General features: G+C 41.6%; 1 long non-coding RNA gene across 1 annotated transcript; it reads right to left on the bottom strand.

Moving 5' to 3' along the window:
* Positions 1-9,115: 9,115 nt before the first annotated feature.
* On the bottom strand, positions 9,116-43,485 carry LOC141494478 (uncharacterized). The gene is made up of 3 exons (XR_012470457.1): positions 43,344-43,485; positions 25,771-25,854; positions 9,116-11,934 (listed from the first exon to the last, which is right to left on the bottom strand). It is a non-coding gene; the product is annotated as an uncharacterized LOC141494478 (long non-coding RNA).
* Between the last annotated feature and the right edge of the window lie 25,498 nt (positions 43,486-68,983).

Genomic DNA, 68,983 nt, shown 5'->3' with positions numbered 1-68,983 from the left:
TGAGTGGTCCAGAGGCTAGAGCCTTAGACCTAGAGACCAGAATTTGAATTCTGAGTCGAACATATCTCAGTTTTGTGACCCTGGGCAAGGCACAAGTTCAGTTTCTTCATTTGTTAAAAAAAAAATGGGAATAAGAATAGCATGTGAGATTCAATTATATATTGTAAATATGTGAATATATATATATATATATATATGTATATACGTCTGTGCCAGACACAGTGTTAAACACAGTTTTATACACACACACACACACACACACACACACACGTGTGTGTGTGTGTGTGTGTGTGTGTGTGTGTGTGCTTTGCTAGCATTATTTAAATAGACATAAGGTCAACCAATCCGTCAATAGGCATTGAAGTCCCTTCTGTGTGATAAGCATGGTGCCAGGGCGGGGATATTATTGCTTAGTCATTTCAGTTGTGTCTGACTCATTGTGGCCCTTTCTGGGGTTTTCTTGGCAGAGATACTAGAATGCTTTGCCATTTCCTTCTCCAGTTCACTGTACAGATGAGGAAACTGAGGCAAACAGGGTGAAGTGACTTGTCCCAGGTCACACAACCACTAAGTGTCTGAGACCAGATCTGAACTTGGAATAACGAATCTTCCTGATTCCATGCCCAGTGTTCTGGGAACTCTAACTAGCTGCCTTAGGGTGGGGATCTAAGGACAACAAGAGAAGTCCCTGCCCTCAAGTTTCCAACTCCTGGAATTCTGAGCTCATAACAAGCCCCAGGGAGGACCAGAAGGTGGTGACTCTGCTGAGACACTTCTCTTAGCCTAATGGTAAACCAGAGAGGGATCATGGTGCAGATAGAGACCTCACTATAATTGGTGCTAGATGATATGATGGAGTCAACAATCTGGCCTACACCCTAACTAATTGTGTGATTCTGGGCAAATCACTTGTCCTCTGCCTGCCTCAGTTTCCACATCCCAAGGTTATTGTGAAGAGAAAATGAAGCAACATTTTTAAGCACTTTGCAAACCTTAAAGCCCTGTGTTATTGTTTGTCATTTCTGATCTCTTCATTACCCCCATCTGGAGTTTTCTGGACAAAGATACTGGAGGGGTTTTGTCATTTCCTTCTCTAGATTGTTTTACAGATGAGGAAACTGAGGCAAATGGGTTTAAGTGACTTGCCCAAGATCACATAGCCACTAAGTGTCTGAGCTTGGATTTGAACTCAGATCTTCATGACTCCAGGTCCAGTCCAAGCATGGTGGCACCACCTACTGCCCCCAAAGTCCTACACAAATGCTAGCTAGTATTATCCAGGTGCCTACCTGCCAGGGTTCAAATGAGAATCAAATGATGACTGTCAAAACCTTACATACATAATAAGTGCTCCATAAATGTCAGCTCTCATTATTATGATGATGATTAAATCGGTTGGTGTGATCTGCATCAGTGAAGGGAGTTTCCTTACTTGGGAATTCCCAATAGCAGTGAAACCACAAGTCCAGAACCCAAAGGAAATTCAATGGGGTGGGGGGAGGGGAAGAAGTTTCTAAATATAAATATCTCCTTGCTAGTTGTAAGGGAATACATCTAGCAATTAAATTAGTAAATAGAGTAGGCGTTAAACATTTCCTGGAACTCAACTGAACTGCCACCATCCTTGCTGCCTTCATTAACTCTCGCCTGGAGGAATGTCATGGTACCTTCCTGTCCATCTGCCACCATCTTGGTTCTCTCCGGTTCAACCTTCACAGCCTTGCCTAAGTCAGCTTCCTAATATACAAAAAAGGTTAGTCAAATGTCTTTTCTAATCAGAGATCTCTGGGGACTCCCTTTATATGTATGTGTCTTTTTTTCCCTGGGGACTGAAGGTTTCCTTCTTCTTATCTACAGCACTGACAGAGATGCCGCTCACTGGCTGGCACAGAAAGGGCCTCTCCTCCCTGACTGTTGGTGACTAGTTGGGACTCAGCCCCCTAACTCAGACTGCATCGATAGCAGTGGCTTCCCTGCATTATGTCAGCAGTGACATCCTCTGTCTCACCCACTCATTAGATTAAGCATACCCACACTTCACCCACATAGGAACCTGGCATTACTGATGTGCTCTCACTAGGTCAACTGCTTCGAGTCATTCTGTCAGCACATACCCTCTGGATTCTGATCTCCTTCGTCCAGAGAATAGGCCTCTACAAGAAGGCAGGCCTGGATTAGAGGCTCCCAGACTTTTCCTTGGGATGAAGCACCCTGGCTTCAGGAGGATTCACCCTGAGAATTGTAATAATTGGTCCTGGGGAAAACTACTTTGCATTTAGATTTAATTATCAGTTTAGCGATATGTTAAGTGGCACATTTCCCTTGATATCAAGAAAAACTTTCTAATTATTAGAGTGACCCCCAAGTTTAAGGGTCTGCTCTGAGAGGAAACAGCTGCCCCTTAGTGGTGACCTTCAGACAAAAGCCGAATGACTATGTGTCTAAGATATTGTAAAAAAGAGGTTCTTCTCTTCAGATCTGGTTTTGATTAGATGATCACTGGAGTCCCTTCCATTCTAGAATTATATAATTCTTCTAAGGACAAGTACCATAGAATTAAAGTTGAGGGGCTTCTCTAGAGTCAGTTTTATAGGTCAAGAATCAGGCTCAGGAAGGAGAAAGGAGTTTCCCAATGTCACAGGGAAGAGCTGGGGTTTCCTCAAGTCTTCTAGCTCTTTCTATACTACAAACACCACTGCAAAGTGGAACCCTGCGTGGTTCTTTAAAGAGATAAAAAGCTGAAGAGAAAGACACTGAGACAGCAAAAACTCTTCGACTTCTGGGCAGCACATCTCAATATTTGTCACTTTGATTTGCAACCACATCTGTTCTTGTTTTCCAAAGATTCAGGGATGTCCCAGTCATGGATAAATCATCTCAACCACTGAAGCTCCAATGGAGCCTCCAGTGGACTGGATGGCTTGGAGTGGTTGCCATCAGTCTGTTGGTTTATCTCTTCAACAGCTTTAGAAGTCATTGGCTCATCAAGAGTAAGCTTGGAGTAATTCATCTAGCTGTTCTCTTGGCAAGACTTGATAAGTCAACCCTGAAATAAAAATTTTCCAATAGACAGCCTTTCAATGATTTTCTTTCTCTTTTTTTTTTTGGAGGGGCTGGTGTTTTGTGGGGTTACGTGACTTGCCCAAGGTCACACAATTAATGAGTATCAAGAGTCTGAGGTTAGATTTGAACTCAGGTCCTGTGCTTTATCTACTGTGCCACCTAGGTGCCCCCCTCACTGATTTTTTAATGAGTTTCAATGAAATATAGTACATAAATAGGATTTACATATAACAAACTGGGTTCCATGAACTACTACCACTAGTACAAAGTCATGCTAGAAACTAAAAATTTTACTTGATTTTTGGAATAAAGTTAAGTGTTTGCTGAGATCTAAGCAGGACCCAGGACCCATTCTAACATGTTCAGATTCTATATCTCCATTTTACTCTCCTTGTAAAGGACAATCCTGAGTACCTTGGTGCTAAGAACAAAAGATAGAATAAACAATAAGAATAAATAATAAAAGAATACATCCTTTTTCCTCCACAGGCCTATTTTCTACATGCTTGGGTCTACAAAAGATGAATTTAGAATAATAACTGATGATATTTATATATCACCTTAGGATTTACAAAGAAGGCATTATATATATATATACATATACATACATGTATATGTATATATACATATATATATATATATTACCTCATTTGATCCTCATGACAACCCTGTAGGAGAGGTTATTATTATTCTACTAATATCCTATTATAATTCCCATTTCAAAGATGAGGAAACAAGTTTCAAAATGAAGTGATTTGTCCAAAGAACTAACTAGAAATGTCAGAGCTGGGTCTAGAATCCTCTCTCTCTCTCTCTCTCTCTCTCTCTCTCTCTAAGGCATGGGATAGTTTTTCTGGATTGCCTGATTTTTAACAACTCTTTTGGAAATTTAAAAAAAATTATATTCCCAATCAATTTAGACCTTTCCAACTTCAAAGACTTCAGGGGCAGTGAAATTATTAAGAATATCTTATTTCCCACCACTCCAGCTTCCACGGCGCCCTGTCAAGTCAAACAATCTTTGTTCTCTTGTTTTCAGGAACTCTGGTGATATCACTTTTCCTTAGGGAATGAAGATTGTTAATTACTTTTAGTAAAGGAGAGAGCCAAATGAATTATAACTTGGCAGGTTCTCCGAGAATAGTGGCTACAGGTTATTAAAAAAAAAAAGCTAAGCAAGTGATAATGACCATGAGTCACATTTATCTAGGGAATTTGCTGGGAGGAAGGAAGGAAGGAAGGAACGCCTTCCTTCACAGTCTTCACAAGCCATCCCCACAACATTGTCACCTCTAAGTAACAGGAAGGAACATCTTCCCGATGATGAGAAATTAAGTAGGAATTGCTTTATTGAAATTTCATACACATATCTAGAGATCTCTAGCTTTAGGATAGTCTCTATCCCTCTGGTTCTAGTTGGTGTTCCCCAAATCTACTACATGTGCTTTTGCACAGGTCACTCCCCAGCCTCCTTGGATTTTCTCTTCATCTCTTAGGATCTTTTTCTTCCTTCAGATCTATACGAAAACATGCCCCTCATCAGGAAACCTTTCTTGATCTCTTGGATGTTGGCAGTCCCTCCCTTCTCATCAAATCATCATGTATGTCATTATCAATGTCCATGCTTTCAAGTCAAGTTGACAAACATTTAGGAAGTGCTTTCTATGATCCAGGAACTATGTCATATGTGTTGGATACTGCCCTAGAATGTAAACTTTTTCCTTTTGGTTTTGGTTTTGTATTCCCAGTGCTTTCAAATATAATGGACAGTTGATAAATGCTTATTAGATCGACCTGCACAGGCAATATGGTATAATGGTGGGGAGGGAATCTCATGTTAAATATTCATATATTAAGTATTAATTAACTAAAATTAAATACTTACAACCCTTTTGGGGGAATAAAAAATATTTTAATTTTTCAATTTGATTTAGACCTGGATTGGAATTCAGCGTCCTAATGTTTGAAGTCCTGCTCTATGACTTACTGGTTCTATGCCTCTGGACTTGTCATTTCCTTTTTGAGAGTCTCAGTTTCCTCCTTTGTAAAATAACCTTTCAGATCCCCTGGCTCTAAAGCCTATAACAATACAATATTAAAGCCTATCATGCTACTGTATGCTGCTCTTTCACCTTATTACTTAAATAATTTTTGCTTCTTTTCCCTGATTCTTAAAATCTAATGACAAAGAGCAATCATTGATGTTAGAACTTCCTGACCTGGGAGGTTTTGGTTGTCTTCAAGGCATCAATTTCACTTGTTTACAAAACATAAAGAGAAACTTTAAATGAGACTAGCATTAACATGCAGCATCTTATGATTAGGTTGTTCTGGTGAAAATAAAAGATAATCTCTGCCATCTTTTAGACTCCCAAGACAATTTAAAATAATGAAAACACCTAAAATCATATCAAGGTAATTCTAGTAATGGCAAATAAAAACATATGGAACACCCAGAAGAGAGAAATCTCTTTTTCTCTGCCTTTGTGATATTGCTATTAATTTAAAATAACAAAGCTAAAATATTAACTAATACATGTGGAGCTCCTGCTCTAGGACAGCCAGTTCTCTCCTTACTGTGGTAATGCTCTGATTCATTTCCTTGCCTCCTCCAACCTATCCCTAAACAGAGTTGAATTTGAAATCTTCCTAAAACTCAGATCTGCCCAAGTCACTCTAATGTTTAAAACCCTTCAATAGTTTTGGTTTGGTTTGGTTTTTTTAATACTGGAAAACTTTTTATTGTAGGTGAAGCAGGATGACAGCCGGACGGTTGTTTAGGTAAGACCAACTTGTTGGCAGCATCTAAGGCATCATAGCCTGGAGCAAGTCAGACACAGGCCCTCTTCTCTCATCAGGCCGGATCATTGACTGCAGCCACATAGAGGTCTCACAGCATCTTTACCACCTGCTTGATCTGATGCTTGTTGGCCTTGGCATCCACAATGAACACTAGGGTGTTGTCCTCAGTCTTCATAGCAGATTCAGTGGTCAAGGGAAAAATGATGGCAAAATGACTAAGCTTGTTTTCCAAGGGTATTTGAGCTGCCTTCAAAATCTTAGTGTCTTGCTTGCAGGAAGGTGGGGGAGGTTTGGATCTTATTCTTTTTGTGGCTATGGACATCCTTCAATACTACCTTCCTAGCCTTCAGGCCTTGGACTTCGCTTCTGTCTTGGGAGGGACACCTGCTTCCTTCTGCACCTTTAGCACCATCTTAGGAGAAACTGCTTGCCATTCAATGGTTTTTTAACAGTAAAATGGAAAGTGCCTCAGCCTGGCTTTTAAGGCCCTGTACCCCTGCAGGCTGTCTGTCTGAATTACCTTTCTAGACTTATTTCATGTTATTCTCTTCTCTCTACTTTATGTCCTGGCCAAACAAGCTGAGGCTACCATGTAGCCCAGTAGATAGAGTATTAGAATCAGAAAGACCTGAGTTCAAATCTCTCCTTAGGCATTTACTAGCTGTATCACCCTAGCAAGTCTTTAGTTAACCTCTGCCTCAGTTTCCTCCTCTGTAAAATGGGCATAATAATAGCACCTACCTCCCAAAGATGCTGTGAGAATCAAATAAGATAACAGCACACAGTAGGTGGTTAATAAATGCTTGTTCCCTTTCCCTTCAGAAACAGGAGTTTCTGTAGCTCTAACAAAGTCTTATAGAGAGGTTGTGTATTAGAAGGAACATCAGATTAGGATACCTAGCCATTACCAAATTTGAGCATTGGAAAGTAGCCAATGAAATCCAACATAATCCTGAAAGAGTTACCTTTATACTTGACTGATGGTGATCTAGCCTCTAATCAAAGACCTCCAAGGAGAGGGAACCCACCACCTCACTGGTACCACCTTACACTTGGGTTAGTTTTTCCTGAAAAAGAGTCTAGATTTAATTCTTTGTAATTTGCATAAATTCCCCCTCCTTACCATTTCCTCTGACTCACAACTGGTAGATCTTCAAATACTTGAACACAACTATTATGTCCTACCCAGAGTCTTCTCATCTCTGGGGTAAAAATCCCCACTTACTTCAACGGGTCTCCAAATGGACACAAGACCTGTTACTAATCTAGTTACCCTGTTCTTATATCACCTGCTTCTTAACATTCTTCTTAAAATGTGGCATAGGGGCAGCTAGGTGGCACAGTGGATAGTGTTGGAGTCAGCAGGACTTGAGTTCAAATCCGGCTTCAGACACTTAATAATTACCTGTGTTTTGGACAAGTCACTTTAACCCCATTGCCTTAAACAAATCAAATTTTTGACAAATACATTTACAAAATTTTTTAAATGTGGCACAAAGAATTGAACGCCATACTCCTCATGAGGTCTGACAAGAGTGTATTCTGGAAGCTAAGCCTCTCAGTGAAGGCCAAGATTACATTAGCTTCGAAGGCTGACACTTCACATTGCTAGCCTATTGAACCTAGAGTGCCTGGGATCCCAAGATCTTTTTTCAAACATTTATCTGAGTATTCTTCCCCCATCCTACACTTGGGAGTTTAATGTTTTTTAACTCCAACATGAGGCTGTACATTTATCCCTACTGAAATTCATTTTATTAAGTTCCGCCCAATGCCCTAGCCTACCAAGATCTTTTTAGATCTTGACTCTATCTAGTAATTATTTCACCCAGCTCTGTGTCATTTACAAATTTAATGAGCATTTTATCCAAATTGTTCATTTTTAAAAGTTCAACAGCACAGGAAAAAGCAGATCCCCAGGGCGCCATCGTGGTGACTTCTTGAAACATTGTCACTGAACCCGTAATGCCCATTATTTGGATCTAGTCTATAAAACCCAATCTGAATCGGTCTAGTTATATTATCTGGGGTGGCCTTGGGTCTAGAGTCAGGACGACTCATCTACCTGAGTTCATAGACTCAGACACTCACTAGCTGGGTGACCCCGCTACGTCACTTAACCCCGTATGCCTCAGTTTCCTCATCCATAAAGTGAACTGGAGAAGGAAAGGACAAACCTCTCTGCCGAGAAAAACCCAAATGGGGCCAAGAAGAGTTGGACATGTTTGAAAAATGAGAACAACTGCATTATCATCTAGTCCATATTTTCCTGACTCCTCTACAAGAACAGACCGAGATACTTTATCAAACACTTTGCCAAAATCTAGATAAATTATATCCACTGTGCTCCCCTTATCTCCCAGTTTAGGAATCTTGTCCAAGAAGGAAATGAGGTTAGTCTGGCTCAATTTGTTCTAAATGAAGCCAGAACTGCCCTTTAGAATCACCACTTCCCTTCCAGATGTCGCTAGCCATCTTGCTCCAATGATCTGTTTTAGAGTGTTCCCAGGAATTGAGGTCAAGCTCATTGGCCCAGATTATGCAGATTCTTCTCTTAGTCAAAGGACTCAAATTGGAATCCCAGCTATACAACATATCCCTGTGTCACCTTAGTCAAGACGCTTCATCTCTCTGGGTCTTGATTTCCTCATTAGCAGAGTTTGCTAGTAAAGAGTTGGAATCCATAGCTTCTCTAAGGTCCTTTGGTCTACAGTCATTCACCCCTGTAGGGCTTACTCAGACACAGATAAGATAAACCAAGGAAGACACGTCAACTCTGTCCCAGCTTTCTCGCCGACTTGGCCTTTCATCAAGCTCAATTCAGATGCCATCTTTTCACAATAAGGGGGGCTTTATTCAACCAGCTAGGTGACACAACGGATGATGAAGAATTGAGTGCAAAGCCTAACTATGTGACTTGGGACAAATCGCTTAACCTGTCTCCTCTGAAGCTTCCTTATCTATAAAACAGAGGTAATGATAACCTCTACTTCACACAGTTGTTATGAGGGTCAAACAAGGTCATCTATGTGAAACATTCTTCTCTTTGAAGTCTCCCCTGTTCTCTCTCACTAATAATTCTTCTCCCTCTTCAAATATCCCCAATACAATTTTCTGGAACTTTTCTTTCTCCCCTTCCCTCCCTATCTTTTATTTATATAACTGATTGTGTAAATACTGTTTCCCTATCAAGGGAATGTAAACACCTCAAGAACAGGGTTTTTTGTGTCTTCCTGTTCCCTGTGCCTCCCTCAAGTCTTACCTTAATAAAGGTTTGTTGATTTGAGTGATTGTGTACAAGAATCACAGGAGATATTTTTCTTTTTTTCATTTTCTTTTTAAATTTTTCCCCTAATTTTTCTTCCCTCCCCCCCAGAAGAAGGCAGTCTGCTAGTCTATACAATGTTTCTGTGGTATACATTGATCTAAGTTGAATGTGATGAGAGAGAAATCATACAGGAGACATTTTTGAAACACTTTCTTAAAGTCTAGATGTTCTCCCTCCTCCATGATGAATTGTCATTCTTTGGTCTCTGCTCTGTTCTTGTGCTAAGGATAAATTCTCCAGAAAGGACAAGGGTCCAATTTTTTTAAACTGGGTGATATCCTGTGACTTTCTGTCTTGAGTAAGGCCTGTGTTCTCAGGAATTTCCTGCTGTTTCACATCCCCAGAGCCTGACCCTGTTCTCTGGAGGGGCCTAATGTTCCAATTTTTTTTTTATCTATTTTAGCTGGAGGCTGAATAGGGACCACCCCTCCACCCCATCCCAAATCCACACAAACTCTCTCTCTCTTTCCCTCTTTCTGTCTCTGTCTCTGTCTCTGTCTCTGTCTCTGTCTCTCTCTCTCTCTCTCTCTCTCTCTCTCTCTCTCTCTCTCTCGCTCTCTATCTCTCTGATTCTATCTCTCTCTGTCTCTTTCTTGCCTCTGGATGGTTTTAATTAAAAATGGAATGTCTTTTTATGACATGGCAAGGGGAAATTCCTATTCTTGGCTTCCTCCACTCTTTCAGGATCTTGTTTGGATCCTGGAATGCCATTCTCCTCTCCCTTCTTATTTGCCCTCTGCCCCTTTCTTTTCTTTTCCCTTTGAGCTCCCCAGGAGAAGAGGGTGTAATGGAATCTACTCTTGCCTCCCACAAAGGAAACAGGAATGTGAAATATGGCCAATCTCTGATCAACACTTTTATTCTATGGTAGCACTCAGAATTCGTGAGTCCTTCAGGGTGGGGCCCTCCTCATTATTACCATCAAGTAAGATTTTCATAATGCCCAATCCCTGGCTTGGCACATAGGTTAGAGTTAATAAAGTTCAAAAAATGCCTGTTGATTAATTTATTTAATTCTTGGTACATAGATCATCAAGGGATCATGGATTGGGAGCTGGAATAGATCTCAGAGGTCATCTTGTCCAGTCCTCTAATTTTCTAGGTGAAGAAACTGAATCAGAAAGAAGTTAAGTGAGTGATGCAAGCTCATACAGATAATTGGCACTGCAAGGATTAATATCCAGGGCTTCTGACTTCAAACTCACTGATTTTCCCACTGCTCCAAAGTATCCGGATAGAAGCGTCAGGCCTATTGGGGAAAGGGACCCCCTCAGATCCTTGAGAACACCCAGTGTCATAGGTGATTCTCATGGAAAAAGTATAATGGCTGTTTGGTTTGTCATTCTCCTCCTGCCCTACGCCCACCAACCCTGTGCTTTCATTGCTATAGAGAGTTCCAGGTTAGGAGATTTGCTCTAGCATTGCAGAAATATTATCAATTATCTCTAGGTTTACAAAGCACTTTACAAATGTTCTCTTCCTTGATACTCACAACAATTCTAGGAGGTAGGTACAATTGTTATCCTCATTTTACGCAATAAGAAACTGAGGCAAACAACGGTTAAATGGCTTTCCCAGGGCCCCACAGCTAGTAAGTGTCTGAGTCAGGATGGGAGCTCCGAGAGTAGCCCTCTGCCCATTTTAGAGCATTGTGGGGGGAGGAGGGGAACATCAAGAAGCTAAAATATAGTAACAGCTGACATTGAAGGGCTTTAAGGTTTGCAAAAGCACTTTGTATTGGATCCTCACAATAACCCTGTAAGAAAGATTCACAAATGAGGAAACTGAGGGAAGGAGAAGTGAAGTCACAAAACAAGTACAGGTCTCCCTGTTTCTGAAGCGACTCTTGACCTATAATTGCCTCTTGACCCACAAATCCCTCTCTTTCCATTCTCACTCTTTGGTTCCCTTGTTCATTTAATGGATCTCAGAATCTAGGGCTAAAAAGAATCTGGGAAATCAAGTTCAACCTACTAATTTTATGGATGAGTAAACTATGCCAGGTCAAGATTCTGACCCTCTGCCAGAGGGAGCATGTGGAAGAACTGGAACTGAAACCCAGGTCTCCTGTAGTCCAGTTGAGGGTCCTTTCAGCTACACCACCTCACTTAATAGCAAACTTTTCAGAGAAACTAGCCAAGAGTAACCAACATTGTTTGCTGAGGCCTCATTAGTATTGGAAAAGGTAGGTAACCACCGTGATGGATGTTTTCATTTCCATAAAAGCTCAGGAAGCTGCTAGAGCAAGTATATCCATGAAAATGAATTAAAACGCCCTTCTACCTCAGTTCGAAAGAGTAATTTCCTTAGAGAAATGTGCTGGCTCACTATGCTCCCTCCCAACAGTCTTCCATACCTCATGCTCTTTAGAATAAGCTTGATCCTGCCTTTCCCTCAGCTCCAACTCGAGGCTTCTTCTAAGAAGCTCACCAGGCACCCTGGACTTTTGGTGACATCATCTTACTGATCACAGGCCTTAAGGAGGCTTTCCTGATGCTGTTACCAATGAACCTCAGATCACAGGCCAAACATGTAGGGAACTCCCTCAAATACTTGTCCAAGAGACACACGTGCCCCAAGCTAAAGGTCATGATCACCAATCCACAAATATTGACTGCCATCAAAAAGAGGCTCAGCCTCTGAAAGATACCATGGATGGTCAATGAACTTTACCCAGAAATTGAATTGGAAGAAAGCAAGTTGAATTGTCTTTGGTCTTTGCAATGGCTCCAATATTCTCCCTGAGAAAACAAAGGAAAAGTGGTCAATGGAATTCAATCATCTTAATTGGGATAGGAACAAATTATGCAAACTGTTAGTTTCAAAAGATAGCTCAGTAGATTTTTAGGAGGTCTCCAGATCTGAGGAATTCTTTGGTGTGCTACCTAGAGGGCCTGAGGAATAAAAGGAAATAGGACTTTAGTATAGCAACAATTGGACCTGTCCATGATAAGGGTTGTGATACTTTTTGGAGAAAAGAGAAGCTAATGCCCCTAGAGAGGGGCAAAAGGTGCTGAATAAGCGATAACATTCCCAGGTTCATATCCCAAAGAGATCAGAGAAAGAGGAAAAGTTTCCACATGTACATAATTCTTCATAGCAGCTGTTTATAGCAACAGAGAGCTAGAGACTTAGAGAGCGCCTTTCAATTGGGAAATGGTTGAGCAAGTTAGGCTATGTGAATGAATCATACTGTGCCATAAGAAATGACGTAAGGGATGACTTCAGAGAAACCTGCATAAATTGATTCAGAGAGACCTGTACGAAGTGATATAGAATGAAGTGAACAGAGCCCAAAGAACTGCTGACCCAATAACAGCATTGTTAAAACCAACAGTGGGAAATCATGCTACCCACCTCCTGATAGAGAGGCTGGGGATTCAAGATGCAAAATGAGATGGATATTTATGGACATGGCCAATGTGAGAATTTGTTTTTCTTAACTCTAAATATATGTTAACAAGGATTTGGATTTGTGTTTTTCAATGGGGGACTGGTGATGGAAAGAAAATGTAAACAAACAGGGTCCAGTTCAGGTGCAAATGCCATCAGCTTGCTCCATGAAGCAAATCTCTGTGTGGAGAGTGCAAGAGTTTGCTTGTAGGGGAGTCATCTTAGCCCCTGGAAGGATCAGGAAGGACACCAAGTTGTAAAAGGACAGGCTATGAATCTGGTAGGACTAAGTAACCAAGTTTTGAGCCTTGTTTTTCCAGAAACCAAGGTGTATAGAAGAGACAATGCTGGATGAGTCTTCATTGCCTTCCACTGGTCTGGCCCCAGAAGGTCACTCCCTACTTACTCCATGGATCACAGATGCTGGGCTGGCTGCAAAACTGGCTTGCAACACTGTGATAACAAAGCCCCTTCCAGATCTGGAATGCCAGGATGCTCAAGTGCCCTCTGGACTTTGCAGAAGCCCCACTCCCTCCCTTCACCTCAGCAGAAGAGTCCAAAGGCTAAAGCCCCTTTCTCAGTGGCCACATGGTCTCTACAGGCTTCTCCCCTTTCAGCATGGTCTGTCACCAGATGTCTGCCATCATGAGCAAAGGAATGAGTCACACCATCAGCTTAAAGGAGGGAGGCGAGAAAGATGTGAGAGTTCAAATACCTTGCTTAGGTGGAAGAGCTTTTCCCCAGGGTGCAGCTAAGTCTAGAATGACTATACAGCAGAGACAGCTGGGGAGAAGAGATTACCACAGGGGTAGGTCGTAGGATATCATGTTCTTTGGCTCAAAGCAGGAAATTCCACTCAATCTCAGCAACAAGTTTAGAAGATTACTTATGTCCTTGGGAAAAGTACATCCACCAGAAGGAAGGATTGTTGCTTCTCTAGAAAACTCAATTTCTTTCCCTTTGAGAAGGCCCACCCAGGATGGTTTTATAAACCTGGAGGATTGTCAAAGTCCTTGGGAAAATCAGAAGCCCACAAAGAGAAGGAAAGAGGGTTTTCTTGATTGTCCATGAACTCAAATATGAGTTCTTTCTGTTTTCCTTATCATGTATAACAATATATATTTATGTTTTGTTAGCATTAGTGCTTTCAAGGGAACTGATGTCAATGAAATGGCTGTTATAAATGAGCCAAGTTCAGATGCTCTTGAAGAAACCCTGGGTAGGAGCAAGATTAGCCAAGAGAAACCTGTCAGTTGGAGACTGGTCTATGTGGGTCCATAGCTTCAACTCACTTATAGCATCAACATTAAATGATTCAATCTGCCTCAGCCTCATTTTTCTGGTATGTGAAATGGAGGTGTTGGACTGAATGCTCTCCAAGGACCCTTCTAGGTTTATCATACCATACTATTTCTCTCAAAAGGCTTGCCACTCAGTTTCGCCCCAAAATATCTTGAGGCAGTCATGTGGATCAACAGGGCAAAGGGTCTAGAGTCAAAAAGATGCCTCTTCCTGAGTTCAAATCCTGCCTCAGATACTTACTAGCTGTGGAATCCTGGGCAAATCACTTAATCCTATTTGCCTCAGCTCCCTCAATCGTAAAAAGAGCTGGAGAAGAAAATGGCAAACCACTCCAGTATCTTTGCCAAGAAAACCCCAAATGGGGTAACAAAGAGTTGAACATGACTGAAACAAATGAAGAACAAAAATTAAACTGTCTTAGGTACTACAAGTGAGGGGTAATATGTTGTGTCTAAACTCAAAACCACCCTCATCTACTGAGAACATTTCATGTTTTTGGTATGTGGTCTGAACAGTAAGGATGATGAATTATAATTTTTGCATCTATCCTGTAATTCAGACCCTAGCTCAATTTTCCTTCTTTTTTTCTATCCTCTCCCCACCCATCTAACTCACTCCAGTGTAGCCTCTAAGTTTTATAATTATAATTATAATCATGTACAAGGAGTACAGAGACAATTTGAGGCATACATAATGAGTGCATCTGACTATGTGATAACTGAACTTGAAGGACCCCCTGACACTAGTGAATAACCACAATTTAATCCTATAACCCATGCCAAACAGTCTTACTTCTGACACCAGCATAAATAACGTTCAGGAAATATTGCAGAATGAGAAAACTCCAAGTTGCCTCATCTCCTAGCAATTAAGAAGGACACAGTACTTCCTATAAATACTTAGCACACAGAGTGCATCCAATTTCCAGTAATTCGCTTATTGTGAAGGCCGTGGGTCTCAGGCAGAACCCAGGCTATTAGTTGTCACACACCCCCAAAGTCCCTTATTAGTTCCCCGGATCGTTTATCAGGTCCTGTCTCATGCATAGTCAATGAAAGTTGTTCCTTTCTCGGTGTGAAATATATCCTTCCAACTCACCTGATTGAGCCAAATAATTTGGCAGCAAAATTCTCTGGTCACAGAGAAAGACAGAGCTATATTTTTCAGAAACAGGTCTTATCATCCCCATCAAGCCCCAGAAAGTGTTAGGGGTTAAAAAAAAAAATCTCATTCCGAACAGATTCTTTAACATAGCTTCCAAACCCCTCTACAAACTAGCTCTCTTATCTACTTTCCTACCTGGATTTCATGATATTCACCTTCCAGAACCTCATATTCCAGTTAAAATGGGTGATTATGGCCATCTGAATCTCCATCTCCAAGCCTTTACATAGCCTGCCTCCAGGCCTGAGTCACTCTCCCTCCTCCACCTCCACCTCTTAGAATTCTCAGCTTCCTTCAAAGGTCAGTTCAAGTGCCACATTTTAAGAGAAGGCTTTTCTCCTAATTATTAATGTATCAGCACATAGTAGGTGATTCATAAAAGCTAGTTGGCTCATCATGCCAGCACGCCTGCCATGCCCACCATCTACCTTGATACTATCAGCTTCCCTTCCAACAGCCCAGTGCCCATCAAGTCCATGGATTTGATGCTTTCTTTGTTCTGAAGTCAGTCAATAAATATTTAGTAAGGACTCTAAGTGTTGGAAATACAAAGAAAGGTAAAAGACAGTCCCTGCCTTAAGGAGAACAGAATCTAATGTCAGAGACAATATGTGACCCCCTATCAGTGTATGGCAAAGATCTGTTCTTAAAGCTTCAATGGAACCCACACACAAAAAAAAAAAAAAACAGTGGACTAAGATAGGAGAGCTGGCTTCCATAGTCCCAGCTCTCTTTCCCTCTTGGGGCTTCAAACTTCTTAGTTTCTGAATTTCCTTATAATTCTAAAATCACTAAGCAAAACAAGTCAAATATGCATGGGGCAAGAATTGGACTCATAAGGATTGAGGTTCCTATCTTTAAAGGGAAGAAGGAAGATTAGACACAAATTTAGTCTATTTCACTTCCAAAATTCTATTTTATGATTGTTTTGACCCTTTCAACTAACCACCCTGGATATGGGCCCATTTTTTGCGCATCAAATGTTTTTCATTGATGTGATTTACTGACTTAAGAAGGTATTTTTTCCCCAGTGTTTCACTCTATGCCCCTTACACTGAATAATTTCAAACATCTGTATTCAAATGGAAAATCTTAGGGGGCAGGAAATGTGTCTCTTTAATTCACTTACTAATTCAGGCAAAGAATGACAATCTATAATTAAATGTTAAATGATATGGAAGAAACTACAGAGATAGTAGATCACAGAAGACAAGGACCCCAATGGAGAGAGAGTCCTGAACTTAAAATCAAGAAGACCTGGGTTCAAATTCTGCCTCCAATACTACCACTTGACCCTAGTCTGTACTTCAGTGACTTAACCCCTCTGGGCTCCAGTTTCCTCATCTCTAAAAAATGAGACTAGATTCACTGACCTCTAAGTTCCCTTCCATCTCTAAAGTTATGATTCCTGAATTGCAAAATTCAAAATTAAGTCTTCCTTAAAAAAAGTTGTTTTGTTGAGGTAATAACCTAGACTAGGACTATATTGACAGTGGGAATAGAGGGAAAAGATTCGATCTGAGAGACGTTTCACAGGAAATGTGGATGAAGCTTGGAATAGATTTTATAAAGGGGAAGAGCAGAACAAGTAGCAAAGATCATTCCAACCTCCTCACTTGAGCGGTCAAGCTAATGATGGAACCCTTGATGCAGATGGTGAAAATGAAAAGTGGGAAAGGAAGGAGCAACATGGAAGAAGTTGAGATGACTATTGAGGAAGAGCATAAGATGGTCTTGATGAGAATGAATGCATATATCAAGAGCACAGGTAGGGACCCTAGAGTTCAGTTCACCCAATCCACTCACTTTAGAGACAAATAAACTAAGGTTTGGAGTGATTAATTAACTTGCCCAAGGTCACATGCCTAATAAGTGGCAGATCTAAGACTGAACCCAGGTCCCCAGATTCCAAACCCTATCCTCTGAACCATGTCACACTAAGAATGGAAACACACTTAGCAGGTGGAGATGTCTTGTAGAGGGTTGGAAATAGAAGTTACAGCTAGAGACTCAGATGGTATAAGATGTTGTTGGCATTAACAGCACAACTGAAGCTATTGGCAATGTATAAGGGATTCCAAAGAGCAGAGAGCCAAGGACAGAGTCCTGGAGAATGTTCATAGTTAGGGGTTAGAATATAAATGAAACTTATTTACTCATTGCATGACCTAGAGCAAGTCACTTTACCCATCTGACCTTCAGTTTTCAACCTCTGTACAGTGGGCATGATCATCCTTGATCTTCCAAATTCACAGGATTGTTGTGAGCACCCTGGCAATGTGAGCTGATGTGATCATCACTTTACACAGCTCTACTTTCTTCACCATGTCTTCTTTCATGAAAGCCTTCCCATATTTCTTTCTCTTCTTCAAAGCTGACATTTCGAATGGTATCCTATCGCACTGACATATCAGGATTGTTCAGTCATTTCCCCAAAGTTAAGCACATCCAATGGTTAGACTCGAGATCTAGAGAGGAACATCTTGATAGTCAGCTAGTTGAACCACAGTTTATAGATATGAGTATACCCTCTGACCCCAAGTTCAGTCCAGTTTCCATCGTGCCTCTTCTAATGGATAATTTCCAATTTTTTGAAAAGAAAAATAAAGCAATTCTAAATATTTGTGTACAGATATGTCTTTAAAAAAAACTTTTCATTCGATATATTCCCAATAATAGAAAACTTAATCAAAAACCATGGATTTTATAACCCTTATTGATATTTTCTGATAGCCCTTCTTTCCACTTAAGATCTCACTTACAAAGCTAATGCCAAAATAATTTTGATATTTTTATGACTATATGAACTCATTAAGAGTGCTCCCTTTGAAAATTGGAAGTTAGTATGGAAGAAACTTAGATTAGACCAATACCTAACACCCTTTACCAAGATAAGATCCAAATCGTTACAGGATTTAGACATAAAAAACAATACTATAAGCAAATTAGTAGATCAAGGACTGGGGTGGCTAGGTGGCACAGTGGATAGAGCACTGGCCCTGGAGTCAGGAGTACCTGAGTTCAAATCCAGCCTCAGACACTTAATACTTGCCTAGCTGTGTGGCCTTGGGCAAAGCCACTTAACCCCATTGCCTTGCAAAAACTAAAAGACAAAAAGAAAAAAAAGAGAAGATCAAGGACTAGTTTACTTGTCAGATCTATGGAAAGGGGAGCAGTTTATGACTAAGGAAGAGTTGGAGAACATCACCAAAAACCAACTAGATGATTTCAATTACATTAAATTATTTTGCACAGATAAAACCACTGTAACCAAGATCAAAAGAAATGTAGTAAATTGGGAAACAATCTTTATAACTAATGATTCAGACAAAGGAATCATTTCTAAAATATACAGAGAACTGAGTCATATTTTTAAAACAAAAAGCCATTCCCCAATTGACAAATGGTCAAAGGATATGCAAAGGCAATTTACAGATGGAGAGATCAAAGCAATCCATAGCCATATGAAAAATTGCTCTAAATCGTTAATTATTAGAGAAATGCAAATTAAAGCTTCTCTGAAGTACCACCTCACATCTCTCAGACTGGCCAATATGACCAGAAAGGATAATGATCATTGTTGGAAGGGATGTGGGAAATCTGGGGCATTATTACACTGTTGGTGGAGCTGTGAACTCATCCAACCTTTCTGGAGAGAAATTTGGAACTACACCCAAAGGGCAACAAAAAATGAGCATACCCTTTGACCCAGCAATACCACTACTGGGTCTAAACCCTGAACAGATGATGAAAAAGGGTAAAAACATCACTTGTACAAAAATATTCATAGCAGCCCTGTTTGTGGTGGCAAAGAATTGGAAATCAAGTAAATGTCCTTCAATTGAGGAATGGCTTAGCAAACTGTGGTATCTGTATATTATGGAACACTACTGTTCTATCAAAAACCAGGAGGGACAGGCTTTCAGAGAAGCCTGGAGGATTTGCATGAATTGACGCTGAGTGAGATGAGCAGAACCAGAAAAACACTTTTGTACCCTAACAGCAACATGGGGGTGATGTTCAACCTTGAAGGACTCACTCATTCTGTCAGTGCAACAATCAGGAACAATTCTGGGCTGCCTGCAAAGGAGAGTGCCATATCTGTATCCAGATAAAGAGTTGTGGAGTTTGAACAAAGTTCAAGGACAAGTTATTGTACATGAATACTATGGAATATTATTGTTCTATAAGAAACCATACATGGTCAACCCTAGAGAAGCATGGAAGGAGTTACAGGATCTGATGCTGAGCAAGAGGAGCAGAACCAAGAGAACAATGTACACATTAACAACATTGTGAGATGAACAACCTTAATGGAAGCAGCTCCTCTCAGCAGTTCAGAGAACTAGGACAATGGTATTAGACTGACATTTGCCACTGAGGGGAGCGGGGTGGGAGGGGAGAATGGAAGGAAATTGAGTAACTTAAAAATATGCCTATGCATATGGATGAATGTTGAAAAACTTTCATGCCATGTAACTGGAAAAATAAAATATCAACTTTAAAAAGCGCTCCTTCTAATAACATTCCCTCACCTTCGTATTTTGTAAGTTGTTTTTCCCCAGGTCAAGATGGAGGTCTTGATCCAGATTGGATACCAATGAAAGACCCAATAGGTTTTACCTCCTCCTGACTCCAGGATTAATCATTGAAAATAAGGATCACAGTTTTAGAACTAGAGAGCACCTCAGAAGCTATCTAGTCTAGACCCTTCCTTTGAGGTCCAGGTGTAGAGAGGTCTCCTCCAACCAACCTGCGAATCAATCATGAGCTTTATTCATCACATCACCTGCTCTTTGTCAGCCTCTGTGCTAAAGCTGGAGATACAAAGACAAAATCAGGAAGCCATCCTCCTCTCCAGCCCTAAAGTCCTCTCCTCTCAGCCTGACCCAGGGGGTGAATGTTTGAATGATTAATTTCTAATTTAATCTTTGCTGAAACACAACTTTACTTAAATTAATTATAAGGCCAAATGTTTCTCTTATGTGGAAGCAACTCAAACCAAATAATCTGGTAAAAGTCAAATGATCGGTAGAGAGTTTTTTCATGGAACACTGCCCAGCTTGGCCTTCTGAGCTACTGTGTAAAAAAGAAACAAATAAATAAATCCATATCCATGATGGAGCCAAGGCTTTTTACTTAGGTAAGAATAACTTAAGTGTTAAAAGTATTCCAGAAAGCCCAGAATGAGCTTCATGGCGAGTACTGGTTTGGGTAGCCAAGTGGAGCCATGGTGCATAGAGCGCCAGGCCTGGAGTCAGGAAGACTCATCTCCTTGAGTTCAAATCCAGCCTGAGATGGATGACTAGCTAGATGACCCTGGGCAAATCCCTTCACCTTATCTGCCTGAGTTTCTGTCAAGTGCTGGAGAAGGAAATGGCAAAGCACTCCAGTGTCTTTGCCAAAAAAAAAACCCAAATGAGATCATGAAGACCCTGTTGGATCCCCATGGGGACAGGATAGAAAGTCAACTGCATGACAACAAAACAATCCTGTACTTGGTGAGCAAGGTCAGAAGGACCCAAGGAGAACAAGTCAGATAAAACTCCTGCTTGCCAGTGAAGGCTTCCTTCCCTTTTCCTCTCCTCAGCAGTGGCAGCAGCAGCTGTCACCCAGGTGCAATCTCCCAGAGAAGGAGACTTTTTTGTTTTTTGGCAAGTCCTATTCTTTGAGACCTGACTGGATTTACAAGATTTTCCGGCTTTGTGGATCCTGCTTTAAGAACACTGGCCACCGGATCTGGTTAATGTGCTGATGCTGCCGATGACCAAGAACTCAAGGATCGGAGTCCACCACCTGCTCATTTCTTTACCCGGGTATTTATTAGATTTCTCCATCTTCGGTACCAAAGGGCCTTTGAGCTCAACATCTTGATCACCCTCCTAATCAGCAAAATGGGTCCAATTCTAACTATCAGGAGATAATGGATTGATCCAATTTCTACCATCCTGCACCAACATAGGAGCATTGATTTGGGGCTGGAAGAGTGGCTAAACAGAGGAGTGAAAAGAGGTTCACTTTGGCATTAGAGGACCTTGGTCTGAACCCAACTCTGCCATTTACCACCTACATGACTGTGGGCAAATTGGTTTCCTTCTCCTGAGTAGAACCAGAAAAACACTGTATACTCTAACAGCAACATGGAAGTGATGATCAACCTTGATGGACTTGCTCATTCCATCAGTGCAACAATCAGAGACAATTTTGGGTATCTGAGATGGAAACTACCACCTGTATCCAGAGAAAGAACTGTGGAGTTTGAACAAAGACCAAAGACTATTATCTTTCATTTAAAAAAAAGGTTATCTTATTATGTAATTTTGTTATCTCTTATACATTATTTTTCTTCCTTAAGGATATGACTTCCCTCTCATCACATTCAACTTAGATCTATGTATACCATGGAAACAATATAAAGATTAACAGATTGCCTTCTGTGTGGGGTGGGTGGAGCAAGATTAGGGGAAAAACTGTAAAACTCAAAATAAATAAAATCTTTCTTTTATTTAAAAAAATTGGCTTCCTTCTTGGTCTCCACCTCTGGCAGCAGCTATGGATGGGCTCCACGGTGTGTGCATTCACCACTCAAAAATCAGCAAAGGGAACAAATCCAGATTGTCTTGTTGATTGTCTAGAGTAGACTTAAGAAAGTGATGAAGAAAATGTGAATCGCTTAGATTCATCTCTGAAGCCTTTCCAGTGCTAGCTTGTTTTTGCCTGAAGAGTCAGGTGTTAATCATTTTGCTTGGTGGAGGACCTCTAAAATAGTTGCCAGCTCTCAATCTGTGTTCCATTCCCCTCTTGTGACAAAGAAGGAGACTGAGGCACAGGAAGGATAAACAGAACAATTTGCTCAAAGTTACACCAACTGATATTTAGTAGTATTTGATAAATATCTGGAAAATGAATGAAAGGGTGGATGAATGCATCATGTTGTAACAAATATTTGGACAAGGCCCAACTAGAAGAAGGAAAGAAGACTAATAATGAGCATTTCTATATAGCCTTAGGATTTGTACCCTTTCCTATATTATCTCCTGCTAGGTATTATGAAGAAGGTGATCCAAATGATGAGCCCAAAGGCCCTTCCTTTGGTCCTGAAGAGCAGCGATGCCCTAGGAAGGCTTCCAAGAGAGGGCTAAGGAGTCAGCTTAGTCTTGATCTTTCTCACCCCAATGAAGATGACAGATTAGGAGTCACTGCAGTGACTCCTGGGATCTAAGCTCTGCCCTCTAAAAGGGCCTCTAAAAGGGAGTCTTCAGGCAGATTGGAGGTACGGGGAGCAGTTTTGGTGAAACCCACCTAAAAGCCAACCTGAATCCTTGTGGGGAACTCACTCATAGCCTTAGCTCTCTCCACCTCCATACTCCACCCCCACAAGTTTCTAGTGAGGGGGAAGAAGATGTATTCACAAATTAGTATAAAACGAGAGAGAATAGAATCAGTTCTGAAAAGGGTGCACCATGTGCTATGGGGGAGGGGATCCTTCAGAGAAAATGTAGCACTAAAATCAGAATAAAGGCTTTGAGAACAAAAGTGCTTTGAAAATATAAATAGTTTCTTTTCTGAAGTGATTAAGGGACTTCCCCCCAGCCACAGAGAAAGTATGAGTCAGAGGCAGGACCCGAACTCAGGCCTCCCGGGCTCCAAGGCCAGTCTTGAAACTGAAACAGTTCCTCTGCCTTGCTACCCCTATACATTAATAACTATTTTAGATTGCACAAGTATTTTATTCATAGGAGCCCATTTCATACCTGAGGCCCAGGGGGTGGTCGGCCAGCTGGGGAATGACCAAACCTTCCCTTATACTATGAACCTCTAGAGAGGAGGGCCTGGAGAGGGGGGAAAGAGATTGAAAAGCTGGGGGAGGGGGAGGGAGCCAGACAGAGATCAGATGGGTCAGACACTAAGAAAGGGAAATGGCCAAAAGGACCCAGAGCTCGGGATGGTGGAAGAAGCCTGGAAGGAGGAGGGAGAGGGGGAGGAAGGTGAAGCAGAGACAGGGAACCTGGTGGACACTAACCACCTGCTAGGGATGTGCTCTTCACCAGAAGCCAAAAGCAGGTGGAACTGGGGCCCAGAGGAGGAAGGCTCTGGTTGCCATAGGGACAAAGGGGCTGGGGATGCTAAAAACAACACGGAACAAAAGGATAACCAGAAGCAGAGGCCCTCTCAGAGGCCTCAACCTAAGATCAAGGACCTGGGGACTCAGGGTAACAAGAGAGAGGACAGGAAGTGCACCCCCCTTTTTTTATAAATTTGGCATCCCCAAATAGAGAAAAGCAGCTTGGCATAGCTAATAGAGAGCCACTCCAAAGGACCAAGATCTGGGTTCAAATTCCACCTCTGACATACCCTACCCATCAACCCTGGAAGAATTCTTTAACTTTAACTTTTGACATCTCAGTGCTCCAGGAAAGGATTCGAGTCTAAATTACAAAAGGTGCTACTTGCATCAGGGAAGGGAATTTCCTCAGCTGGGAACTGTTCATATCAGAGAAAGACCAGGGGTCACTATCCTGAAAGGTTAAACCAATTGGAGGGAAAGAAGCCTCTATGTATGAAATTTCATCCTGTGCACAGTTGGAGAGAAATGGGGCTCGCAATTAGGTTAGTAAATTGAGTAGGTGTCAAATGTTGGTTGACCTGCATTAGTAAAGTTGGTTTTTTTTAATGAGATCACTAGCTAATGAAACAACAGGCCCAGTTCCAGTCCCCAGGGTGACAAGCACAGAGCCCTGTATGCCTTGGGCTCTTAATAAATGTGAATTGAATTCAATTAAACCCTGGGGGGAGGGGGTAGTTAGGTGACAGAGCACTGACCCTGGAATCTTCCTGAGTTCAAATCCATCCTCAGACATTTAGCTGTGTTACTCTGGGCAAGTCCCTTCACCCTATTTGCCTCAGGTTCATCTGTAAAATGTGTTGAGGAAGGAAAGGACAAATCACTCTGGGATTTTTGCCAAGAAAACCTCAAATGGGGTCATGAAGAGTCAGACGTGTTTAACAAGTCATCCCTATTTCTGTTTGAATGTGACACGGCTGGTCTAGTCCACCCATTAGAAAGGACAGTGACTGAGGTCCACAGATGTTAGGTGATTTAGGGTCTAGGTTTTAGAGCTTGGGAGGGACCTCAGCTTCTACTCAGGGAAATCCCTTCAGTGAGAGATTGTGACTTGCCTCAGATCACACAGCATTGAAGTGTTAGAAGTAGGATTTGAACTCAGATCTGCTGCCTGCAGAAGACTGTGCTGTGCTACGATGCCCTCCTCGACTCCAGCTCTGCCCATAGTTCAGTCTTTGTTCTCTCCCTTCATTAACACCTGCTCCCAATTTTCCCTCACATGAATGGGACCCACATGTAACAAAAAGCCTCCAATAATGCGTGTAACTCTTCAAAAGGTGACTCTTCAAAAGCTGCTGAAATGGTTTAAAAAATGACCCGAATTAAACTTCCCTTACTTTGGCTTCCCATCTGGGAGAAGTCACAATGAGCAATGACACCTCCAAAAGTGGGGGAGGGAAGCCAGGGAAGCCAGACAGCTGCTGATGGCCCCACTTGGATAACCAGACTCTGGAGACATGAGAGATGGCTGTGGTGAAGCCCAGTGGAATCTCACCATCTTGGAGCCTCAAGTCCCACCGTATGCAAACGGGAAACTCTCACCAGAAACTCATCTCCTTCTCCGGGCTTCACTGGCTCCAAGATGCTCGGGAGGCCTCAGAAGTCCTTCTTTTCTGTGCTGCAAGAGGCCAGGTCTTGGACTCTTGGCTTTGGTTTTTTTTGGGGGGCCATCAGGATTGACCTATGATCTCATCAATAGTTGGGACTCCCAGTATGGAATCTCCTCCCTCTGGAGTTCCTTTGAAATGTATCACCTTAGGATGGGGCTCCTTCACCTTTTGGGTAGAACAGACCCCTTGTCCATCTGATGAAGCCCCTGAACCCCTTCACAGAGAAATGCTTTTAAATGCTAAAATAAAATATAGAGGATTGCAAAGAAAATCAATTATTAATTGGTTAATTAATGAATGAAATAGTTATCAAAATATTTTTTAAAAATCAAGTTTGTGAACACCAGGTTAAAAGACCTTGCCTGAGAAGTTATAGGACCTGCCCAGAGTCACAGAGCTTATCATAGACAGGATTGGAGTCCAGCTTTTTCCTGACCCCAAGTCAGCCCTCTATCCTCCTGTCACCTTGCAAAGAATAGAAAAGCTTAAGAGATGTTTCTCAAAATCCATGCATCTCCCTTCCTTCTTTGAGGACGTAGAGGACTAGGTGCATGGAATAGTGTACACACTGCTAAATTAGCTGACATTATTGATCAGTTTTGCTTCTCTCTTTAATTCTTTTTTATTTTATTTTATATTCATTTTATTCTTTTTTTACTGATAAGGGAAGAAATTTTGGGGGAAGAAGAGGGAGAAATTAAAGTAGTATAAAACAAAATATATAATATTTTTTCTTAAATATTTCTTAAATTTGGTTCTTTGCTGTTATCCTCCCTATGGTGACCTTGGGCTCTCAAAGGCTATATCTAAAGAGAATACAATATGGAGGAAGAAAAAAATGAATGAACATTTATTACACTCCTCTTATGTGCAAAGATTAACTTATTTGATCCTCACAACAACCTGGAAGGTAGGTACTATTCTGATCCCCATTTTACAGATAAAGAAACTGAGGAAGCCTGAGATTAAAATGAATGACTTACTTGCCCAGGGTCACAGAGAGAAAGCATTTGAGGTCATATTTGAAATCTGTGGTCTTCCTGATTCCAGGCCTAGTACTGAGTTGCCTAGGAAGAAAATGAAAGGAAACAGTAAGAAAATTAATTATTTTTATATGTAGTTTTCCCTCTTTAGAAAATAAATGACCTGCTAAAATAAAGAAATACAGCCACTACCTTCCTCCAAGTGACCACCAGGGGATAATTCAATAATATTCAATATTAATAGCTAAGTACTATTTTCCATTTCAAAAATTTGCCTTATGTTTTATGGCTTTTTTTTACCCTCTCATGATCTTTTGTTTCCTTTTGTTCTCATTTGTCATTGATAGCATATGTAATATGGAAATATGTTTAACAGAGTATGTGTAACCTGTATTGGATTACTGGTTATTAAGGGGAGAAGGGGAGAGAAAGGAGGGAGGGAGAAAAATGTAGAACTCAAAACTTTATGGAATGTTCCAAACTAGCTTTGCATATAGTTTGAACAATAAATTAAATTTTTAAAAGATTGTACATGAAATTGCAATTCTATTATGTATGAATTGCCATTCCTTTTGAATCTATAATAGTTGTATTAAAAAATTAGTGATAGATAAACTTTTCCTAGTACTTTCAAGTTTCTTTGAGCATCATCACAAACCTGTGAAATGGGTTCTATACCCATTTTAAAGATGAGGAAACTGAGGAAGAGAGGTTGAGTGACTTAGACCTTAGGGCAATAGAGCTCAGCTCCTTTTAACTGTGTGACCTCGGGCAAGTCATTTAACTTGTCTCAGTTTATTCAACTGTAAAAATGAGGATAATAATGGTACCCACCTCCCAAGGTGGTTGTGAGAATCAAATAAGATAATACTTGTAAAATGCATAGCACCGTATCTGGCACATAGTGATGCAATCTAAATGTTAGTTCTAATAAGTTATTCTTTTGGGGTTTGTAAGCATCAGAGAGGAGATTTGAACCCAGAACTCAGTTGATTCCAGGAATCAATCCAATTACTCCAATATCCTTCAACCATTCATTATTACAGATAGAGAAAATTGGAAAGGCAGATTGATTTGCTTTCATTTGCAGTTATTATTAACAGTGTGTTTTTATTAAAAATGATTACACAACGGTCTCTGTTGTATTGTTTTTGAAAATTCAGCGCAAACTGATCCTCGGAGGAAAATAGTCATTGTCCCAGCCAGGCTGAGAGAATGAATGCTGTAACAGCTAATTTCTTTTGAATGTGAATATTTTCTTTAAAACAAATCTCCAGGAGATAGAAAATTAAAAGCAGATCTCCTCAGGTGATACAGCAACCAGAACCCTTAAACTCATATAATTCATTAACTGTCAAAACACAGGATGTGGAAAACACACGTGGCCCCCCAGGCCACCTGTGTGAGGGGAGTGGGTCGGCCTTGATGGGAGGAGTTGTCTTCCAAAATCCACTATAACTTCCCCCCTCCACATTTTATTACTAAGACTTGGAATGCTGAAAAACAGTGGGGGGTAGTGGGGGGGTCTATACCCCACTGGATGGGGGGGAACCTGTGAGGGATACAGACCCTGCTCTGAGGAATAAACCAGAGTCCCCATCTAACTCCATATGACAGGACTGATGATCCAGCACCTTCCCTGGGCCCCCTACAGACCTCAGAAAAATCATTGCAATCTCTACATTCAAGGCCAGTATCTTCTAAAGGGTAGAAAGGGTAAAAAGTATATCCTTGGGCGTGGTTTTTGTCATCATTGTGGTTTGTTTTGTGGTTGTTTTTTTTTATTCTCTAAATTGAAACCAGTTTTCTCATTATATTGATTCTCTGAATTTCATTTAACCAAACACTTGGAGGATCTGTGATTTATTTTATTTTATTATTATTTATTTTTCCAATTATAGTAAAGATAAATTTCTACATTCATTTTTGTTTTCTCCCTTCTACTCTTCCCTCCCCCTGCCCCCAGAATAGCAAGTAATCTGATATTGGTCACACAAGTATAATCATGCTACACATATTTCCATAATTGTCCTGCCATGAAAGAAAAGTCAGGACAAAAAGGGGGAAACTATGAGAAGGAAAAAGGCAAAAAACTTTTAAAAAGGTGAAAATAGTATGCTTTGATCTGCATTCAGATTCCAAAGATCTTTCTCTAGATGTGGAGGCATTTTCCATCTTGGATCTTTTAAAACTGTCTTTGATCACTGTATTGCTGAGAAAAGCTAAGTCTCTCATAAATGGTCATAGCATAATGTTCTCCTGGTCCTGCTCATGTCACTCAGCATCAGTTCATGCAAGTCTTTTCAAGGTTTTTCTGAAGTCTGCCTGCTCATGTTTTCTAATAGAGCTATAATACATCATTATATTCATAAACCACAACTCGTTCAGCCATTCCCCAATGGATAAATGGTAAAAAGTTATGAACTGGCAGTTTTCAGAAGAAATTAAAACTATCTCTAGTCATATGAAAAAATGCTCTAAGTCACTAATACAGAAATGCAAGTTAAAATAACTCTGAGGTATCACCTCATACCTAACAGATTGGCTAATATGACAGAAAAGGGAAATGATCCATGTTGGATGTGGGAAAACTCCACTGCTGGTGGAGTTGTGAACGGATCCAACCATTCTGGAGAGCAATTTGGAACTCTGCCCAAAGGGCAACACAACTGTTGACCCTTTATTTTGGCAATACAATGCTAGGTCTGTCTCCCAAAGAGATCCAAAAAAAAAAAGGGGCAAGACCTACATGTACTAGAATATTCTTAGCAGCTCTTTTTGGGGTAGCGAAGAATTAGAAATTGAAGGGATGCCCATCCATTGGGGAATGACTGAACAAGTTGGGCTATAATAGAATATTACTGCTCTATAAGAAACAATGAGCAAGGAGATTTCAGAAAAACCTGGAAGCACCTGTGATTTGGGTCAGCAGGGAGATCCCCCTCTCCCCATTGCAAGTCACAACTGATCTGACCCAAAAGAGCAATGTCATCTTTCACTTTTACATTTTTTACATTCTTTTACACTTTTACTTTAAACCCCAGAATTATTTTAACAGACAGCAGGATGAAAGGAGCCAGGATGGGAGACTGCTTGCACAAATGAACAGGAAAGACATTTTTTTTTCAAATAAATATTTATTTCTAGACAAGAATGAAGTGTATTAGTTCACTCTTGTGCATCCCAAGGGAATATATACCAAAGTATGCATTGTGGAGGATTGGAAAGAGTTCTTGTTTGAGACCAGAAGATATGGGTTCAAGTCCCAGCTATTCACTAGAAAATAGATTTCAGACAAGTTGAGTTACCCCTCAGGTCATTTTCCTAATATCTAAAAATGCAAGGATAATACTTCTACCACCTTCCACCACAACATACCCTTCTTAGATATGACGGGGATAGTCAAACACAGAGAGGTTAATTGACTTCTCAGTAGTCAGACAGGTACTAGGGGCAAAGCTGAGATTTGAGCCCTACCTCTCTGGCCGTCCTGTAGTGCCATGCTGGCAAACTACGGCAAGACATCAATGGAGAGGGGCGGCTAGGTGGTGCAGTGGATAAAGCACCGGCCCTGGAGTCAGGAGTACCTGAGTTCAAATCTTGTCTCAGACACTTAATAATTACCTAGCTGTGTGGCCTTGGGCAAGTCATTTAACCCCATTGCCTTGCAAAAACCTAAAAAAAAAAGACATCAATGGAGAGAGGGACAATGAAGGGTAAGACATGGAAATGCAGTAGGGTCTAAATTGAAGTCAGATTCCCTATCAGTGGCGAGGTCCTCCTGAGACTCCATCTGCAGATGCCACTCTGCTTGTCGCAATCAACTCTGGACTATTTTCAGAGTTTAATGAGATTCACAGTCTTAGGGAAGTGGATGAAAAAGCCAACTGACAAGCCATGGCAAAGAGTAGGGATGGTGCTGTCCTTTGTCTTTGTATCTCTGGCCTGGCACTTAATAAATGTTTGTTGATTGATAAATATGAGTTCTTAGTATTTTAAATGTTCCATAAATATTTAATTTAAGAATGTTGTTGCTTGGTCATTCCAGTTGTGTCCAACTCTTCATAACACCATTTTGAGTTTTCTTGGCAAAGATACTGGAACGGTCTGCCATTCTTTCTCCAGTTCATTTTACAGAGCAGGAAACTGAGGCAAACAGGGTGAAATCACTTAGAGTCACCTAGCTAGTGAATGTCAGATCAGATTTGAACTCAGGAAGAGGAGTCTTTCTGACTCCAGGCCCAGCCCTCTACTGTGCCACCTAGCTGAATTTAAGAATAAAAGGAGCATATAAATATACTGTTCTAGTACCATGACTGTTCCTTTACGACAAAGAGAGGGCTCCAAGGAATATTTCAGGTCGGTGGCACAGTGGTTAGAGTTCTGGATCTAGAATAAGGAAGCCCTGAGCTTAAATGCAGTTTCAGGATTTTCTAGCCGTGTGACCTTGAGCAAGTCACTTAACCTCTGTCTGCCTTAGTTTCCTCACTGTAAAATGGGTATAATAAGAACACCTACTTTCCAGGGTTGTTGTGAGGATAAAATGAGAGCATGTTTGCAAAGTGTTTATCACACTACCTGGCAGTGACACAACCCCAATAAACGTAAACTATTAATATGTTCTAACTACTCACTTTCCAAAGTTGTGAAGAAAGTTTAGGGCCCACTAAGGGGTGGTATGTGGGCTCGGGGCCTCTTGGCCCCAGGGCCAGGGATCTGTCTGCTGCGCCACTCAGCGACCCTACAGCAGAGTCAGAGTGAGAGGAGAGAGAAAATATAGTACATGGTAGTTTAGAAATAAGAAAGGAGGGAGTTGCGATCAGCAATGGCAACGGTGGAAAAATATGGAAGTAACTTTTGTGATGGACTTATAAAGAATGTGATCTACCCGCGACAGAGTTGGTGGTGTTGGAACACAGACTAAAGCACATTTATTATTATTATTATTATTATTATTATTTGGGGGGGGTTGCAAGGCAAATGGGGCTGGGTGATTGTTGGGTGTCTGAGGCCGGATTTGGACCCAGGTGCTCCTGGCTCAAGGACCAGTGCTCTGTCCGCCACCTGGCCACCCCTACTATTATTATTACTATTTTATTTTATTTTGGGTGCTTTTTTTTTGTTTTTTGCAAGGCAATGGGGTTGGGGTAGCTTGCATGTCACACAGCTGGGCGATTGTTGGGTGTACGGGGCTGGATTTGGGCTCGGGTGCTCCGTCCACTGCGGCACCTGGCCATACCCTACAATTATTATTATTATTATTATTATTTTTTCTCTCCCCTTTACTGTATCACTCATGCAGGTCTATATTTGGGGGCTATTATATTTACTCTTAAACAAGAATATTTTAGTAATTGTAAAAAAAACATTTTTGTACAAAATAATTAATAAATAAATAAATAGATGGATAGATAGATAGATAAAGTAAATAAATAAATAAATAAGTTTAGGGTCCAGGCTATAGCATGCATTTGCACAAGAGCTAGTAATCAGGAACAGAAGCATTGATTTCCACAGCAGTAAAGGCAAGTCCTATTTAGAAGAGGTGAAGGGCCTCTTGGCCTGGTGTAATATTGATCCACCAATAGCCAGGTTTGTCTTATCAGGACCTGGCCCTAGTTTATGCATTGATTCACTTTGGTTCATTGGTCCAATAGATCCATTGATTCCAGAGCTCTGTGCCATCATCAGTCAGGATGTTGCTCCCCAGTCAAATTGAGACCTGCTTAAAGTCCCTAATTTAAAAAGGCCAAAGTCTCCCACTACATCGGCACCACCTCCTCTCCAGTCATCCTGATTCATATCTGGCCACTGGACTCAAATGGTTTCAGAAGAGAAAGTGAAGCTGGTGACTATGCACAGCAGCCTCTCACTTAATCCAATTCATTGGATAGAGCACTGGCCTTAAAGTTCAAATCCAATCTCAGACACTTACTACTTACTTAGCTGTGTGACCCTGAGCAAGTCTCTTAACCCCATTGCCTTGCAAAACATCCAAAAAGAAAAATTAAATTCACTTGGAATTCATGGCATCACCCTCCTGATGTCTTCTTTGAGAATGAAGGGAAAACAACATCTCACCTCCACCTCCTGCTTCCCCCAGGAATGACCTCCTTCCCGAGATCTTTCCTCATCTCCACCGTCTCTTAGCGTTCGGTCAGTCCCTCCTGAAATAACTTCGTTTTATTTTATATTTTTTATTTGTTGCCTGGACCTGTAAGTTCTTTATTATTGGAAACTCCCTCGACCAAGGTGGAGCATCACCTGCTCCTCCATTTGGAGCCGTTGAGAGTTTCCTGAGGAATTGGACTCAAGTGATGCATCCAAGGTCATACAGACAGAGCATATCTGAGACGTGACTGGAATCCAAGCTATCCTTACTCTCTATTACAACACACTGCCATGCATTTTTTGTGTATATTTATCTCTGTGCATGCTGCATGTCTCCCCCAACCCCAAGGAGAATAGAATCTCATTGGCAGGTACTACTTTTTTCTCTGTAACCCCTGCAAGTAGGTCAGTGCCTTGACAAACCAAGGTATTTAATTAATGTCTGCTGAATTCAATGGATTTGAAGGACTTCTGTGCTGTAGTGAACAGCTCAAATAAGGATTAGGCCATAGGAACTCATGGCATCTCTACAAAGGGGGAGTTATAAAGCCTTTTTTTATAAAAAAAAATCTAGTCGTGAGATTAGACCATTATTATTCCCCTCATGAAGAACCTTGGGAAAGCTGACTAGGGCAATTAGTGTGACATCCCAGCAGCCCAATTCTGGCCAAAGTTCTTTAGAATCTGAGCCAGCACAATGAAGTCTACCCGAGCCTCCTGTAATTACTGAGTAGTTGTAGGCCACCACATGCCCAGGGGCCGTGACCTTTGCCATGGAAGATAGGAGAAAAATGCTTGAAATGACATCAGGCCCTAACTCTGCATCTCATTCATGGGGCTGGTCGAAGTGCTGTCAGCCTTTTCGGAAGCCTCTTAGGCAAGCTTGGCTGCTCAAAGACATTTGCTAGGATCCTAAGGTTACTCCGATAATATTGCTCGTTGGTCAAAGAGAATGGCATCTTATGCAGCCCGTTCCCTGCCTCCTACTAAAGGGAAATCCTCTGGCCCAATAGGCCCCCCACGCTGCCATTCAGCACATAGCTTCCAAGGCTGAGGTTGCAATGAGGGAAGGAGGGACTGGAACCCTTGGAGGTTGGATGGTTAAGAAAGCATTCCTTGTAGTTATTACAGCCTGGAATCTGCAGTTTGACCTCTCCAGTCTTCGGGTCTTAAATGCTGATGGTCATTTTCCAGGGCCTGAGAAAAACTTATTCATGACCACCAAACTCACATGGCAAGGGAAGGAGGGGATAAGCTCCTGGAAGCCAATTTAACATTAAATAATGGAAAATGCAACCAACAAAAATGGGAGATGAGATAAGACAGACATTGAATATAAACTTTTTCTATAAGTTTAATGGTGACGGGTTATGGGAAAGGGAAGAAATATGGAAAAGAGGAATCAGAGGAAGACATTTTTAGGTCTGGTAAGATGCAAGCATACTAATAAATACATAAATAGCTATGGGAGAGGGAAGAATTAAAAATGTATGAGGAAAAAGGGATGGTTTCTTAAGAAAGATCCTGGAGGATGCAAAAGGAGATGAGGTCAAAGGTTTAGAGTCTCAGAACACTATCCATTCTGACAGGGGGCCAAGAGGAGCATTTGGAAAGTCTTCTAGGAGACCTGGTCTGTCCTTCTGATACAGGAGGAAAGGTAGCAATAGTAAGGGTATCATGATAATCCAAGTTCTGAGGAATCATTAAGAGGAATTTAGGGAGTTCTGCTGGATGGGCTATTCGTCAGTGATCTCAGGCTTCAGTTTATTTCTTAAATTCCAATTTTATGATCTTAAGTAGTGGGCGGTCATCTCCAAGTGATCTTCATTCAGACATCCCAATATATAACACTGCTGGCACCCAGTGGCATCCACAGGCATTGCTTAACCCACTGGTGGAATCTGGTTGTTACCAACCCTTGCTTAGAGGTCTTTCAATGTCATTTGGATTGGACAATTGGATGGAATGGAAGCAGGTGATTCAAAAGAAGAGGTCCAGCGGCAGAGTTTCCAAATGTTCCTCAGGCTGTCTGATCAACCAGATGGAGTCCAATGGCAGAGGTAGAGAAGACCTCCTCAGGACTCAAGGGTCTCACCTATTAAGATGGATCTATGTGTGGCTGAAAGTTTTATTAAGTTTTTAAGCTTAGTGTTGCTATCATTGAACCTACTGCCCTTTAGCTGGACATAAAAGGTTGAACTCACTGCTATCTTGAGCCTTGGGGAATATAAACTGCTAGTGACAAGGTAACTTCCCTCTCTATAAGCATGCTTGGTGTGTTGGCATAGCCTCTGGTGGTGACCAGTGAAGCCTGAAGGACTGAAACTTAGAGCCAGCTGGAACCACTATATGAGCTAGCTGGCACAAACCTATCACCTGACACCTGGCCTTAGAGAGGGCAAGTGGGGGCAGCTGTGTGGCGCAGTGGATAGAGCACTGACCCTGGACTCAGGAGTACCTGAGTTCAAATCTAACCTCAGACATTTAATAATTACCTAGCTGTGTGTCCTTGGGCAAGTCACTTAACCCCATTGCCTTGCTAAAACAGAGAGAGAGAGAGAGAGAGAGAGAGAGAGAGAGAGCAAGTGATTGTTACTAGGGGAAGTAAATACTTTTTCTTCTCCAGGTCTTTTATAATCCTATGTATTTTAATCTTTGTAACCTGCTTTCATTTCAATTGTCCCATCAGAATGACATTCAAGGACCTCTAAAGTAGAAGTCATTGATGCTTGAGTTCCCTCAGTGCATCACGCACAGTGGTGTGCTGGTAAGTGTTAAAAAATCAGCTCTCTGGAAAAAATGTATACACGACATGCTTTTAAAGTTTAGTGGTATAGGACCAGTCAAACTTTAAATGTGCACTGCCACACCTTTAAAGTTAAAATTATTAACACCCAACATTGTCTTTAGTCTAGACAATGAAAATAATAAATCAAGCCTCAATTTGTAGTATTTGCCTAGTAAATACTCTGAAAATTTTTCAATAGGTTTGCATGAGCTGGCTCTAGAACATTCCTGGCCAAGTATTTAAAAACATGATTTTGAGGAGTCTCCATGAGCTAAGGACCCTTGGACAGAGGATCATTTTGTCTCTTTCGACTATGATCCTGCGGAAGGTTTATAGGAACCCAAATCTGCCCTTGATCCTGACTCTTTCTCTCATACTGTGGTTGATGTTTAAGTGAGGACTTTATCCTTCAAGTCTGGGTGAAGCACAGCAGCTGATGACATACGCCCCATGTGCACTCTGGTCTGATGGGTGTGTTTGGTGGAAAGCTGGCTGTCCTCTGGAAAAAAAATGGAAGGGAGGGGAAAGAAAGGAAAGGGAGCAAGGTTTCTGGGGCTGCTGGACTCAAGAGGCAGGAAAGAAGATGAAGCAGAAATGAAAAGTCAAGAAATGGCCCTGACTCCAAGGACTTTTCTTTGTTCTGTTCTCCTCCTCTCCCCTACTCCCTAATGATGCCAGAACTGGACTATGAAGAATTGATGAGGCAACACTTGGTTAAGTCCTTAAGGAATCTCCCTGGACCAAGGGATACAAACCCTAAGTACTGGAACACAACATCCCTGATACTGGCAAGTGGGTGCTCCCTAGATTAAATACAAGGATTTCACAGCTCTCTTCCCAGTGGGTTAAGAAGAGGATTGGAAAAACGGCTGGCAGGAGTGTTTGCTATTTATAAGCTTTTTCTCATCATTTATCTTCTATTTCTATTTTAAGTAATGTTCTATCAGGTTGTAAGCATATATATGTGTTTATAACTGTGGCTGGTAGAGTTAAAGGGAAAGTAGGGACTCATGAATAATTACATTCCGAGCCAAGTAGGTTTTCAGATGCCTCAGCATCCAGAGTTTAACATATGCAAAATTTATTTTCTATTATATCACATTAATATATCAACTAATGGGGCAGCTAGGTGGTGTAGTGGATAAAGCACTGGCCCTGGAGTCAGGAGTACCTGGGTTCAAATCCAGTCTCAGACACTTAATAATTACCCAGCTGTGTGGCCTTGTGCAAGCCACTTAACCCCATTTGCCTTGCAAAAACCTAAAAAAAAGTATCAACTAACATTAATTCACTAATTACATATTTATATTTAGATCATATAACATGTTAATATATTGGAAGTTGTCTTAATAAATTAAAATTACTGTGTTATGTATTATAATGTTTTGATATGCACATTTCAATTATTATATTACATTTTGTGTATTATATGTATATAGATGGATGGATGGATGGATGAATAGATGTATGTGGGAGGTAGTATCATACATGGAAAGAATCCTGGTTCTACAATTAAAGGACTTGAGGCCAAATGCTACCTCTGACATTCTCTACTTATGTGACTTTGGACAGGTCTCTTTACCGTTCCAAGATTCAGTTTCTTCATCTGTCAAATAAAAGAATTAATAGCTACTTTACATATGCATCCAGGGCCATCTCCAATCATCCTGATACATATTGGGATATTGGACCTAGATATGGTCCCTGAGTCTGGAGGAGAAAAAGAGGCTGGTGACAAAGCACAAATTCAAATCCAATTCACTGGCTTGTCACAGGATCACCTCCCTGGTTTCCTGGTCTTCTGTGAGAATGAAGGACAAATATCATCATCCACATAATCAAGGGCAGGGTTAGTTGTGTGTGAACAATGAGTTACTGAGGGGAAAGTACATAGCCAGAGGAAGTGCACCATGGGGTCAGGATCACCAGTGGAAGCGGGGAAACCCCTGATGTCATCCATCTCAGGAAACAGGCCGATGAGAAAGTGGAAGTATTTGGATGTGACTCAAGCAACAGGGAGTGGACAGATGTCACTATCCCAGAATGGAAATGCTGCTCGATCCACCTTTTGGAAATCGTGGGGAATAAAATCTCCCACACCGCTTCTCCCTGATTCATCTCCCCAACAGAACAGCACCCCTACAGAAGCTGCGGTTGTCTAGGGCATCTTAGTCAAAACTTGGGTCCCAACCAAGAAGACCAAGCAAAGGATCTCTGCGAAGGAAGTCTCAGGAATGTAGATTGGGTCTGCCTCCTCTCCTGGATCTTCAGCTTTCTCTTTCCAAAGCATCCTAAGTGGAGATGCCCCCTTCCCATCCCCCCATGGCTGATCAACAAAGAATGGTTAATGAGTAGTCGGGAAGTGCTTTGTAGCTCCCAGAAAGTATTATTAGCCCACATCTGTGCTGGCCCTCAGTTGTGTGGGCAGTTTCTCTGGGCTGGGGGAAGGCCCCCCAGACACTCTTCTGACCACTCCCAGGGTGGTCAGGCAAAGACTAGCCTTTGGCAAAGGAGAAAGGAGGCATCCTGTTTCAGCAGGACTATGTGACCCAAAGAGGCAGTCAGGGGAAAATATATGACTTTCATTATGATGGCAAGGAGAGCAATGCTGTCTAATTGCCTCTGTCCATTGGTGTATAAAGATTGAGGCCAGATGTGCTCAGACTCTTATTTTTTTAAGCTGGTGTTGGTTGTTGCTTTGAACAAAGCAATCTGATTTCCTCTCTCTCAAAAGGAAGGAGAACATGAAAGTCCTTCAGCTGTCTGTAATCTTTCATATTTACCTTGATTTTGCTTTTTCAGAGAAGATGAAATTGGGAAATTGGCCTTGAAAATTTTATTTTTACTTTCCCCAATTCAAAAGAGTCATTTGTTTAGCCAAAGAATGGAGCTGCCAGTCGGTTGGACCTAGTCCTCATATCTGTGCCCATCAGCTCAGAGCCCAAAGAACTTCAGCTGGAGAGGAGATCAGTCCCCAGCCTCCTCTTTGGCACACACATGAATAGTAAAATGATCCTTTTGTGAAAATCCAGGTACATTCACTCAGGATGCTGCTAATATCAATGTTCAACAAATCACTTTGTTGTGTGAAAATTTCTTTTAATGAATTTTTGAATGAATAAATAAAAAGTATGATGACAACTTTTTGTACAAGAGAGGTCATGGGGCAGAGAGTGTGGAGAGCTGGCCTAAAATCCAAAAAATCTGGATTCAAGTCATATGAGGAAAACAAACTCTCTGGGTGACCCTAAGTTCTTGATGCTCTTAACAAGTCTCTGAGACTATAAATTACTGAGAGAGGGCTGACCTGCCTTGGTGAAGGGAATTTCTTTTCTCTGGAAGTTACCTATGTCGATGAAATCCCAGGCCCTGTCCTTGTCTGAATCTCAGCTGAGAATGGGACTACTGGAGTGAGTCAGAGAAGGAATTTTTGTCCAGGCCGGCACATGGCTGTGAGTGGAGCCAGGCCATAGGGTGGTTATTATTCATTTGATGAAGGGGAAAGGCAGAGATGGGATGATTTTATGAGAGATGATGAGATAGCTTAGGGAAATGACTAGAGAGTATGTGAACACTGGTCTGCTCTAGGGGTGAATTTGTAAATACTCACTCACCCATTGAAATAAGCCATGTCATCCCAGGGTTCAAGGCATTTCCAAAGTGATTGACTAATAGTAATGATAATGATGAATAGGATCTCGTCTGATTCTCACAATTCTGGAGAGTAGATGATATTATCCCCACATTACAGACGAGGGAACTGATGCAGTAGTGGTAAAGTGATTTGCTCCCAGGTAGAAAATGTCTAAGGTCAGATTTGAACACTGATCTTGCTGATTCCAAGTCACCTCTGGATTAACTGCCCTCAGGACAGCTTCAGGTGAGGAAACGGGGCATCATCCTCAGGCCATATGCTGAGTTTAAAAATTGCAAGGAATTTCTCAGATCCCTGAATTTGTATATAAATGATGCCACTCGAAGTTGCCACCAAGAAGGGGGCAGGGAGATGGGGAGGAAGAGCAGGCTGGGACATGCTCCCTTGTCTGCAGGCTGTGAAACCCTCCATGTGCAGTCAACTATTGTGCCAGGCATCATTTGGTAAACATAATTACTGCTTCAAATCTCATTGTTTACCTTGTAGATGGTGCTGGGATAGAGACTTTCAGCTGAGGCTAGTCCCTTTACTAGCGCAGGTTGGCCACCCCTCAGCCCTGAGAGATGGGATGATGTAGCCAGGGTCACACAGGCAGCACTGGAACCCAGGGGCTCTCCAGCCACTAAGATGTCCTCAGTTATCACTTAAATTTTTAGTCCTTCATTCATCCAACTAGTGCTGTTGTACATGTGGTTAGCTGACTTTTAAATTGCAGAGATGAGACTTTAAACCTCTAGGTAAATAAATGAATTGATAAATAGAAATGTGTACAGAATAATTCTACAAATATGTATAAACATACAAATGCATAAAAATATGTGTAAATATATATACTTATTTGTGTTTAATGGTATCATCTCTGAGGGAAGGGGGCTAGAGAAGAAAAAAGGAAATTTACATTTAAAAGGACTAGCAAGTTGTACATAATACATTTGCAGTTTCATGTGCAATTATCTTTTTTATTATACTATATGGAGATGCTTGTTTTATTCTGAAAATTAAAAATAAATTAAGTTTAAAAATTAAAAAGTAAATAAACTTGATTTCTATAATACTAAAAAGTAAGCAGAGTGCTTTACAAATATCTCATTTTATCCTCACAGGATAGGGAGGTGGCTGCTATGAATAATCCCATTTTACAGATGAGACAGACACAGGTGAAATAACTCAAGCTAGGAAGTGTCTTGAGGCAGGATTTAAACTCAGGTCTTCATCACTCCCTGTCCAGTGCTCTTATCTACTAGCTATTTTGCTTACACAGGGGATCAGGAAAAGGTCAGAGGCCCTCCCTTGTGGTATAATGCTAACTGCCTGGTCACAGGTATTTCACTTAGGACCACTGCCATACTTCTTGTGATTATATGGAAAGAACAAAGACCAAAGACTGCTATTTTTGCTTAACAACAGTATTAGTTCCAAATCTAAATATGCTGTTCTAGCTACAAGACCTGTTATAGAACAGTGAAGAACCAGCTCTCCCACACTACCAGAAACTTGGAATTTTGATGAAGTCATTGAACGTGATGATTCAGATTGTAGCAGGGAAGAGGCTTGAGCCCAGCAAGGTGATCCCCACCTGAAGTGACCTTTCTCCTCCTATCCTCATTTAATAGCTCAAGAAGACCTAAATGGCTCCAATAACAGTGTTTGGTACCTTGTGATCAATTAATAAATTCAATTTTTTATTCATTCATCCATTCAATCTATCATAATCTTAACTTAGAACTTTACCTCCTAGACTAAGAGGAGGAAAACACCAACATATGTTCAAACATGCAACTTCTCTTGAGCATCTTAAGAAAGAAAGGGTTTCAGGACAGCCAGGTGGTGTAGTGGATAAAGCACTGGCCCTGGAGTCAGGAGTACCTGTGTTCAAATCCGATCTCCAACACTTAATAATGACCTAGCTGTGTGGCCTTGGCCAAGCCACTTAACCCCATTTGCCTTGCAACAACCTTAAAAAAAAAAAGGGTTTCTTAGCATTTCCATAAGAAAAAAGTCATGGCTGTTTCTTTGACTCAGTTTACAATTTGGGTACTACTAATACTGATGCTTTATTTGTGAACAGAACAGTGGGGACAGAAGAGGGGAAAGCCTAAAGCAAAAAAGCAACACTGACTATTTTTTTTTATTTTTATTTTTTAGGTTGTTGCAAGGAAATTGGGTTAAGTACCTTGCCTAAGGCCACACAGCTAGGTCATTATTAAGTGTCTGAGGCTGGATTTGAACTCAGGTACTCCTGCCTCTAGGGTCAGTGCTCCATCCACTGCACCACCTAGCCACCCCCCAATACTGACTTTGAAAGAAAGATCTTATTTCCAGTTAAGAAAAATGTGGTAAGGGTTAGTCCTGCAAAAATTTTCTTAGCACTGTTGCACATTAAACTGAACTTAATGAATAATTTTGTCAAGGTAATGGTTCAAAATGATGCTAGTTTCCTTTTGTCTGGCAAATTTCCAAAAATAAGGGAGACTAAATTCAGAGGAGATATTTTTGGGTTCTCAAAAAGTGATGACAGATGAGCATTCTGAAGAGCAGTTGAATGAAGTGGAAGAAGTTAGCTATAAGAAATCATTTTAGAATGTGACCAGAAACTCTTTGGGAAACCACAAGGCAGAAAATTACCAAGGAATTACTAATGAGCTTCTCAAAACCTTTCACATGGGATCTTTTTTTTTAATCCAAGTTTGGACTTCTTCCAGGAAATTCTAAGTATTATTTGTGATGAGCAAGGGGACCTCTCCCACCAAAAAATCTCCACAATGGGAACCAGAACTAGAGCAAGTGGCATCTAAATATGTTGGTTTCTCTTAGACTATAAGGAAGGATGTTCCACAAGGAAAATATAATGGAAATCATCCACAACTACATTTCAACTGAGTTAGATGGACAGAATTTTGCTTAGTTTTTATATAAAATCAACTAATCATCAAGACTTTATTAATTTGCATTTCTCTAAAGCATCTCTGAGACTCACACCTAGCCAATATGACCAGAAAGGGCAATGATCAATGTTGGAAGGGATGTCAGAAATCTGGGACACTAATACATTGTTGGTGGAGCTGTGAACTCATCCAATCTTTCTGGAGAGCAGTTTGGAATTATGCCCGAAGGGCAACAAAAATGTGCATCCCCTTTGATCCAGCAATACCACTACTGGGGTCTATACCCTGAAGAGAAGATGGAAAAGAGTAAAAACATCACTCGTACAAAAATATTCATAGCAGCCCTGTCTGTGGTGGCAAAGAATTGGGAAATTAAGTGAATGGCTTTCAATTAGGGAATGGTTTAACAAACAGTGGTATATATGAGTGTGTGTGATAGAATACTGTTGTTCTATTAGAAACCAGGAGGGATGGGAATTCAGGAAAGCCTGGAAGGATTTGCATGAGCTGATGCTGAGCGAGATGAGCAGAAGCAGAAAAACATCGTACACCCTAACAGCAACATGTTGTTGCAAAAACAAAGGAGGCTAATAAAATAGAGTGCAGCAGAGAGCAGAGTGTTCCAGGAACATGTGAGGGAAGCTCAAAGAGCACAAGGACAGGGAGAATGGCCAGGAGGAGGGGGCAGCACCCAGCAGAGGCCAGAGCTGCCCGCCTCTCTGAGGAGTCCGGGATTTGTGCTCCAAGATAATCTACTTGTGTAAATGAGCAGTGGGGCACAGGCTTGGAGAGATGGACTGGCTCATTTCATAGTGCACAATCAGGACCAATTTTAGAGTATCTGCAATGGAGAATACCATCTGCATCCAGAGAAAGAATTGTGGAGTCTGAATAAAGACCAAAGACCATTACCTATAATTTAAAAAAAACAACATTATCTTATTATCTAATTTTGCTATCTCTTATACTGTGCTTCTTCCTTAAGGATATGATTTCTCTCTCATCACACCCAACTTAGATCAATGCATATCCAGAAAACAATGTAAAGACTAACAGACTGTCTTCTGGGGGGGGGAGGAGTAAGATGAGGGGGAAAATTGTAAAATTCAAAATAAATAAAATCTTTCTTAAAAAAAATTTATTAAGCACCTACTGAACACTAGATACTTATTTTTGACATAACTGAAATTGTCCCTGTCCTCAAGAGGCTTACATGTTATTGATTTGTCCAGCGAGCATTAATTAGGCAGTGAGGTAGCACAAGGGATAGACCACAGGCCCTGGCACAGTCTGGAGTCCCCAAGTTCAAATCCAGCCTCAGCCACTTCACTCATTCACTAGCTATGTGAACTTTGGCAAGTCACTTAACCCTGATAGCTCCACATTCAGGGCCATCTCCAGTCAACCTGATTCATATCTGGTCACTGGAGCCAGATGACTCTGGAGGAGAAAGTGAGGCTGGTGGCCTAGCACAGCCCCCCCTTACTCAAATCCACTTCATGTCATATCACAGCATCACCTCCCTGATGTCATGGTCATCTTTGAGAATGAAGGACAAACATCAACCTCACTGCTAGGTGCTTTGTTAGGCATTAGAGACACAAACATTCTGAGTTAAGGGAAGGGGAGAGAGAATATACATACACAGGGCTGCTTATGCATGTATGACTGTGTACATGCAAAACACAAACAAGGTCATTGGAAAGGGCTCCAGGGGATGCTGGGTCGAGGCTGCAAGCTCAAAGTAGCTTGGGGTCTGAATTTTTAAACAAACAAGGGATTCTAAGACCAATGGTGAGGAAGGAGAATCCCAAGCAAGTGGAATTCTAGAACAAAGTCCCAGAAAGAGCAATGAAATGATTCCTAAGAAAACAGAAAGCGGTAGACAAAAATCTGAAGCCATATATAAATTCAGTACAACCAGTCGGGTAATGTAAAGTCTGTCTACTTTGGCAGCTGGGGAGGGGGGCTTGGAGTGGAGAAGGGAATGCATTTTGAGGTTGTTGTCCAGTGCACATTTGGGAGGAACAACCCAACATCCAGTCTCTAGTGTTCCCAAAGGGCCCTTCCATATTAAATTCCACAAATAATTACTAGACATGCCTTGTCTTCCTAAGACAAAAACCAACCTTACCTTGGAGGGCTGAAGTCCCAAGAGAAGAGATTTCAATGTGGGGCTGACCCTGTGGACAAAGGAGGCTAATAAAACAGAGTGCAGCAGAGAGCAGAGTGTTCCAGGAACATGTGAGGGAAGCTCAAAGAGCACAAGGACAGGGAGAATGGCCAGGAGGAGGGGGCAGCACCCAGCAGAGGCCAGAGCTGCCCGCCTCTCTGAGGAGTCCGGGATTTGTGCTCCAAGATAATCTACTTGTGTAAATGAGCAGTGGGGCACAGGCTTGGAGAGTATGGGAAGGACAGGGACCCATTAAGAGGCTAGATGGAGGTTATTATAAATTGTATATTTTTGTAATTCCTTATCTGGCAGGAACTGTCATATATTGCATATATGAGACCTGGTATATATGCCAGTCTCAAAAGCACTTACTTCATTATTTCCAAATTAATTTTTTCCTAAAAGAGGGAATGGGGGGGGAGAGAGGAGGGAGAAAAGAGAGGAGAAAAACAGAAAGAGGGAGACAGAGAGAGGGAGAGGAGTGTGAAGAGAAGAGAAAGAAAGGAGGAAAATAAAGGAGGGGAAGGAGAGAGAAGAGAAAGAGAGATAGTGGAGGTGAGAGGAAGGAGAGAGAGAGAGAGAGAGAGAGAGAGAGAGAGAGAGAGAGAGAGAGAGAGAGAGAGATCTTTAGGAAGAAAAGCCAATCGTTTCCTGGAGGAAGCAGCAACTATGAGGTGACTCATGAGCAAATTTAGCCAAGCCTAGGAGACAGAGGGATGGGCTGAAATGAAGGTAAGGCCAAAAGAGGAGAAGAGTTCAGAGCTTCAGATGGAAGTCTCCGGCCCCTCCTTACCTACAAAGGAACCAGTTTCACATTCACACTTACTGGAAAAGAAGGGGAGAGGAGAAGAGCTGGCTTTGATTATCTGATCACCAACCACTCCATGGGACCTGGGACCTGGAGTTCCCCCTCCTTCTTCTGAATCTGATGATCTATGGGGGTGTATTGCCAGGTATTTATGGTAACTGCTGGCTGCAAGCCACAATTTTACTGGGTTCCTTTTTTTTTGTCCTTCCTACCCTCTTTGTGAGACCCACACAGTTAGTTCATGGCAGATTTATGGGAAATAAATTAGTTAATTTTTCTACTAAACCCATAAGTCCTTGGAGTTGTGTGAAACCGAAGCAAAAAGAAAAAAGACAAAATAATTATTTGGAAGAACTTAAAAGTTCCTGCTGATAGCTATATACCTCAAGAAGGTCAAGGCCTGATTAATAAAAAGTCCCAAACATCCCAAAATATTCATAGCAGTGCTTTTTGTAATTGATACAAACTGGAAATTGAGTGGGTGTCCCTTGATCCCAGACCAAATAGTGGTGATGGAACAGTCTCCCTGTACTAGATTTTGTATTGACTGGCTGACAATGGACCATTACTAGGCAGTAAGAAACAACTTTTCAGAGAAGCAGTAGTAGAAGAAGCCTTTGTGAGAACTGTTTGACTGGATCTGCAGAAGTCAAAAATTTGGATTTGGGACAAGGAGAATTAGCTACAACTTCTACAATGTGGGAAATGAAAATGCTCCATGTTAGCAGATCATCTAAGAAATTGAAATGACCATGGTCTTGAAAATAATACTGAAATACAACTCCTTCCCTTTGGCAGAGGGATGACCACAGCAGCAGGACGTTGTAGGAATTGGTAGATTCGGTTATGACCCCCCATTTTATAGTTGGAGAAACTGAAGCCAACGTTAAGCTGCTTGCCCAGGGTCACACAGCTTCCTGAATACAAAGACTCATCATTCAAATCTAGCCCTGGACACTTACATGTCTCTTCACCCTGTTGACCTCAGTTTCCTTACCTGTGAAATGAACTGGAAAAGGAAATGGCAAACCACCCCAGTGGATTTGCCAAGAAAACCCCGAAATGAAGTCCTGAAGAATTAGACGCAACTGAAACCACTGAACAACAACCAAAACAACTATGACATCCCTCTGCCTTTGATGGGAGATATATTGAGGGTGAGATACCATATTCATAAATGACTCTGATATAAAAGCAAAAGATATCAGAAAAACTGGTTTTTAAAGGCATCTAAAAATAATAAATTAAAGAATTAAAGGACAGTTGGTGCCTTCACTTGAGGAATAATCTCTCTGAGCATCGAGTATAGAAGAAATCAACTGTTATAGCTAAAAGGACTCAGAGATCATATAATCAATGCAATTCCAATATGGATTTAATAAATGCCTACAATATATTAAGCTGGAATCTGGAATTCCGAAAATTAAAAACAAACCCCAAAAATCTTGACACTGGGGCAGCTAGGTGGAGCAGTGGATAGAGCACTGACCCTGGAGTCAGGAGGACCTGAGTTCAAATCCAATCTCAGACACTTGATAATTACCTAGCTGTGTGACCTTGGGCAAGTCACTTAATCCCAGTGCCTAGCAAAAACTAAAACAAAACAAAAAAGCCTTATCACTGATCTCAAGGAGATTATATTGTAGAAGGGAAAGTGTAACATTTAGACAGATTAATAAATATAAAATAAATAAGAGGTGATGAAAGGGGTACAAAGAACTGGAGGAAGCCAGGAAGGCTTCCTAGAGGAGGTGAGACTTGCAGGGCACTAGAGGTTCCAAGAGTAAGAGGAAGAACATTTTAAATATGAGAAGTCACCTGCAAAAGCCTAGCCGGGAGGTATGAATGTTACGTATGGGGAACTGTCAGTCTAGTTTGCTTTGAGCAGAGAGAGATTGTCGGGGAATCATATGCCAACAGCCTGGGAAAAGAGGCCAGCTAGACTGTGAATGCCCAATATGAGAGTTTAGATTTTATCCTAGAAGTGACAAGAAACCATGGAAGCTTCTGGGGACAGTGGAGTAACAAGAGTCAGCTCCACACTTTCATCCAAACCTCCCATTTCTCAGGGGGGTAGAAACTCAGTCCCAGAAGAAAAAGTGACTTTCCCACGAAGGCTTTCATGATGCAGTCAAGCCTTGAACACAGGTCTTCTAGTCATTTCCACCAGGACACCTTCTTCTCTCCTCTTTGTCACTGCACATGTGAACATTGCAAGCCAGGTCTTCACAAAATGACTGCTCAGCTTCTCTGCCTGGGGTTACCGTACCTTGGGTTCATTCCTAGAGGTCTTTCGAAGGGAATTGAGAGTAAGCACTTACATTAACTTCGTGCTTTAAGGTTTAGGACATACACATCTTATTTGCTCCTCATAACAACCCTATGAAATCGGTGCTATTATTATTCTCATTTTACAGATAAGAAAACTGAGTCTCAGAGAGGTTAAAAATGACTTGCCCAAAGATCCCAAAACTAGTGTCAGAGAGGGGATATTTCTTCCATCTTTCTGTCTCTAAGACAAGTATTCTTGACGTTATATCACTATCTTTTACAATTTAAAATTCTTTATTGAGATCCCTTGTTTTTGTGTTACATTCATTTCTGAATATATCCCTCCACTCTTCCCTTTTAACCAAGATTATAAAGGAAAGAAGAGGGAAAAACCAATTCAGTACAACTAACTAACACATCAACCAAATATGACAGCCCCCTTCACCCCTGCAAAGAGACAAAGGAGATATATTTTCTCTAGCTTATTATAATTACATAACATTCATTATTAGGGGTTTTTGCTTTATTTTGTTCTTTCCATACATTGCTACTGTATTAGATATTGTTTTCCTGATTCTGCTCATTGTTCACCTTTACATCATCTCAGGTATTCCCAGACAACTCTGAATTTTCTATAGTCGCCTTTTCTGACGATGCAGCGATATTCCATTCTAAATCTGTCCAACCTTTCCCAAAAAATGGGTGCCTGTTTTATTTCCTCTTCCTTGAGACCACAGAAAGTTTTACTATGAAGATGTGGATGAGTAGATGTGGATTAGTCTCTTCCAACACATTATCAAGCTCAGATTTTGGCAGGTGTACTATGGTAGGGTAGGGGTATACTGTACTCAGGACCATGAAATTGCTACCCTGACCAATGGGACTATCTCATAAGGAAGGAAATGCCTTGAAAGCTAGGTGGTGCAGTGGATAGAGCACAAGCCCTGGAGTCAGGAGGACCTAAGTTCAAATGTGGCCTCAGACACTTAATTACCTAGCTGTGTGACCTTGGATAAGTCACTTAAACCCATTGCCTTGCAAAAAACCAAAAAAACAAACCAAAAAAAGTGTATAACATGTGTTGAGTCAATACAAGGTCGAGCACAATACAAAATTCAATTCATCCAGGATGTCCAGCAGACAAGGCCCTGGACTAAAGGGATAAGAAGATGAAACCTTCAGGGTGCTTCTGCTCTCCTATCTAGGTGCCCCTCCTACACATTCTGCCCTGAAGCAGCTTGGGGAATATGTCTAATCTAAACAGCAACTGCTTTCATGGTTTGATATCTAATTCTGACAGTTGTCGGTTCAAGAATGAGGAGGCCATAAGTGGCTTGACTTAAGGGAGTGGCCACACAAGCAAGCTATAATTTATAACATAAGCATAACAAATATAACATCTTCTTTCTGTTTCAAACTTTCTATGCCCACCTTTCTACTTGAGGACATGGGTTCCTGATGAGCCTGTCATACCAAAGCCTGCCATTCTACCTCCACCACACATCCGCTTCATCACCTCCAGGAACACCTCAATTATCCAGAGTCCCTGGGACTAGTCCCACTAGGTTCTCTCCAGGGACTTAGGAAGCTTTGCTATTTTGGGAACAAGCCTACCCCTCCTCTCTTTCACTTCCTGTTCAAAGCTTCTCCAAGTGCTCACTTTCAACGATTTCACCTCAATAATAGGCCCTAACATACAACCTACACCATGCACTCATGTAGAGATCTCTCTTCTGTTTTCTTCCATTGAGGGGTTTCTAGTCTGGCACAGTATTGGGTGGGGAAAAGCACACTGTTTTGAACCTAGAATTCTTGAAGGCCAGTTCAGCCCCTGGCAAAATTCATGATTCTGGTGCCAAGTTACCAAAGCTCCATTTCAAAGTACCTACTAGGGGCAGCTAGGTGGTGTAGTGGATAAAGCACCAGCCCTGGAGTCAGGAGTACCTGGGTTCAAATCTCCTCTCAGACACTTAATAATTACCTAGCTGTGTGGCCTTGGGCAAGCCACTTTAACCCTATTAGCCTTGCAAAAACCTGTAAAAAAAAAGTACCTACTGCTATGTGAGAGATGCTAAGTCCTGGAAATTCGAGGTAAATAAATATCAGAATCTATCCCTCAGGAAACTCTGTGGCAGGAACTAAGATGTACAACACAGGCAAACAAGAAAAAATCAAAAAGCTCACCCTGATGCAGTGGCTCCCTCCGTTGGTAAGCATCCAGGCTTTCTCATAATATAGTTCTCATCCCTCAGAAGATGCAATCAATGGGTTAGAGGCCTTTCTCCACATCCTTGGACTTTCCAGGGGGGCAGTCAACCAGACTGCCCATCTCTTACCCCTCACTTTCTCCAAGGAAGGTTGTGTCCTTGAAGGCTGCTTTGTTTTCACATTCAGCACTTAGCTTTAACTACTGTCACAGCACTTTAACTACTGGCTATGACTAGCAATTAAATAGCTACTTCTTGAATTGAATTAAAGCAAATTGAACTGAAATTCCTATAATTGACCTACTATCCTTTGTTCCCATCAAACATTTCCTCCAAGACATCCCCAAAGCTATTGTTGCCACTTTCCTATACTTAGCATCAGTCTCTCCATGTCCTTTTGGATCATTGGTAACTTTGACCCTTCAAAGATTAGATTATTCCAAGATTTACAACCCTAAATTTGCCGTTAAAAAAGATGGGTTTTAGGGGGCGGCTAGGTGGCACAGTGGAGAGAGCACTGGCCTTGGAGTCAGGAGTCCCTGAGTTCAAATCTGGCCTCAGACACTTAATAATTACCTAACTGTGTGGCCTTGGGCAAGCCGCAATGCCATTGCCTTGCAAAAACTAAAAAAAAAAAAAAAAAAAAAGATGGGTTTTAGGGGGCTAGGTGGTGCAGTGGATATAGCACTGGCTCTGGAGTCAGGAGGACCCGAGTTCAAATTTGACCTCACAATTAATAATTACCTAGCTGAAAAAAACTAAAAAAAAAATGGGTTTTTGTCCCAGGAAATAGCTTGGGATCATCATACACTCTATGCTTTCCCCAAATGCAATGCTACCCACTCTTTTCTTTCTGTTCAGTCCTGGGATCAATTCATTGTCTACAGTCCAGATTCCATGGACCAATTATACATACTCTAATTTGGACAATAAGCATTTTTCATCCTTTTAGTCCTTAATCAATGATTAAACCAATCTCTCTTTGTGTGGTTAACTGAGGCCACATTCACAGGCTAGTCCCCATCAGCATGATATCATTGAGAACCAGGAGTTTTTGGAATAATTCAGCCAGCATCTCTAGGAAATCCTTATTCTTTCTGTACATTGGGCAGAGCATCCTCTGTGCAACGGCAAGCATTTGTCTTTTTTCCATTCTTGACCTTTCTGAATATGAATAATCAGAGAAACATGGAACAAAGGTATCTCCAAGGTCCTATTTAATCAAAGTATATTTTAGGATTACTTAGGGATATGACTGTTAGGATTCTTTTTGCTGTCGTTACCTCTGTAAAATCTCTTGGAAAATAAATTCCAGAGGCTTTCATGATTGTGGAACCTCCAGCATAGCTTTCCTTGGTGTATTCTAGGTCGAGTCTGTCTCAAGCTCTGACTCCATCTTCTGACATGCCATTTCAACAGCTCTGGATCATTAGCATCTGAGGTATTAGGGTTCAAATGTGGCATTTCCCTTAGCAGTGCTAGAAATAAATCCTTATAGAAATCAATCCTTAGTTTAATTCTTACAAATTCCAGTTTCAACTAAGAAGGTTCTTGGAATGATGCAGCTCAGTTGGTCTCATGATAAGACTTCTTTAGACTAATTTTACCTTTCATTGATTTTTTTTTTTAGGTTTTTGCAAGGCAAATGGGGTTAAGTGACTTGCCCAAGGCCACACAGCTAGGTAATTATTAAGTATCTGAGATGGGATTTGAACTCAGGGACTCCTGACTCCAGGGCCAGTGCTTTATCCACTGCACCACCTAGCTAGAGGTCCCTTTTTCATTTATTTTCTCATGTGAACTTTGGATTCACTGCCCTGAGCCTCAGTTTCTTCTTCTTCTGAAGGGACTGGACTGGATCATCTCTGTGGTCCCTTCCAGCTACGCATCTTCAGTCCTCTGACCAAGACTTCTGCTTGTGAGTGTCTCCACCTTGACGTCCCATAGACATCTCCAGATCACTAGGTGCAAAACGGAATTTAGTCTCTCTTCCTCCCACAAAAAAATTAATAACTAGAAGACTTCCCTATTTCTGTGTTCTCACAATCACACAAAGTTTTCCCAACCTCTTCTTCTTCCATACTCCCATATTCAGCCCCCTAAGCCTTATCCCTTTTAGAAGAGAGATTGACTAAGAACACATAGTAGGAGCAGTTGGTACAAACCATTCCTCCTGAGCTAGTTGTGCAGTTGTGTGAACATGGTGCACACAAAGTCCTGGGGAGAGTGGGTTTGGACTCTGAGATTCAACAGCTAGGGAGGCCCACTTATGGAGAATCTGTGAAGGAAAGGGATGCCTCCTCACTCAAGATCACCCCAAAGGCAGCCCTCTGCTCGGCCCCAGTGATTGCTGCCTTTCCACAGTTCACAGACAGCTTCACTCCCCAGAGCTGCTGCCACCGGCTACTACCACTGCCCTAGGGGTCACTGCTACCAGATCCTCCCACCACCACCACCCCAGTGATATGACCCTAACAATAGGTCACAAGTTGGTACGGTGGGTAGGAGGCTGGTGTTTGAGGCAGGAAGATCTGCTGCATGACTCTGGACAAGCCACTTACCTTCTTTCTTCCTCAGTTTCCTTGTCTGTAAAATGGGGATAAATAATGCTGCCTAGGATGTTGGGAGAATCAAATGAGGGGTCACAAGTAAAATATTTCTCAAACCCTAAAGCACTATATAAATGCACACTGCTGCAATCACCACATCATGAACATACATTGGATTACAGGATCAGAGATTCAAATACAGCCCTAGAGCTAACAGTTTTCAGAACAATTTCTAGTTCTGTCTGCAAAACCATGGCCTTCAACAGGCAGCAGAACATGAAGAAACAGTGCCAAGGTCTCTCAGCGTGTCAAAGGAAAGGTTTTGTCTCTCCTTCTCTAATGCTCTCCAGACAATTCTGGATAAGTGAGGCCAGATACCCCATTCTACAGGGCTGAAGGCCATCCTCCCTGTCACTTCTCATAAAGGTCAACATAGAACTAGCATCCTCTGCAGAAAGGATGAGCCTGTCCTTCAAAGAGTAGCTATGACTCATCTTAGATTTTAGGGGTTCCTGACTCTTTTTTTCATGGTCTCTCAAAACCATAAGGAAAAGGAGGCATCTTTAAAAGCTTTTTACCCAGCTGGCATCATCACTGGGTGGTTTTCCTTTGACCAGTGTATCTGATCTGATTCAAGAAGGCAAAGGCCCCTTTGCTCACAAGGAAATGAAATAAGTTGTTGCCTTAGAGACAAAGAACATTTTGATATTTCCCCAGACATAGGGTTAAGCTCTTGAATGATGGCAAGAAGTGATCCAGAGAGGTAGTCAAGGTAGACATCTCATCAAATGTTTAAAAAAAACTAATAAAAAATGTAAAACTATGAAAATGATAAAACTATTTAAAGTTTTCATTTTTAAAGATTCTAAAGAAAAATTTATGTATGTCTATATATATGCTATCCATATCTCTCTATATATGGATATAGATATAGATATAGATATAGATATAGATATAGATATAGATATAGATATAGATATAGATATAGATATAGATAGATATAGATATAGATGATATATAGTCACAGGATAGAGCCAAGGACCTAGGAGGCAGGCCAAGGCCCTGCTTCTCACCAAACAAATACTAAAACCTCAACCCTTCCTGCTACCACTTCAATTAGAAGTATAAACACTCTCTGAAGCTAAATTGAATGAAAATGCTCCATGTCACATGTCTCAGAGTGAGTGAAATGGGGATAGTTAGGTGATGCAGGAATAGAGCACCAGCCCTTAAGTCAGGAGCACCTGAGTTCAAATTTGACCTCAGATACTTAATAATTACCTAGGTATGGCCTTGGGCAAGCCACTTAGCCCCATTGCTTTAAATTAAAAAAAAAAAAAAACCAGTGAGTGAAATGTAGCTTCACATTTTCTCCTCATCTCTCTCCCTTTGTCACTCATCTTTCTACTTTTATCTCTCTCTCTCTTCCTGTCTTTGTCTCTCCCCCTCCCTCTCAGTCTCTCCCCCTCTCTTTCTCTGTCTCTAACTCCATCCTTCCTTCCCATCCTCCACCTATTGCTAGCATGCACACATTTTCCTCTCTAATCTGACCCTTCAGTCTTTTAAAATTCTTATTCTAGGCCCACTCTTCAGCAAACACCTGTTGACACCTCCATTCTAGATAACCCTCGATGAACTTTCTGGGAGAGTTGGTCATCAAAGAGAACATATCCATTTTATATATTTTCTAGACAACTGCTAAAAACAAGAACAATGTCTGTTCTCTAGGAGCTTACATTCTACTTCCAGTATAAACTATATATTTATTTATATACTATCTTCAAATATGTGTGCATGTGTGTTCTCAGTCTATTACCTTCAGGGAAACTAATTTCACTGGCACAAAAATGGTTTGAGGATGTGGTGGGGCCAAGACATGGATTTTGGTTTCTTAAGAGTCTCACATAACCCTTAGAAACAGTTGCTTAATGAGAATAGTTATCCTTTTGTCTAAAAGACTTACACAGGTTGTGACAACCCAAAGCTGATGTTCTACCCTAACTATGGCACCTGAGGGGCGGCTAGGTGGCGCAGTGGATAAAGCACCGGCCCTGGAATCAGGAATACCTGGGTTCAAATCCGATCTCAGACACTGAATAATGACCTAGCTGTGTGGACTTGGGCAAGCCACTTAACCCCATTTGCCTTGCAAAAACCTAAACAAAAAAACAAAAAAAAAAAAACCTAACTGGCACCTGAGCAGAGAGTGCCACCAAAATGTGTTATCTTTTCAAAGGGGACCTGTTGAGGTCTTGGAGCTTTGTATCCATCTGCTCTTGTCACAGAAAGTCTGGTTAGATCATTCTCAGGTGCCTTTCTGTTCTCATACAGGTGCCTTTCTGTTTAAAGGTAACACTGCTTCCAAAATGCTAGGGAATAAGGAACCAGACAACTCATATTCAACCCACCTTGACCCCTGCGGGGTGGGGGGTGGGCAAGTGCAGATCGGCCAAGGAAGTCAGCCTTCCCACTAGGACATGAAGCATTCCAGGGACACCCAACAAGTTCTTCCAAAGCTCAGGAGACCCAGTCACCAGCTCAGGTATATATTAGTCAGGGGTCTCACCCAAAGAATCACCTGATGGAAAGATTCCAAGTGAGGGAGAGTCCATGAGCTAAGGGGAATGACTTACTCAGAGAGCTAAGGATTTAAGGAAGGTTAAAGTTTGAGAGTCAGCACAGGCAGCCAGTGCACCTGAGTTCAAATCTGACCCAGACACAAGTTATGTGACCTTGGCCAAGTCACTTACCTCCATTTGCCTCAGTGTCCTCAGTTGTAAAGTGAGCTGGAGAAGGAAATGAAACCACTCCAGTTGCCAAGAAAACCTCAATGGGGTCACAGAGTCAGATGACAGAAACAAGCAACAGGTGGGAGAGAGGAAAGAGGGCTAACCTCCCCAGGCTCGAAGACAGGAACTCAAGTCCTGCCTCTGAAACACACTGAATATATGATCCTAAACAAATCACTTCACCTCTTGCTGCCCAGGAAATTGCTAAGATGCAATTCCCTAAACCCATGAAGTCATGGATTTCATAAAAAAAAAGGAGGAGGGAAACTCCTGGTATTTTACTGACAGGTCCCCTCTAAGTTTCAGCAAATCTAATAAGGTTTATTAAGCCCCTACTAGATGCAAGGTATTGTGAGAGACCCTGGAACTGCTAAGTCAAACCATTTTCTTCTTAAATTTTAAGTTAATTTAATTTTTAATGAACAAAGAAAGAGAAAGAGAACAAGGGGGAGAGAGACAGAGAGGGAAGGAAAGAAGGAAGGAAGGAAGGGAGGAAGGGAGGGAGGGAGGAAGGAAGGAAGGAAGGAAGGAAGGAAGGAAGGAAGGGTGGGAGGAAGGAAGGGAGGAGGGAAGGGAGGAGGGAAGGGAGGAAGGAAGGAGGCATGGAGGGAAGGAAGGAAGGATGGAAGGAAGGGAGAGAGGGAGGGAGGGAGGAGGGAAGGAAGGAGGGAAGGGAGGAAGTAAGGAAAACAAATCCCTTACAACAAATATACATAGGCAAACAGCACAAGTTCCATCATTGGCCACTTCCAGAAATCGGAGTTTTCTTCTACTTCTTGAATCTATCACCTCTTGGTCAGAAAGAAGGTATGGCCCAGTGGTAAGAACTGAATAAATGTTTGTAATATTGAATACAGAAATGAAATGAACCGGTCCCTGCCCTTGGAAGGACAGGTTTGGAGAAGGAAGGATACCATGATCAGAGATCTTCCGGGTTATTGGGTCCAACCCCAACCCCATTATTTGGAGGTTGAAGACACTGAGACTCACAAAGAAGACTGATTTGCCTAAGGTCACTCAGGTCAGGCCTCCACTCTAGATCCAGCAATGATGTGGCCCTCGCCACTACGTCAACTCTCCTTGTCTCCTTCTGTTCATTTTACTGAATCACCCAGCTTTACAAGATCATGGCCAGATCGAGGAGGATTGTTTCATTTCATACTCTCTCCACATTCTGTTGCATAAAGCACAGATCAAACCAGCCCCACGACTCACCTTCCTCAATTCATCCTAGATTATTCCCACGTATTTTTTACCCAACCCTTTCCTGGGTCACTCTATGTTAGATTGGAAGATCTGCCTCCAAGGGGAAGTCTCCACCCTCCAGGAGCTGAACTGTCATTCCAGCTTAGACAGCCTTCGGGTTTAGGAAGTGAAAGGGATCTTTTTTTTTTAAACTACCTCCTGGTTTGGCATGTCTATAATCTGCTGTGTATCTACAGTCAGAGAGATGAGTCAGGGCTGTGGGCCCTTTGCTCTTGCCTCCCTGGGTGAGTCTGGGCCAACAGAAATGGAGCAAACTCCCTCTGGTTTGGGTTTCCATTCCAGTCCAAGTTTTTGTCTCTACACACACCCACAGTTATCAGAACAGGAATCTTCTCATTAATCAGAAAAGATTCCCATCGTGGATAAGGGAACAGGTGGGAAAGGAGTGGTAGAGACATTCTGGCCTGGGAAAAATGGGGAGCCTACTCCCAGGGCCCACTCCAAGAAAAGTGGGAAGTTGGTAGGGTTGACTTTGGCATTGTCTTCTGATCTACAAAAACCTTCACTGCCCCTCCTCTTGCCCACACACCCAGGGTATCCAAGCTGCCCTCCATTCATTCACTGAATAAAGGTTTCTTAATCACCTTCCATATTCTCTAGGTACTTTGTCAGTCACCAAGAAAAACAAAAACAAAAATGAGAAAGTGTCTGTCCCCAGGAAGCTTCCATTCCATTGGTAGCTGTCCAAGGACGCACAATGAAGGAGCCCCATTAATTCCTTCCTTCCCAGGACAGGACTCTGTGTGTCAGACCCTTCTTGACCTCCCTCAATCTTGAGTCCATTTCCTCAGGATGCTGCTAAATGATGAATGGCAGCTGTTTTAGCTGCTAAACTAATTTAATTCTAATAATCTGAGTATGAATATAAAATAACCACAGTTAGTATGTCTTTTTTTTTAAGGTTTTTGCAAGGCAAATGGGGTTAAGTGGCTTGCCCAAGGCTACACAGCTAGGTCATTATGAAGTGTCTGAGGCTGGATTTGACTCCAGGACCAGTACTCTATCCACTGTGCCACCTAGCCGCCCCCCACAGTTAGTATTTCTACAGGAGTTAAACATTCTTCCCCTTTAGAGATGAGATGGGGAATTCAAGGCTTCCAGATGCGAAATGACTTGCATGGAGAAACAGTTGGAACCAGGACATGAACCGGGTCTCTCTGGATTCTATGTCTTGTCCTTTGGTTCTCACATCACTCCTGAATGAGACTGAACCATGTTAGAATGCAGTTTGTCAACAGAGCCCCTCAACAAGCTCTGAGCTGATTTTAATGAGTTGATCTATTAATAAAAAAAGAAATATGTATCAACACATGGTTTTTCTAAGAAAGTATGTGACCTGCTGGAATCCTTACATATAGTTTAATGTTCTCCATTGCTACATGATACTCTTGTACTATGCCATGTTGGCTTTCAACGTCTCCCAAACAGGTCATTCTACATATCAATTGGAGAAATAGACTAGGATTCCTCAATCGATGAGCATCCCCTCAAAAACATTTAATTTAATTTAATTTAAAATTAAAAAAAAAGAAAGACCAGGGGAAAAAAAAACCACCTGCTTTCTACACTCAGCTCTGGCATTAACTAGGTGACTTTAGGCAAATCTCAACCTTTCTGAGCCTGTTTCCTCATCTATGAAAAGCGAATTTTAGACTAGAACAGATTTTCCCAAACTAAATTGTCCTGAGGACACTTTGAAGATTGAAATATATTGATGAAAAAACATAAAATGCTGGGTTATGCATTTATACCATAAATGGCCTGGGTTTATAGAATTAGAGAAGGATTAAGAGGCAAAAAGGGAAACAGTAAAATAAAATTGAAGAAATTAAGCCTACTTTCGTACTAGAGATTGCTACTTAGATTGTTCAGTTGTGTCCAACCCTTCGTGACCAGATTTGAGGTTTTCCTTGGCAAAGATACTGAAATGGTTTACCATTTCCTTTTCCAATTCATTTTACAGATGTGGGTTAAGTGACTTGTCCAGGGTCACATTGCTAGAACATATGTGAGGTCAGATTTGAAGCCAGGAAGATGAATCTTTCTGACTTGGGCCCAGTGATCTCACCACCCAATTGCCATGTACAGTTTTATACACAATCAGTATTCATACACACACACACACACACACACACACACACACACACACACACACACACACACATATATATATATACAGAATGAAGAGGGGGAATATTAGAGCAACCAAATTTTTTCCAACTATTTTATTCATACTACAAGAATCAATAGAAGTCTGTATCAAGAAAACCTCAACTAGATGAGTATCACAGCCCTTTCCTATTCTGAAAGTCTGAAATGATTTTATAATTCAACTCTGGACCTTCTGGACACAGGATCATAAACCAAATAAGTGTGCCTAATCATATTATGGCAAACACTTCAGGCACCTGAGATCTTTTGGAACAAGTAGAAATCCCAGAAATATGTAGCTGCTACTGAGCCTACATATGTTAGGCCTCAGGGAATCCTTACTACTGAATTCCTCTAAATTGGCCAATTTTCCAGTTAGGATTTTTCCACCTTACAGGCCTCTTTCTAATCTGCCAAGAATTAGCAACTAAGAAATTTTAGAAGATCATTTGAACAGCTTCGAAATTCAGGAATTCTTTTTATAATTTAAAAAAAAAGCTCCACACATTTCTAATGTGATTATATTTATCTATAAAAATGCAGACTCAAAGTGTTTCCTTTTTTAGAGTTTTTGGAAAAATTGGAAGAAAGTATAATTCAACAATGAATATCTATTCCTACTTTACTTATTTCAAGTTCTAAGATTGGGTATTCCTTTCAAGTGTTGAAAAAGATTTTAATAGCCACTGAAAATGTGCCACTATTGACAAAAAAAAAAAGATGCTATAACTAACATGGAAATGTGTTAATCATGGCTGTGCATATATAACCTATATTAACTTGCTCCCTATTAGGGGAGAGGGGAGGGATGAGAAAGAGGTAGAAAAATGTGAAACTCAAAATCTTACAAAAAAAGAATGCTGAAAAACAACTTTACACGTAATTGGAAAAAAAATAAAATTTAAATTAAAAAAATGTTATCTCAGATGATAAAGGAAATTAGAGCTGCTATGTCAATGAAAGGCAGTATGGCAGAATCTGTCTAGAGAGCATCTCATCTGGAAAAGATGTCAGTGGGTTAGTGCCCTGTTGGCTAGCTCCATGTGAGTCAGCAGTGCGGCTGCCAAAAGCCAATCTTGGTCTAAGTCTGCAATAGGAGAGACCTGTAGGTTCCAGGGATAAGGAAATGACAGTCTCACTGTCCCACTCCCAGGGCAGACTGTCTGGAGCATCATGTTGAATTCTGGACAACAAATGTTATAAAAGGACACTGGTAAGTTGAGAGAGCTTCTAGAAGAGGGTAGCCAGGATGGTGAAAGTCCTTGGATCCTTGCCAAATGAAGGTCAGCTTAAAGTACTGGTTGTTTAGCCTAGAAAAGAAGAGCAGAGAGGAACATGAGAGTTCATTTTAAAGACTCCAAGAGCTGGCCTGCAGAAGAGGGATTGGCCTTGTTCTGTTTGGCAGCAGAAAGCAGATACCAAAGCAATGGGCAGAATTCATAAAAAAATGAATTTGATGACATCAAAAGCTTAGCCCAATTAGTGCTGTCCAAAAAGCATCATGGTTGCATTGGAAGGTCAATGGAGGTCTTCAAGTTAAGACCAAGTGACCACTTGTCAGGTCTGTGGCAGTGGGAATGAGGGGAAGGGAAGAAGGATGGAATAGGCTTTCAATGACTCTTTCCAAATTCCAAATTTTATGGGTTTAGTTATACATAGAATGTTGGGCTTATATTTGAGAGGATCTGGATTTTAACCCTACCTCTGACAGTCATTAGTCATGTGAAGCTGGACAGATAATAATAGTTAATAGCTAGCATTTATATAGAATCTATGTGCCAGACTCCATGCTGAAGATTTTCTACAAATATCACATTTGATCCTCACAACACCCTGAGGAGGTAGGTGGTATTATTATCCCTATTATGAAGATGAGGGAACTGAGGCAAACAAATTAAGTAACTTGCCCAGGGTCACACAGTTAATAAAAGGCTGAGGTCACATTGAACTCAGGTCTTCCTGATTCCAGACTCAGTGATCTCTCCTCTATATTGTCTAGTAAATGATTTTGGGGCTTCAGACACCTCCCTAGGATGTATGAACCTGGTTATACACAAGTTGTGATTTTTACAGAGGAATAGAACTTCATCACTGACCAAGTAAACTCCCCCAAATTTTCTCCATATGATCATATGGGAAATGTAAAAAATCCAAACCCAAATAACTCTAAAGTACCCTATTTTGAAACTAGAAAATGCTATCACAGTGCTCAAACATATAGGAAAGGAAAATGAGACATAGCTACTTGACTTCTTGCCCATGAAGGATATCTTCAAACCTAAGATATATTACCATTAGTTCATTGATTTTGATTTTTTAAATATAAAAATTTAGTTTCCTGAATGATTCTCTCAAGTCTTGGTGGACCTGTAATCTTACAGAAGGATGCTATAAATTCTTTCTCCATGGGTTCAAAGAAAATCTTGGGCTCGACTAAAGGTTACAAATTTCCCCAAAGGTTATTTGTGGCCCAATGTACAATAGTGTTGTGAATTTTTTTATTCATTTGTTCATTCAATTACACCCCCTATGAACTGATTCAAATTTATAAGAATAATATTCTTATATCCAATTGATACCCAATTGAAAAATGTAAAAGAACAGGAAGTTTTCTTTTCTTTTTTTTTTTTTTTTTTAGGTTTTTGGGGTTTTTTTGCAAGGTGAATGGGGTTAAGTGGTTTGCCCAAGGCCACACAGGAACAGGCAGTTTTCAAAGAAAGAAACTCAGGTGGCACAGCGGATAAAGCACGGGCCCTGGAGTCAGGAGTACCTGGGTTCAAATCCAACCTCAGACACTTAATAATTACCTAGCTGTGTGGCCTTGGGCAAGCCACTTAACCCCATTGCCTCGCAAAAACCTAAAAAAAACCAAAACTCAAAACCATCAATAGCCATAAACACACACACACACACACACACACACACACACACACACACAAGTAACAAGAGAAATGAAAATTAAAACAATTCTGATATTCCATCTCACAAGCAGGCTGACAAAGTTGACCAAAAAGGAAAATGACGAATGCTGGAAGAGTTGTGAAAAACCAGATACGCCGATATTGTTAAAGGTGGAGTCACAAACTGATCAAGGCATCTGAAAAAGCAAAGAGGAACTATGCTCAAAAAGCTTTTAAACTATGCATATCTTTTGAGTTAGAGTTGCCACTGCAAGGTCAAAGAAGATCAAAGAAAGTGAAAGGAACCCGTGGGTACAGAAATATTTACAGCAGTTTTTTTTGTACTGGCAATAAATTGGAAAGTGGGTGCGGAGGGGTGTCCATCAATTAAAGACTAGGTGAAGAAATTACAGTATATGGATGTGGTAAAGTATTACTGAGCTGTAAGAACTAATGAAGTGGTCATTTCTGACAAATCAAGGAAGACTTATATGAACTGATACAGAGTGAAGTGAATAATTTACAAATCAACAACTAGATTGTAAAAACAAACAACCCTAAAAGATTTAGGAATGCTGATCAACACAATGAAGCAGTTCCAGTTCCAGAATATTAAAAAGGAAACATGCTAGCCACCTCTAGGGAGAGCACTGATGGATTTGGAGAGCAGATTGGGGCTTTTTTATGGATATGGCCAATGTGGAAATTGTGTTACAAAAGTTTTGTTTTTCTTGCTTTTTCAATGTTTTGGAGTGAGGGACAAAAATGGATCTTCATGAAAATAAAATAAAATTTAACTTTAAAAATTAAACTCACATAGGATAATCCATCTACCTGTATATCCTTCTCTAGACTTAAGGTATCAAACCCGCAGCCTCCAAGCTGCATACCACAGAAAAATTCCCAAATGAAGCACAAAACAAGATTAAAATGAAACTGGGAAGTGTGTAATAATAATAATTATATATATATATATATATATACATATATAATACAATATAGATAGTGTTAATTTAAGGTCTTCTAAGTCAACATGCCAAGGGCAGGGATGCAATTCTAAACAATGCAAAATCTAAACAATAGACATTCTTTATCATTTTGTTTTTCTTGTGTGGATTATTAGACTAAACTTGTTTTAGGGAGGAATGGGCTGATTATGGGTCTTGTTTAGGAGGTTATACATTATTTTGAGATTTAACACAATCCACACCTTATCATAGTTCCTGAACAATATGAAGACAAAATAGAGCACCTGCCTCCACCCTATATTATTTGAATTGATTATAAACTTGAAATGAATGAAGTATTTTGGTATCCTTAAATTAAAGTTAACATTCAAATTATCAGTTGCATTATGGACATCATGGTCATGAAAAGTTAAAATTGGAAGGGACCTCAGAAATCACCTGGTATTCATTTCCTACATGAGGAAAGAGAATACTGTAGAACTTATGGGAATGAGAAAATCCTAGCATCTACAAGTGGGAGAACACTTCAAGAGCTGTTCCAACCCAAATCATAGTTCTGTAGATGGAGGATATTGTAAAGGCAATTTCTTTAACGGCAGTCCCAACAAGTGGCCATCCAACCTTCATCCAAGGTTTCCAGTGAGGTCATAGCCACCCACACTATCTCCTCAGATAACACAGTTAGTGCTCTTCCTTACATCTAGCCCTTTACAAACACCTTCTACCCTCTGAAGACAAGGCAAGACAAAGCTAATCCTCTTCCATCTACATTCCTTCAAATTCTTAAAGATAAATATCGTGTTTTCCCTACCCCCACCACCAAGACTTTTATTATTCTGGTTGAAAATACTTTTGTTTCTTCAACTAATCAATCAGCAAGCATTTATAAAGAGCATACTATGTGCTAGGTACTGTGTTGGCCATCCCGACCATGTTCCTCTGGCTGTTCTCCAGTGCGTCACCATCTTTCCCAAAATGTGGTATTACCTAGAAATGACTACACTCCTTGTTCCAGACCCTGGGTCCATCTTCATGCAACCCACAAGAGACCAGAACTTGGGTCTCCTGACTCCACAGTCAGTGTCTGTTGCATGAACCCCCACTGCTTCCATTTTTACATCAACTTCCAGAGAAAACGCAGAGGTCCCAGATCGGCTGCTCTGCTCTAGTCTCTGACTGTGGTGTCCTGGAACTTGTAAGAGCAGTGACTGTGCTTCTCTTACCCATAAAGGTAGGGTAAATAATTTCCTGTGACAGGAGTGGTTATGCCCATCTTCCTACGCACTGTTCTAATAACAGAAATGAGCACTAAGGAGCCATAATGGGTCCAGAGGAGCCATTATAATTGATTGGGTAATACAAGACATTCTCAAATTTCTAAAGGAAGTGTCATTATTAATCTATCATTTCGGCACATCCTCTGATGAGATTCAACATAATTATTTTCTAGAATTTATATTCAAAAACCGAACAAGAAAGAAGAATTTATATTTCAATAGTCATGGCGATGTGAGCCTCCCTACAAGGTTCTGAAGTAATAATAACTGCCTACTTTTCAGAGCACTTTAAAGCTTGGCAAGCACTATTCATTTATTAACCAATTTTGAACCTCATAGGAACCCTGGGAGAAGCTGAAGGTTTTAGAAAAAGGTACAAGTATAACTTGTACAGATGTGGAAACTAAGGTTCAGATGGGCCAGGGGATTTAAGAGATGAAAGGGAACCCAGAGATCATCTAATCCAAGTCCATCAATATAGAGATGATAAAGCTGAGGATTTGGCCATAATCACACAGTTATATGTCAGAGGAGAGAAATAGAGTCTCAGGTCTTTTGAGTTCCAAGTCTAGTCTGTATCCACCATATTATGCTCTCTTGAGAAAGAAACTGAGTCAAACTTGAAAATGTGACTCCAATTAATGGAAATATTATACACATTCAGATGAGTAATGTCACTGCTGCTTACTATATGGAACAAGAGCTTGTGTTGGGAGCTCTGGCTATACCTTAGCTTCTCTTAAGGATTCCTTCCTTCAGCACTGACATTGTCAGCATCAGAAAGTCTGAGGAAATGGCTCGGTCCAGATCTACTGCTGACAAGGTGGATAAGAAGGTGGAGGAAGGAGGGAGAGAAGGCCTTGTTCTAGGCAGACGGATTATCTCTAGGAGATAGAAAATCAAAATTGACACTCAGTGTAAGTCAATGTAGAAAGTTGTTTTTCTTGCTTGTGGATATTTATTACAAGAGATTTGGGTTGGTTTTTTGGAGGTGGTTTTTTTTTCAAGTAGGAGAGTGGGATGGGAGAGATAAGAATAGGGTAGTAAAAGAAAAAGAAAATGAAGCATTGAAGCATTTTTGTTAAATTCATAGAATGAAAGAAAGACCAGGGAGAAGCACAGACAAATGATATAGTTTTAAAAGATACATTTGGACTTATTTTACAGTTTGAAAGAAGAAGCTGAACATACTAGAGAGCTAGAGTTTTATTTACCATTCTCTTTTTCTGTTCTACTATATGTAAGGAATTTTATTTGCAGTTTAAGTTTAGAACAAAAACAATAACAATGATTTTTAAAATTGCCTGTGTGATAAGAAAATGTCCGGTTGTTGATTTGAAATGTGAAAAGGCTAATTAGCATGTTTTGTTTTGATGAGGCTTATCTAATAGCTTCAAGTCAATCACAATAGTAATTATCTATAAGCTACTAAATTCTATGCTAATTATTCTGTAGCACATAGTAGGATTCTTTTGTGCTTAGCATTCCCTTTTCTTTGTGGGAATAAATAACTGGTTTCAGACCTGATTCATGTATGCATACTGGCTACCTTTTTATTCTACTCCTATCTGGTAAATCCCCCCCCAGTCTTTAAGTTGCATCTATTCCTACTGAATAATTAACATCTTTCTCCAGAATGGTGGGATGGAGATTGGGCTGGGAGGGAGGGGATGAGCCAATGAATGTGAGAAGGGAAAAATCTCCTTTCCTTCTTGATAGGCCAGGTCTCCACAGAACTCAACCAAGATAAGATTGCCAAAGCTAGGTACAGACCAGTGGACTGGGTGCCTGGGGATTGTGCTGGGCCAACCTCTGTGCTAGATGATAAGCACCTAGAAAGTCTGAAAATGGACAAAACAGGAGCTCATCACAGGCCTGACTCCTGGAGGTCCCCCCATGGAGTCTGGGCATGTGCTCTTTGGTTGGCTCCATGGGCCCCTTGCTGAGGGGGTGTGCTCAACCAGTGGATCTGAGCTGTTCTTCATGTCCTCATGATTACAGCCTGAGCCAAAAAGTGTTATCAGCTGAGAAAATAAGTACCTCTCACTGGCAGGAGAGAGAAGAGGCGGTTTCAAGTCCCTTTTAAAATGACATCTCTTTGGGGAATGGTCAACACCAACTCTCTCTCCAAAATGGCCAATAATTTCCTAATGGCCAAGTCTAATACCATTTTTTCAATTCTGGACTTCTCCACCTCTCTGTAGCCTTTAACACTATCAATTATCTTTTCCTGGACACTTTCTGCTTTCTAGGTTTTCAGGACACCACTCTCTCACGGTTCTCTTCCTACTTATCTGACCATTCCTTTTCAGTTTTCTTTGATGGATCTACATCTGGGTGATGCATATTAATTTGGGTGTGCCCCAACACTCTATCGATGCCTATACCAGCAGTTCTTAACTTGGCATCCAAGAACCTTTTGATAGCTTTCATGTCAAGTCTATGAACTCGTATGGGAAAAATTTACATCTTTACATTCAATAAACTCTAATGCAGATTTAGCATTTCCTTCATTATGAAGATAGACAAGTCACAATAATATTAGCAATACCTGTGGCTTTGTCAACAATAGAAATTATAAAAATTTTCAAATAACCTTAGAGGTATTATAGCTATCTTGAGTTTATACTCTCCAAAATTACTGTAGTACGTAGACTAGTTACTAGCTCAAATATGGTCACATTCTTCCTATTGTCTACAAATAATATTTTAATATAATTGTTTTCATTTTTCAACTCTATGTATTTTTAAAAATATTATTCTAAGAAAGGATGCATAGGTTTCACCAGACTGCCAAAGTGAGTTTCAACACACACACACACACACACCAAAAAAAGTTGAGAATTCCTGTTGAGAAACTATACTGTTTCCACTTGGTGGATGATCTTATCAGCTCCCAAAGGTTCAATTATCATCTCTATGTAGATGATACCCAGATCTACATATCTCTCTCCTGAGGTCCAGTCTCATAGCTGCTCTTTAGATGTCTGGAGTTGGATGTCTCATGGATATCTCAAACTCAACATGTCACTTTTATATAAGTTTTAAGAATCCTCCTCTTAACTCTCATTCTTATTGGTTCAGGTCAACACTAGTTTCATACTAGACTTCATCTCCTCAAGATTTCAGGGATACTGAGAGGCCTAGGGATTTTTTCCTCTAATACTTTTAGCTTAAGTTATACATTTCAGCATGTTGTCATCAATATCAATCACCAGTCATTAGGACCCCTCCAGTTATTATAAGTTAGCTTTTTATAAAGGGATAATGACTGAGAAGATATTTCAAGAGAAATATAAACATCTGCTCCCAATATCTAGTGATACACTTTCCTTTATACTATTTTCAGTCACCTTCAGAGCATTTCCCTCTCTTCTCCTCCCTCACTCCAATTTGCTTCTACCTGTAGATAACTGGATAATTGTAGACCCAGGTTAACATTGGTCTTGGCTTTCCCTCCTCACACAAACAATATTCCCTCACTCAGAAATAAAAAAAGACCAAGAAACAAAGAGTCCAGGCCTGCATTCATGGCCACATGGAGATTGAGGTCTTTCTCCCAACTCAGAGGCTTACAACAACATATTTTTCTTTGACTGCAACCAGTCAAGAAAGAGGAACTAGCCAAACTACCCCCCAAGGCCTTTTGTAAGTGAGGTTCTTCTCCTTCAAGTGGTAAGAAGAGCAGAACGGTGCCTGCACATGCTTTGAAGTTCAGATAGCATCTGCATCAGGAGAACATACTGCTCATTCTCATAAAGAGTGGAATAATGGACCAATCTCTGCTCACACATCCAAAGCAGAAGTCCTTATCTGCCCTCAAAAGAACTCTACCTTTCCCAGCTTTCCAAAGCAACCACCGTCCTCCTAGGCACATGAAACCTCTGTCTCATACTAAACCCTTCCCTTTCACTCAGCCCACTTATCCAACCTGATTTCTTTCCATTCACAGAGCGGCAGGCTCTCATCACCTCTTACCTGGACTGTTGCAATAGCATGCCTGCCTTATTCATTTGCTCTCTGTCCCTGTCTCCCTCCCCCTGCCTCACCACAGCTCTCTTCTCTTCAATAAAGTCTGGGGGCTCCCTATTACCAGGATCAAAAGGTTTTTAAAGCCCTTTACCGGGTTCCTGCTGCCAGGATCAAAACCCTCCAATATAAACTCCCTTTACCTGGTCCCTTCCTACTCCCTAGTTCCTTAGTCTTATCATGCTTTACTTTCTTCCCTCCCCAAATTCTATGGTTCAGCTAAACTGGTGGACTTATGAGAACACATAACACCCCATCTCCAGATGGCAGGCCTTCTTACCGACCAATTCGGGCCTGGGATGCTCTCCCTCCTCATTGTAAGACTCAGCTCAAGTCCATCCTGGGGCCCCCTTTCCCATACGCTCTCAAACGGGCATAGTAACAGCACCTACCTGCCAGGGTTGCTGTGAGGATCAAGAGAGACAATATGGGGCAAAAAGTAGATGATAAATAAATGTTTGCTCCCTGCTCCTTTCCTGCCTTGCTTGCAGCTGTCTTTGGCTCTGGTCCTAATCGGCTCTTGGCCATCACTCTGTTCCATAGTCAAATGGTGCTAGCTGGAGTCCATCTCGTGGGCCTCCCCTTGCAGGCTGATGCTTGGTGTCTGCCCAGCTCAAAGCCCACCTGGGCCACCCAGGACCATGCCAGTCGCCATGGGTGAGGCAGGCCCAGGGCACCTCCACAGCAGCATGGACACAAACCGCGTTGTCTTGGAGGAGTCTGTGCCACCCAGAGCTCTGGCTGGCACGGGCCCTGCTGGCCTCCCGCATGGGGACAGTTCCATGGCCGGCTGGCCAGGGAGCCCCGATGTAGTTAAAGGATAAACATGATTCCATCCCCATAAGGACTCGGGCTGGGCTGTGACTCGATGCTGAGAGATGAGGGGCTGGGGGGCCTCTGGGGGGCAGGAAGTGGCCCCCCAGCTCCCCTCCCAGTGGGGCCTTCAAGGGACTGGGCAGAACTCCTGCAGGGCGGGGGAGGGGAGGGCCCACCAGGGGGTCCCGGCCCGGGCCTAGCGGGGCCACCCCGACCGCACACCGGCCTCAAACACTGGGCCTGCGGGGAGAGGGGCAGCGCAGCCTAGCGCACACTGCGCATGCCCCCATGCCAGCCCCCCCAGGAATGGAGGGTCCGGAGGGCAGGGGGATGGGCTTTGGCATCTCCTCCGCCTCCCTCTGGGCCTTTTGGACGTAACAGCAGCCCTGGAGGCAGGAGGCCTGAGGTCACTTCCCAGATGCCTAAAGACTACCCAGCCCTGTGACCTTGGGCACATCACTCTCAACCCCACTGCCCTAATTAAAAACAAACTTAAAAATAAGCTAAAGATGGCGATAGAATAAGGCCCAAGTGAGAAGCAAAGCTGGATTTAATCTCACCTCTTCGACTCTGTGACCCTGGGAAAGTCATTTCCCCTTTTCAACCTGTAGTTTCCTCTCCATAAGATGAGGGGATGGACCTAGGGACCCTCTACGATTCCCCTCAGACTCTACAAACCTGTGACTGTTTAACTCCATCAACCAAGGGCTCTTAACTTCTCTGGTGTCATGGACGGACCCCTTTGGAAAACTTTTAATGCTTTTCAATGCATAAAAACAAAACCCAGGGTTATAAAGGGAAACTATTTATGGAAACATAGTTATCAAAATAGTAAAAAAACAAACAAACCACCAAGACGCCCAGAATTCCTTATGAAATACTGTACAACCTAGTGCAAGCCAAACAAGCATTTCTTAAACTAGGTACCAAGTAGTCAATAAACATTTATTTCGACTCCTACTCCCTGCCCTCAAAGAGCCTAAGTCTAGTGGAAGGAAACAAAAACTGCAAAGGACTGAAGAGCTGGCAGCCTGGGCTGGGGCGGGACTGAAGACTGAGGAGGCAGGGGCAGGGGACTTAGGTGCAGGACCAAGGCTTTGGATGCAGTCCATGGAAGAATTGGGGTGACCTTGGCACGAGGTCTTCAAGGGTAGTTAAGGAAACCTCATCATGCTTTGTCCGTCATGACATAAAAGGTTGGTTCAGAACCTGTTATTAGATGGAGGAGAGGCTGGAGCCAATGAGAGCTGGGGGGGGGGGGAGAGAGGGGAGGGGGGGAGGGGAGGGGAGGGGAGGGAGGGGAGGAGAGGGGAAGGAGGGGAGGGAGGGGAGGGGAGGGGAGGGAGGGGGGGAGGGGAGGGAGGGGGGAGGGGAGGGAGGGGAGGAGAGGGGAGGGGAGGGAGGGGAGGAGAGGGGAAGGAGGGGAGGGAGGAGGGAGGGAGGGGAGGAGAGGGGAAGGAGGGGAGGGAGGGGAGGGAGGGGGGGGAGGGGAGGGAGGGGAGGGAGGGGAGGAGAGGGGAAGGAGGGGAGGGAGGGGAGGGAGGGGAGGAGAGGGGAAGGAGGGGAGGGA

Source organism: Macrotis lagotis, chromosome 7, assembly GCF_037893015.1.
Source record: "Macrotis lagotis isolate mMagLag1 chromosome 7, bilby.v1.9.chrom.fasta, whole genome shotgun sequence".
Taxonomy (NCBI): Eukaryota; Metazoa; Chordata; class Mammalia; order Peramelemorphia; family Peramelidae; genus Macrotis; species Macrotis lagotis.
This window is presented reverse-complemented; position numbering and strand designations above follow the sequence as displayed.